The sequence below is a fragment of the Raphanus sativus genome, chromosome 4, assembly GCF_000801105.2.
Source record: "Raphanus sativus cultivar WK10039 chromosome 4, ASM80110v3, whole genome shotgun sequence".
Taxonomy (NCBI): domain Eukaryota; kingdom Viridiplantae; phylum Streptophyta; class Magnoliopsida; order Brassicales; family Brassicaceae; genus Raphanus; species Raphanus sativus.
In genome coordinates, this window is record NC_079514.1 from 47,445,578 (window position 1) to 47,516,416 (window position 70,839).

At 34.8% G+C, this 70,839-nt stretch overlaps 8 protein-coding genes and 1 non-coding gene across 14 annotated transcripts in view; 4 read left to right on the forward strand and 5 right to left on the reverse strand.

Annotated features, from left to right (window-relative positions):
• Nucleotides 1-13,199: 13,199 nt before the first annotated feature.
• On the forward strand, nt 13,200-16,475 carry LOC108849335 (ultraviolet-B receptor UVR8). Its single transcript, XM_057009752.1, is given in 11 exon segments — nt 13,200-13,562; nt 13,639-13,712; nt 13,819-13,903; nt 14,040-14,174; nt 14,177-14,416; nt 14,565-14,795; nt 14,927-14,970; nt 15,088-15,270; nt 15,368-15,458; nt 15,923-15,966; nt 16,058-16,475. Coding segments are annotated over 11 exon segments (1,455 nt in total). The 5' UTR covers nt 13,200-13,357; the 3' UTR covers nt 16,181-16,475.
• A 79-nt stretch (nt 16,476-16,554) lies between these two features.
• On the reverse strand, nt 16,555-17,483 carry LOC108836125 (CASP-like protein 5B2). Its single transcript, XM_018609325.2, has 3 exons — nt 17,127-17,483; nt 16,920-17,052; nt 16,555-16,836 (listed from the first exon to the last, which is right to left on the reverse strand). Exons 1-3 carry the CDS (start codon nt 17,255-17,257, stop codon nt 16,636-16,638), a joined length of 465 nt encoding a protein of 154 aa, XP_018464827.2. The 5' UTR covers nt 17,258-17,483; the 3' UTR covers nt 16,555-16,635.
• A 1,012-nt stretch (nt 17,484-18,495) lies between these two features.
• Nucleotides 18,496-19,421, reverse strand: LOC108852420 (40S ribosomal protein S21-2-like). The gene is made up of 4 exons (XM_018625923.2): nt 19,348-19,421; nt 19,035-19,107; nt 18,806-18,938; nt 18,496-18,690 (listed from the first exon to the last, which is right to left on the reverse strand). The coding sequence occupies exons 2-4, from the start codon at nt 19,082-19,084 to the stop codon at nt 18,625-18,627; spliced, it is 249 nt and encodes an 82-aa protein (XP_018481425.1). The 5' UTR covers nt 19,085-19,107; nt 19,348-19,421; the 3' UTR covers nt 18,496-18,624.
• A 390-nt stretch (nt 19,422-19,811) lies between these two features.
• Nucleotides 19,812-22,638, reverse strand: LOC108836123 (RNA polymerase sigma factor sigC). Its single transcript, XM_057010060.1, has 9 exons — nt 22,481-22,638; nt 22,286-22,387; nt 22,132-22,210; nt 21,755-21,894; nt 21,198-21,665; nt 20,879-21,109; nt 20,654-20,794; nt 20,338-20,541; nt 19,812-20,196 (listed from the first exon to the last, which is right to left on the reverse strand). Exons 1-9 carry the CDS (start codon nt 22,514-22,516, stop codon nt 19,915-19,917), a joined length of 1,683 nt encoding a protein of 560 aa, XP_056866040.1. The 5' UTR covers nt 22,517-22,638; the 3' UTR covers nt 19,812-19,914.
• Nucleotides 22,639-32,069: 9,431 nt separating this feature from the next.
• LOC108855335 (serine/threonine-protein kinase ATG1b) lies at nt 32,070-36,269 on the forward strand. 5 transcript variants are annotated; one of them, XM_018629131.2, is made up of 13 exons: nt 32,070-32,518; nt 32,811-32,928; nt 33,020-33,078; nt 33,334-33,398; nt 33,568-33,661; nt 33,745-33,825; nt 33,929-34,037; nt 34,204-34,276; nt 34,351-34,733; nt 34,807-35,168; nt 35,249-35,495; nt 35,589-35,659; nt 35,789-36,269. In XM_018629131.2, exons 1-13 carry the CDS (start codon nt 32,261-32,263, stop codon nt 36,014-36,016), a joined length of 2,148 nt encoding a protein of 715 aa, XP_018484633.2. In that variant the 5' UTR covers nt 32,070-32,260; the 3' UTR covers nt 36,017-36,269. The 5 variants fall into 5 exon arrangements, with proteins under 5 accessions (XP_018484633.2, XP_018484632.2, XP_056865238.1 ...); XM_018629130.2 differs by having other exon boundaries at nt 32,071-32,518; nt 34,804-35,168; XM_057009258.1 differs by lacking the exons at nt 32,070-32,518; nt 32,811-32,928 and having other exon boundaries at nt 33,578-33,661; nt 34,804-35,168.
• On the reverse strand, nt 36,245-38,809 carry LOC130511736 (uncharacterized). The gene is made up of 7 exons (XM_057009259.1): nt 38,339-38,809; nt 38,004-38,180; nt 37,774-37,923; nt 37,557-37,658; nt 37,006-37,076; nt 36,846-36,913; nt 36,245-36,749 (listed from the first exon to the last, which is right to left on the reverse strand). Exons 1-7 carry the CDS (start codon nt 38,603-38,605, stop codon nt 36,514-36,516), a joined length of 1,071 nt encoding a protein of 356 aa, XP_056865239.1. The 5' UTR covers nt 38,606-38,809; the 3' UTR covers nt 36,245-36,513.
• Nucleotides 38,810-42,607: 3,798 nt separating this feature from the next.
• On the reverse strand, nt 42,608-45,949 carry LOC108851187 (protein NRT1/ PTR FAMILY 5.7-like). Its single transcript, XM_057007545.1, has 4 exons — nt 45,645-45,949; nt 45,340-45,557; nt 44,392-44,936; nt 42,608-43,636 (listed from the first exon to the last, which is right to left on the reverse strand). Exons 1-4 carry the CDS (start codon nt 45,787-45,789, stop codon nt 42,757-42,759), a joined length of 1,788 nt encoding a protein of 595 aa, XP_056863525.1. The 5' UTR covers nt 45,790-45,949; the 3' UTR covers nt 42,608-42,756.
• A 24,484-nt stretch (nt 45,950-70,433) lies between these two features.
• Nucleotides 70,434-70,504, forward strand: TRNAG-GCC (transfer RNA glycine (anticodon GCC)). Its single transcript has one exon. It is a non-coding gene; the product is annotated as a tRNA-Gly (tRNA).
• A 176-nt stretch (nt 70,505-70,680) lies between these two features.
• Nucleotides 70,681-70,839, forward strand: part of LOC108851186 (probable proteasome inhibitor) — a 1,883-nt gene continuing 1,724 nt past the window's right edge. For both annotated transcript variants that reach the window (XM_057009778.1, XM_018624598.2), the window contains exon 1: nt 70,681-70,839. This exon is cut by the window's right edge and continues 70 nt beyond it. In XM_057009778.1, the coding sequence (XP_056865758.1) occupies nt 70,732-70,839 (108 nt within the window). In that variant the 5' untranslated portion in view covers nt 70,681-70,731.

Consider the following 70,839-nt stretch of genomic DNA (forward strand, 5'->3'; position numbering starts at 1 on the left):
CATCGACGGCGAACTACACCGTTGGAATGCCAACAAAGTCCTCCTGAAATGCATATCAGGCGATGAAACGCGACTGGTCATGGCCGAAAATCACGAAGGCGCGGCGGGTAATCATTCTGGAGGACGAGCTCTAGCCCTTAAAGTTCGAAGCCAAGGCTTCTACTGGCCCACACTAAACACAGACTGCGAATCCTACGCCAAACGCTGTGATAAATGCCAAAGACATGCGCCCACGATCCACTGCCCCACCGAGCAATTGCGCACTCTTACGGCACCATACCCGTTTATGCGTTGGGCAATGGACATCATCGGGCCCATGCCGAATTCGCGAGGAAAGCGTTTCGTCCTTGTCCTGACTGATTACTTCACCAAATGGATCGAAGCGGAAGCCTTCGCCAGCATCACTGACAAGGAAGTTCAGAAGTTCGTCTGGCGCAACATCATTTGTCGTCACGGTCTTCCTTACGAGATCGTGACAGACAACGGATCACAGTTCATCTCGCATCAGTTTCGCGATTTCTGCGACAAGTGGAGAATCCGTTTGAATACCGCAACGCCGCGATACCCGCAGAGTAACGGCCAGGCAGAATCGTCCAACCGCACGATCATCGACGGCTTAAAGAAACGACTAGACTTAAAAAAAGGCTGTTGGGCCGACGAGCTAGACGGTGTCCTTTGGTCTCACCGCACCACGCCTCGTTCCGCGACTAAGTGCACCCCATTCTCCATGGCCTATGGCGTTGAAGCGATGGCTCCCGCCAAAGTTAATGTAACCAGTCTCCAAAGATCACGAATGCCTCAGCACGTTGCGCTCAATCAGAGTATGCTCCTCGACGCACTTGACGCAATCGAAGAACATCGCGATCAAGCCCTGCTCCGAATCCAGAATTACCAACATCAAATCGAGAGCTACTATAACAAGAAGGTCAAGTCGCGCCCTCTAGAACAAGGTGATCTCGTCCTTCGAAAAGTCTTCGAGAACACTAAGGAGTGGAAGGCTGGCAAGCTTGGAACTAATTGGGAGGGGCCTTACAAAATCACACAAGTGGTCAAACCTGGAGTCTATCGCCTGGAAACGTCAACCGGTGAAGCAGTTCCGCGAGCCTGGAATTCCATGCATCTAAAGCGATACTCTCCATAATTTCGCACTTCACCGACCACATAGTTAAGTAAGTGCGCCTTCCGGGCCACTCTTACACGACTATGTAAAAAAAAAAAAAAAAAAAAAAAAAAAAAAAGAGAGAGTCGAGTAAGTGCACCCTCCGCGTCACTCTTACTCGACTCCTACGAACTACGAATGGCTTGATCCTCCTCGGAGGTACGTAGGCAACCTTTACCGGCGCAGCCATAACCCAAAAAAAAATATATATATATCGCCCTTAGCGAGCAGAATCACTCTTGTGGAAAGTCTCTGGCCCTTGGCGAGCAGAATGGCCTCCAGAGAAACTCTCTTCCTTCAGCGAACAGAATCGCCTCCAGAGAAGCTTCCTGCCTTTGGCGAGCAGATTAGCCCCAGGAGATGGTTAGCTTTGGCGAGCAGAAACGCTCCCAGAGAAGCTTCCTGTCCTTGGCGAGCAAAATCGCCCCTAGAAGCTCCCTTCCTTTAGCGAATAGAAACGATTCCAGAGAAGCTTTTTGCCTTCGGCGAGCAGAATCGCTTCCAGAGAAGTCTCCTGCCTTTGGCGAGCAGAATCACCTCTTTACTAAAGAAACAAGGACCGAAGTCGAACAGTCTCCAAGTTACCCTTACTCAAAGAGAATAAGTCTAAGTTTCAAACTGAGAAAACGAAAGCCAAAGCTCTGTGATTAGTTCCGAAGAAAAACAAGCAAACAACACCCGAGTCAATAAGGTTCGTGATACGTTACAACAACAAAGTCCCTAATGGGAAAAGTAAATAGAAATACAACACACAAGGGAAACTAAGGTTCGCGGTCCTCGGAACGTGCATCCACAGTCGTCGTATCCTTCGCCTTGGAAGATTCGGGACAAGTAACGACCTCACTCTCGACAGCAACCTCCGTAACCTCCGTCGTTTCTCCAAACTTCTCCCCTTGATTAACAAGGAGTGGAGAAGGTGAATCGCCTATCTCGCCTTCCTCCTCGCTTGACGACCCGTCAGAAATCTCGAGTGGAGGGTCATCCTCCAAAACAGCACCATCGGAGACCTTGGTCGACGGCTCAGTGATCGCCACTAGAAGAACGGCCTCATGGTCAGAGCGTTGGAGGCAAGCCGCAGTTTCCGCGTCAATCACGCTCATATTCGATCCAAACAAGTCCAGCGACGCTAGAGCACCTTCATCAACGTACTGAGACGGAAGGACCAAAGGAGAAAGCGAGAGATCCGTCTCCGGAATGGATCCCACTGCAAGTCGAGTAACTGCATCGGAATACAGCTTCTCCTGCTCGGCGAACATATCAACGTGCGCCTGCGTGAGTTGAGCGCCGCTGTTCAAAATCATCTCGATGCAGTTCTTTGTCCCCATCGCCTGCCCGTAGAGGTTCCGCACAGTATCGAACTCGACACGGCGGGATTCACGGTCTCGTATGTTATTGAAGCGAGTGTTGGCTTTGGCTATCATAGCGTTCAAGACCCTGATCCTCTCCTGAGTCACCTCATAAACTCTGGAATCTCGGAGCCTCTTGCCCTCCGCGGTGCTTTCCTCCTCCAGAAACGCTACTCTCACTTTCAAGGCCTTGTTCTCCTCTCTCAACTTCTTCCTCGCGGACTGAGAGGACTTCAGCATTTCCTCTAGCTTCTCGAATTGCTCGCGAAGGATTTCCTTCTCCTCAAGAGCTTTGTCTTTGGCCTCTTTGAGTTCCCCCCTCACGCGATCTATCGCAAGGTCGCGCATCCTGGCAAGCTTCTCGGCCGCAGCCAGTTGAACAACTGTGCGTCTCAGCTCGAACTCATACGCCCCAACAAGCATGTTCATGCTCGCCTCATTCTGCACCAACGAATGAATCCATACTTAAACAACCCGATAAAAGAAATCAAGGCGATGGCAAACTAACAAAATTGGAGGAAAAGCCTCATTACCCTCTTGGTAGCGCACGCAGCCTCAGCGTAAAGCTCCTTAAAGGCGAGCTCATCAACCGGCGGGAAACTGGATGGGGACCCCTTGATCTGACTCGTCAACTCAGCACACTTTGGAGGATTAAAGATGAGAGGAGTCTTCTCGTCATACGAAAAACTTACTCGATCACGGAAATCCGGCGTAACCCTCCTGAATGAAGGGTTCCTCCCCGAATCGCCTGCAGATGGGGCGCTCATCGAGACTCCAGGTTGTTTCTCAGCGGCTTTCTTCTTCTTTTTCTTCGAGGAAGTCTCTTTCGACGACTCCGGAACCTCGGCAACAGCATTGTCCCCTACAGACTTCTCCCCCGCCTCCTCCTGACGATCGAGTGGAGGAGACGCTGCGGTGTTAGTCAAGGTCGTATCAGTCTCTTCAATATCGCGAGGAGGACTTTCGACGTTAGGTCTCGCCTCCTTCTTCTTTTTTCTCAGAGATTCCTCATGGACCGTGCAGTCGGAAGGAGCATCGGAGGCTCCGTTCAAGGACTCGGCCGACTTGCCAGCCTCATTCCCAGAGACCTCGCTACGGGATCTTTTCTTCCCCGATTTCTTCCCTTTCTTCTTCTTCGAAGGCTCCGTCGCCACCACAGGATCGGAGGTCCCTTTGGAAGGATCAGTTGGCTGCGCATCCGAAGGGGGTTCCCCAGACGCGACGTTCCCTCTCGCCGCCAAGAGCTCCAGCTTACTTTTCAGGAGAGCGCTCAAATCCGCCACACCATTCATCTTCCTGGCTCTGTTGAGAAGTCCTTGTTGCTTCCTTGTGAATAACGAAAGACGTCTTCTCTTTGGAACGACGATCGGAACCTGGTCAGACAACCAACGAGCCTCTGCAGGAAAAGAAAAGAGCATTAGATTTGTACTTAGCTTAAGCAAGCTGTGAAAGGAGAAACTACCTCTTAACACTCGATCTTGGAAGCGGCGAACCCAATCACGACTAAGATCAGGCCAACGTCGGTGGCTCAGCGTTGCAAGAACCTGTGCGTCCTCGAAAAAGTTCTCAGGGTACGCGATCGTGTTGGGATGACTGACTGCAAAACAAAAAAAAACACAACATCAGAAAGGCGAGTAAGAATGAAGACCTCAGCGAGGCAGATTGCTATCTACCAAGTCTATAATTCCAGAGCACACGAAAATCCTCCTTCGGTGGCTCTGCAAAAGCGAATTCATCTGATTTAACATAAAAGTAAGAGCGTCGCCAACGTTTCGTCTTGTTTGGATGACCCGTCAGGATATTGTAGCTGGAACGCATCCTCAAAGAGAACAACCCAGGTCGCAGAACTCTCACTGTGGTCAACTCTTCAAATGCCCGCACGCTAAGCGAGAGATTAACCTCAGCAGCGATCACCAGCAGAGCAACGGCGATCCGGTATGATCCATTCACAAGTTGGCACATAGAAATGTCGCGACGAAACGCATAGGAAGTCACCAGCCGCGGGACCGGGAACCACAACTTCGTATCTTCTTGAAAGTACGATTCAAAGAGGCAGTGATAACCGACATGAGGAGACCATGGTATCTGCTGGCTCGAAGGGATAATGTAAGTCACTCCAACTCCCCCGCTTTCTTGCAGCACTTTCCTGACGCTGCTGTGAGTAGAGCACGTCCCGACTATCTTATCCCAGTCCTGCCCCTTGACATACGGATCGCGAAGAGCTTCAGGAGGAAGCGCAGGAAGCTCCTCAACCAATCCCCCATCGTGGTAACACCACGGCCTACAATCTTGCAACTCGGGACGCCAATTCCGAACGAGCCGCGACTGAACAAGCCTCTTCCTCTTCCGAGGGCGCGGTTCACTCGGCCCTTCATCGACGGGACCTTCCCGATCTACACTTGCTTCTTCTCGATCCGGGTTCGCTTTTTCCCGAATGACGACGGGATGGCTTCCCTCTTCGCGAAACAATCGATGCGCGTCGGCGACCAGGAGCCTTTGAGCTAAAGTCATGTTGTCGGTGTCCCTCATCGCGTCGCGATGAAGCAAGCTGAACTCGTCCAAAGGGCTACCGTTCGCCGTCACACCACCATCGGGACTGCCGCCAGACGCGACGGCTTTCCCTTTCTCCTCACGAGATAGTCGACCCTTGGGAGGCATGATTCTCGATGAAGAATCAATAGAGAAATACCCTACGGCGGACTTAGAGAGAGAAAGTAAATCTAGAGAGAAGGGAGAGAGAAGCTACCTTAGGAATGCAGAGAAGATGGAGGCCACAGCAGAAATATACCTATTTATAGCAAAAATAGGTCACGCTTCTCGAAGCGTAATAATTACGCCTAAAGAGGCCTAGAGACGCCTAGGTGGGCCTAGAAGCCCAGAGACGTCAGCCGCGCCTTTCCCACTTCTCGCCAAACCGAACGGAAACCGGACAAGTACAAAACCGGATCAATTAAACAAAACCGGATCAATCAAGCCAAACCGGAATCAGTCAATCAAACCGGACTTTTGGGGAAGCCAGACGACCAACGATCTGCTCTTATATCCTATTTTGGCGAACAACAACGACTCCTCAAGAGCCTTTCACTAGACCCAACGGATCTCATCGCCGCCACTGATCAAAGCCGCTTTGAGAAAAATCGCCTTCGAAGAACATCGAACGACGGTTCGCCTGTTTGGCGAGCTCTAACGCATCTTTCGAAGACCCCGTCGTTAAAGGTAAGCGCGCTTCGACCAGTCCTCCTTCAGCGAGTAAGCCCGCAAATTCTGAGAGAAAGTTCGCTTTGGCGACCAAAAACGCCTCCGATGAAAGTCCGCTTTGGCGAGCAGAAACGCTCCCGGAGAAGCTTCCTGTCTTTGGCGGGCAAAAACGCTTTCGGGAGACGCTTCCCGCCTTTGGCGAGCAGGATCGCTCTCCGAGAGCTCTCCTCAAAAAAATCGCGTAGGTCTCGCCACTCGACACAATGAATGAAGGCGCGAGATCAACAGCGTACTGCGAACCGAGCCTCGCCCAAACAAGCAGAGAGCTTCCACGATACGGATCCTCTATTTACCGAACCTGATATACTTGTAATCCATTGACAAAGAGACCCTGCTTGTCAATGGACCGGGGGGGGACTTACTGTAGGGGGACGGTTTGCACCTTCCTACAAGGCCCACCAAATAGCAGGATCCGGCCCATTACAACGTAAGGAGCTCAGCGAGTAAGTGAACACCAGTCCGTTAAGCGCTCGTGGTCGTCGCCTTGGACGAGTAGAGACGCTCGGACGACCTATTAGGCCCAACGACAAAGAGGCCCAGATGACTGACTAAAGCCCACGAACAACGCTCTGAGTAGGGCGAACTAGAGAGTCCTATAAAAGGGGAGAGGAGGAGGATGAGGAAAGGATCCTGACTTTGAGATACTCACTAAGCGGCTAGATCTAGGGTTTATACTACTCTCTATCCGCTATTTTGTACTGTTTCCCGGCTAGCTCTCCGAGCACCGGCTAGTTCTTCTCCTTACTCTCTCCCTGTAACTCGGTTCTGATACGTTCACTTGAAAACGTCTTTGTTAGACCCATTGACGAGTTCTTCGTCTCCTTTACTAGTTTTGACCGAACTCGGTTCTAACAACCAGGACACTCTCTTCTGCTTATAACTCGATCCCCAAAATAAGTCCTGTCCGGATCGATTAGCTCCAACACGAGTCGAGCGTAATCGCAACCGCAACCGCCCTTTGTGTAAACAGACATAGAGAACACCTCGCTGGCTTCTTTCAGAAACTGGTGAACGAAAGGTCTTAGTTTTATCAATATATCACTGGTGGACCCACGGTTAAATCTCCAAAGATCATTCCTTGAGTCAGCTTCTTCTGTTAGATAATTGTCGGGTTCGGAAAGCTGTTGAGTTTTAATGGTGTGGACAAGAGTGTGGTCCAAGTCAAGGACTAAGTTAAGCTTTCTGTCCTTGATCCACGAGGTTTGCGAGTTAACGCGTTTCGTAATAGCTAAAGCTTCGTGTTGCTGTATCGCTTTGTTGAGAAAATCGAACGATGGGCCTTGAGATTCCATCGTTCTCAAGGCCCATCGTTCTCAACGTATAATGGTCATTTTCCGACTAAAAAGGAAATTTTCCTTTTCGCTTTTCCAAAGAATGCGTTCTCTCAACGCATCAAGTTGGAAAATGACCATTATACCCTTCTTAAGTCGACAAACGATAACGTAACTTTTTACATATTGCATTTTAGTCTTTAATTTCCATAATAATTGATTATTAACACCAAACTTTAATAAATAATAAATAACAAATAAAAATGCAAAACATAATAATTATAATTCATATATAGATATTTTGGTTTCACAAATTTTTATTTATAATTTTTTAATTAAAATGGAAATTAGAGAAAAGAGTGACGAAATGGTTAACTAAATATCTCTATTTGAGATCATTTATTTGACTTTTAACATATTTATGTATTTTATGTATCAGTTATAACATATATCTAAAAATATATTCAAATATTTGGTTGAAATCAATACTATTAAAACAATAAATTTTTTTTATCTACTTGCATATAGTCTAGGTTGGACCATTATATCTATTTAATTTCCTATTATTTCTCTTACAACTAACTTAATTATTATTAAATATATAATATATCTAACAAATCATTTTAATATTTCAAAATAAGAATATCTAGATATTCTTCAGTATCTTTTCTAAGATTACATTTTAATAATATCTTTTATTTAAAATTAAAATTAAATTTATTTTTAATATTTACTTAAGCAATAAAAGTCATAATTAATATTAACTATAACTAAAAACTAATATTAATCATTTTTCATTGGTATAATAAGAAAAAAAATCTATAATATTATATATCCATAATTAAATGAATACACCAATTAATAAATATAAAGTAATTTAATCTGTTTATTTACTATTTTATAAATTATAAAATAATAAAATATGTAAATGAATTTTACAATATACTTTAACTTATTAAAAATATTAAAAAAATATTAAAGTAAGATTTATAAACTAATAAAAATGTTCACTATTGATATCCCCTAGTCTATATTTGAGAAGTGATTTGCCACATGTCTTCTCTACAATCGTTTTCACAAAAAAAATTGTGACATGGCTATTAAGATTGATGACATGTCATATGGTTAAATATGACATGGACAATTACATTAATGTTGATATATATTTTTGGAAATCTTTTTAGAATATAGCAATAACTCATATATTATATTTAATATTGATTTATATTTTTGGTAAACTTTGTAGAATATGGTAATAACTCATAAATCATCAATAAAATAAATATATTCAAATATGACATTTTGAATTTCGAAATATTATATAATTTTACTTTTATAATTATAAAATTTTTATTATCTAAACTTTTCTAAATTTTCTGAATTTAAAAAAAAGTAAATCGTAATATCATTAGTTTCTTTTAGATATCTACAAATTATATAAATATTATTTAGTTTTAATTTTTGATAACTATAAAATTTTATATGATAGTAGTTTTGTACAAGTTGATAGCAATAACTCATATATTACATTTAATATTGATTTATATTTTTGGTAAACTTTGTAGAATATAGTAATAACTCATAAATCATCAATAAAATAAATATATTCAAATATGACATTTTGAATTTCGAAATATTATATAATTTTACTTTTATAATTATAAATTTTTATTATCTAAACTTTTCTAAATTTTCTGAATTTTAAAAAAATTTAAATCGTAATATCATTAGTTTCTTTTAGATATCTACAAATTATATAAATATTATTTAGTCTTAATTTTTGATAACTATACAATTTTATATGATAGTAATTTTGTACAAGTTGATTTAATACATTTAATCAAATGAAATAAATAATTTTTTTTATCTAAGATTTTAACTTTATATATATTATACATATATATTTTTAAATATAATTTAAAATAAAAATATTTTGTCTCAATTTTATGCTTAATTAATGATATTTATATTAATTATTGGTCAAAATAATAAAATATATCATATTAATAAATTATATTTTAAAATATAAAATTTAACTTTTAAAAAATTCATCACTTTTTCTGATGAAATATTCAATTTATTGATCAACTCTGAAAGTTATATACAGTGGGTGTTCTTTTTATTCAACTAAGATATACAAAGAATGGCTATGCTAACAAATCATAGCTACACATGGTGCAGGAAAACACCTAGATTAATAATTGCGACATGACTACTAAAATTGATGACATGTCATATATATTAATATGACATGTAAAATTATATTTAATGTTAATTTATATTTTTGGTAAACTTTTTTAAATATGGTAATAACTCATATATTATATTTATTGTCGATTTATATTTTTGGATTTTTTAAAATATGGTAATAATTCATAAATCATCTTTAAAATAAATATATTCAATTATGGCATTTCAAATTTGGAAATATCATTTAAATTAAAAATATTTCAAAAATATATACATATTGTTAGAAATTATAAAAATTAAATAATAAAGTCAAATTAAATCATAAAATCATTAGTTTCTTATATATATATCTACAGATTTTATAAATATTGTTTAATTTTAATTTTTGACAATTATGCAATTTTACAAATTTATTTAATATATTTAGTTAAAATATATAGATAGAAAAATCTACCTAAGATTATAATTTTAAATATATACATGCATATTCTTAAATATAATTCAAAATAAACAAAAAAAATTTAATCTTAATTTTAATGTTCAGTTAAATCAAATTTATATTAAATATTGATAAGAAAAAAAAATTTATAATATTAATAAAAATTTAAATATAATTTATATTTATCTATTAAAAATATTTTAAAATTCTTTTACTGCACATGGTGCAGGAAAACACCTAGTATATATATATTTAAAATTGAATTTAAAAATAGTTTAATATATTTTTCAAGTATGGGACGGGTTGAATGACAATAGTTAATGTATATAATAATAATGAGAAAAATATAGAAATAAAATAATATTTTTACTAAATATAAAATAAAATATATATCTATACAATAATTTAAACTTATAAAATATAAATAAAAATTGAAACGAGACGGACTATATAAATGAATTATCTTATTTTCATAAAATTATATATATGTAAACTTTAATTTAATTATATAAAACTAATAATATCATGATAGTTCAAGAGATGTTACATGCTCTGAGAACAAAACCAGGTGGAAGAATTAAGAGAATGGCCATCAAGACGGATATGAGTAAAGCATACGACAAGATGGAATGGTCATTCATTGAAGTAGTCATGCTCAAGATGGGTTTTTCAGAGATATAATGAGATGCATAACCTTGGTTAAGTACAAAGTTCTCATGGATGGGGAAACATTGTCCCAGAAAGAGGTTTACGTCAAGGAAATCCTTTGTCTTCTTTCATTTTTATTCTATCCACGAAAGCGCTCATTAGCCTTTTTAATCGTGCAGAGAATCAAGGAAAGATAAGGGGAATGTGAGTCGCATGCACTTTCCCTTCGGTACCTCACCTTCTTTTTGCTGATGATAGCATTTTATTTTGTAAAACAGAGCCCCGTGAATGTGAAGAAGTTATAAAAGTAGTCAGGAAATATGGAAAAACATCAGGTCAATGTATCAATTTCGATAAATCCTCCTTACTCTTTGGCAGCAAATAAGTGTCAGCTGATTAAAGATACACTTGGTATCCAAAATGAAGGAGCAATGGGTTCCTACTTAGGAATCCCAGAAGATATTAGCGTGTCCAAGTGCAAGTTATTTTAATTAGAAGAAAAAACTACTACACAGAGTGAATGATTGGACTGGTAGATGGCTATTTAAAGGAGGGAAGGAAGTTCTAATTAAAACTATTTTGCTTGCTCTTCTGACATATGTCATGTTCAGTTTCTTTCTCCCTTTAAAGATATGTGAGAACCTTGTAAGTGCCATCACACAATTCTGGTGGAGCCTAAATCCACCAAAAAGAGGAATTCAATGGGCAAGATGGAAAAAGTGTGTGCATCTAGATAGGAAGGAGGAATTGGCTTCAACATAATTTATGAGTTTAACTTAGCGCTCTTAGAAAAACAGCTTTGACATCTTGTTTAATTTCCAGATTCATTAGTGGCGAGAGTGCCTGAGCTCGACTTTGCGAATAGGCTCAGTGGATAATCCATCTTATGTGTGTACGAGTATTATAGCGGCAAGGAAAATATTACTTCTGGGTATCAGAAACAAAGTGCACTCAGGATATAAAATTAATGTGTGGCAGGATTCATGGATTCCCTCAACGCCAACAAGACCAGCTCAGCCTAGGATCCAGTCGTACACCCAAAAATGACGGTCAATAGCCTTATTAACCTCGAATCAAAGGAGTGTGATGTTCGATTATTGGAACAGTATGTAGATCAGGAAGATATACCGTTGATTCAGAGTTTAACCATAAGCCCTACTCATCAACGTGATACTTTCTATTGGAGCTATACCAAAAATGGTCAATATACAGTCAAACCTAGATATTGGGTAGGTACAAATATACTGACATATAACGAGGAAAAATAAGTTATAAAGCCCAACATAACCAAACTTCAAGCTTTTCTTTGAAAGTGAATGCTCCACAGAAGATTCATCATCTTATATGGCAATTAATCACAGGACATGTAGTGGTCACAAGGAACCTGGTAAACCGAAATATGTGATGTGATAATTATTTTCCAAGATGTGAAAAACCAGAAGAAATGGCTACTCATGCTATCTTTGAATGCCCGCCGGCTTTACAAGCATGGACATTATCATCTACACCATCAAGCTCTCATACATTCCCTATATCGAGTACTTATGCCAATATGGAATATCTTTTCTGGAGGAAGAACAATATTTTGGAGCCAGAACATTATAGGGACTCTTATTCTTGGATAATCTAGTATATTTAGAAAGTGAGGTATGCAGAGAGTGAGTGTTAGGCTTGGTACAATGCAAAAGATACTACACCTGCTCCTCCACATATTCAAATTGTTGAAGAACCACAAGTCTTAAGCGTGGATGATATTTGTATGGTAGATTGTTCATGGACTTCTACAGATCAATTCAATGGCATTGGATGGATTCGGAAGGATAGCATGGAAAAATCCAACTTATGGGGACACAAAACTTGAGGAGGCGTGAGGCAGCATTACACTCGAAATTAAAAACATTAAAATAGACAATGAGAATATGCTGCAACATTCGACCTATCAGAGATTTGTACAGATTGCATTTGATTGAATAAGTTTTAAACTATATTTTTACAATTATTTTTTAGAAAAAGACAAATTTCTTAATCTTTGTGTAATGAGTCAAAATTTCATGTATTATGAAACAGACGAAATAGTATTGATAGAAATACCCAATGTGTCTTAACCCGTGTTTGATAACGCGGCTTAGGCGGCCAGATGATCGCCGGAAAAACACGTTGCGGCCTGGAACCGCCACCATTTGGTCTTGGGCGGTGAGTTACTCGGAGAAGTTGAAAAATCATTATTTTGTAGATCTGAAATCCAAAATTAAGTGTTCCATGATAGATTTGTTATATATTGTTTGAAACATATAAGATTAGCCAGAAAAAGCCATAGAAATCGCAGGAAAAAAAAATAGCGGTTGGAGTTGTCTCAGAAATTGAAAGTCTAAGGTAGAAGATAGTGTTATTTTCGTCATTTCTGTTTAATTTAACCTAAAACATTTATAAATAGGAAAATGAGCTCTCATGCTGTTGAACCCATGACCTGCAGGAAGTAATATTCACGGCTGACCACCGAACCATGTGAACTTCTTGATTTTTTCTACATATTTAATATATAAACCCTTCAAATGTATGTAAATATACTAAAACTTATCCCCAATTAATTTTCGCTAGGCCTGAACGCCGTCCGTTCTAACGTCTAGAGTAGTTTTGAACACATGTCTTAACCAATTAAAAAATAATTGAACGAAGAGAAAAAAAAGGAACAAGAATATTTAGGGGGTCATTTAGCCACCACGCGTCCATCAGAGAGTAAAGGAGCTCTTCTCTCGAACGAAAGTCTTTCCTTCCAGAAACTTCTCGACATAAAAAAAAAGAAATGCGGTCTAGATCGCTCCACGTGTTTTCAACATGATGTGGCAATCTGACGTGGCACTCCCTAAACACCCGGATTTGATTCTCCCACCATTCATTTCTTCTCTCTCTCACTGAGTCAACTCGTCTCTCTCTTTTCCGTTTCTTCTCTGTAAAAAAAAACGCCGATTCGTCGAGAAAGTTAACCTCAGATCGATCACTGAACCAGACTTCGATATCATTCAAATTGATTGAAAGAGTCTCTGCCATGAATGGGAACGACGGAGGATCAGTTCCGATCGAGGAATGTAACGCGAGCGTGGTTTACATGTCCGGCTACTTACCGGGAGCCTCGCCGGAAAAGTCTCCGATTCTCTCTCCTGTCCCCGTGCGGTTACCGGCGACTGTTCACGGCGGAGGTTCGTGGAAAGACGTGTGTGGCGGCGGTTGTGGGTTCGCTATGGCTATCTCAGGTTAGGGTTCTTACTAAAGTCGGAAGCTTTGTTTGTTTGTTTGTTTTGTTTATTCTAATGTTGATGAGTTTTTTAGAGAATGGGAAGCTTATAACTTGGGGGTCTTCTGATGATGAAGGACAGAGCTATGTGGCTTCTGGAAAGCATGGGGTAAAAAAGATGATCACTTTTCTTTTTTTTTTGTGTGTCTGCTTTTTAACTTCTTTGCTACGGATTTGACTCCATTGTTGTCTTCCTTTGATATGATTGTTTTAAGGAAACTCCAGAGCCGTTTCCACTTCCCACCGAGTCTCCAGTCTTACAGGCTTCTGCAGGATGGGCACATTGTGCCGTTGTAACAGGTAATTGGATACAATGTTATCACATTGTTATATGCTTAATGTGAAATATTTAGGATTGGTCAACTGAAACTTGAGAAAGGATTATTGTAACTTTTATGTTTTTTTTTTCTGAAGAGTTGTGTGTTGGTGTGTGTAGAGGCTGGTGAAGCGTTTACTTGGGGATGGAAAGAGTGCATTCCATCAAAGGATGCTGGTGGGAAGCAGCAAAGTGGTCTGAGTGAGCAAGGTGAGTTCCGTTGGGATTATTTAGTGCTTTGTTTATATCTCATTGAACTGTCATAGTGAGTCCAGTATTGTCACAAGGTACAACTGCATCCAGCGGTCAGAATGAGAATCGAAAGGTGGGAGAGGAACCAGTGAAGCGGAGACGGGTTTCAACCGCCAAAGAAGAAACGGAAGGCCTCACATCTGGAGAAGATTACTTTGCAACAACACCTTCGCTTGTGAGTGTTGGCCTTGGAGTGAGGATCACCAGTGTAGCTACTGGTGGTCGGCATACTCTGGCTTTGTCAGGTGAAGTTGAATAAACGGACTTCTTTACAAATCCAAGATGAAGCAGCAAGTAGTTCTTTTTTTTTTTAGCCTTAGGTTATGTGAAGCCTGAAAGATTGTTTTGAGGATGATTGCATCTTATGTGTCATGTTTCTGCGGAAGTTTACAGATATAGGACAGGTTTGGGGTTGGGGATATGGAGGCGAAGGGCAGTTAGGATTGGGTTCCAAGATTAAAATGGTTTCAGCTCCTCATCTGATACCTTTCCTTGAATCACCTGGCTCTGGAAAAGAAAGATCTTTTGTGTTGCATCATGGGACAGCAGCAACAACGTCAAGAGTTCCTGGTCAGTATATAAAGGCGATTTCGTGTGGAGGGCGTCACAGTGCAGTAATTACAGGTCTGTTGTGACTTCTGAGTTATTTGCTTGGCATGAAGTAAAAACTAGCTTGCAATATATGTTTTTCTCAAGAGTGATGTGGAAAATGTTGTGATGGTTTGATCTTGATTGCTCGTCCTTCCTAGTTGCAGATGCTGGAGGATTAATAACTTTTGGCTGGGGACTCTATGGACAGGTCAATGTCTCACTAATGTTTGCTTGGTTTACAAGTCGATGGAGTCTTGAATTCAAATGCTTCCTGTTTAGTTTCTTCATTTGCTCATGCTAACCGGACAATTTTCTTGGTGTTTAGTGTGGCCACGGAAACACAAATGATCAGCTAAGGCCCATGGCTGTGTCAGAAGTGCAGAACGTAAAGATAGAAAGCGTAGCAGCTGGATTGTGGCATACTATTTGCATCTCTTGTGATGGTAAAGTGTTCTCCTTTGGTGGAAACCAATTTGGACAACTGGGAACTGGCACTGATCATGCTGAGGTACATTTCCTGTAATACAAAATTACCTACTTCTGGTTGAAATAGTCTTGAAAATTTTGTGTATATTCAAGTATTTTATCATATTCTTCTGATATAGACCAAACCGAGGTTGCTGGATGGTCAGAACATGGAGAACAAACGTGCAATAGCAGTTAGCTGTGGAGCGCGACATAGTGCTGTTTTAGCAGGTATGTTTTTCAAATGTTTGTTGCAGAAAGGGATCTCTCCCAAACCGAACTGAGAACTAGCAACTTGGCATTTGTTTTCAGTCGTTTTAAAGAGACGAAACTAAAGAGCCCTAGCTTGTGAGATGCTGCACCTTGTCCTCAGGTCTCCTTTTGAATTGTTTCAGTTTTAATTCGTGGTCTCTCTTTCAAGGGAGAAGAAGCTTTATATCGTTCCTTTTAGAAACATGTAGCATGTTGGTGAAACACCTTACGTTCTACTTCTATCATATATGCCTGATGCTTCCTTTAAGTTTAGTTCACTGTAATATCAATGAAGGCTGTATTGAGTGTATTCTCTGTTTTGCTTATTCACACCGCACTTCATGTTTCTGTAGATGAAGTTTAGTTCACTGTAATATCTGTATAGATGGTATTGTGTGTAGTCTTGGTTCTGCTTATTCATACTGTACTTTATGTTTCTGTAGATGATGGTCAGTTGCTATGTTGGGGATGGAACAAATACGGGCAGGTATGATGTTGTTCTTGTTCTGTTTCGGTTTGCTTTGCTTAGTGGTTGTGTCTCATCTCATTTTTGCATCCCTCTTGTTACTAAACAACAGCTGGGTCTAGGGGACACGATTGACCGGAACATTCCTACACAAGTCCAGCTCGATGGGTGCAGACTGAGAAAAGTGGCCTGTGGATGGTGGCATACGTTACTACTAGCTGACTCGCCCACTTGAGTTTGCCAAAACCAATTACCATATCCTCAATAGACACATTTTCAGGGTTTCATTTCTTGGTGAAAGAGATGCTCGTAGGTGTCTGATAGAAGCTGTATATACAGAATATGTGCTGTATGTGTCTCTTCTTCAATCTTTCACTGTCTTTTTAAGTTTTTATTAAGGGACAGAGCTTTACTTTGACTTTGCATTGTATTATATGGTGAATTTGCGAAAGAGAGACAATAAAACAGCTTTGGTATGAAAGAATCTTAGGTTTTCTTTGGATTAATGTAAAACAGTTGGATAGTACCAAGCAAGGTAAACTGTGTTTCTTGTGCTCTATATACAAGAAGCAGATGGATGAGTAAGGTGTTGATGGTTAAAGTGATATATAAGCTTAAGAAACATTGATGAATTCGATTTGAAGCAAAATGTCATTGTGTTAACAAAGTCAATTGCAACATTTAAAGAAACTAAACCGAGGCTAAGATCCAAAACGTGACATGAGAAGAAAGGGCAATCTGAACCCAAGTGACGAAAGAAAGCGCCACGGCGACTTCATACCTAAGACATGAAAGCTGGGCGTGGATATCACAATACTTGAGATCTTTGGCGTATAAGACCACAACTCCAGCCGATGAACACGCAGCTGCAAGAGATAACATTGCAGTCACCTGCAATATAGACAGCGTTCAACAACCAAAAACAAGAAGCAAAAGCTCTATCTATCATTACAGAACAAGATTAGAAACATTACCCAATCACCAACGACGAATAAGCTAACCAAGATTGGGTTTTGGAGATCTTTCTTGGTCCTCAGAGCATAAACATCAAGACACGCGAGGGCAAAGCTCCACAGCAATTGAAGACCCATCGAAGCAATCAAGTAGCTGAAATCCAAAAAGAGGTTAAGACAGAACCAAATCAAATGACATAGAAGAAACGGACGAAGCATCATTCATACCAGAAAGCAGTGCGACCAGAGAAGTCGGTGGCAGAGACCATAAAGCCGATGGAAGCAGCAGAAGAAGCACATTGTCCGATTCTCAGTAACAGACCACACACAGTTCCTGGACCTCCGAAGATCTTCTTCATCTCCCCAGAAAAATTGAGATAAAATCAAGCGAGAAAAGAGGAACAAAAAAAACCCTAGTTTTCGCGAATTAAAAGATACATTTTGGCGGGGAAGAAGGGGAGATGCAGAGGAGCTTCATAGCTAAATAAGAACCCTAGAAGAAGAAGAAGATGATTGACACCACACCTACTACATAAAAGTTTCCTAAATTGCGAAAGAATCCTATTATAAAGGCTTCTTCGAGTGGACTCAGGGTTGGTGTCCGACGTGGCCGACAAATATATATATTTGATTATTTTCATAACTTTTTGGTAATTTAATCGAAGAAATAAATCGTAATCAAGAGGATAATATATTTTGTCTTTTGTATACTATAGATTTTGCATCGCAATAGTATGGTCACCATTCTTTTTCGGAATGACAATGACACATTTTCTTGTTAACTCTAAATTACTTCGACGTATAAAAAAAAACTTACTTGTAATAGAATGTTTTTTCAACTTAAGCTTATAATTGTGCATTTTTTTTTTGTTTTTTTCTCCTGGAGACAAATTGAAAACGTTTTTGCACTTGCAGATTGGGAAAGTTCTGACTGTTATTTGAAGTGAAGCGTGAGAAGCTGTTCATCACATAAAAAAGTTCTGGTCTTTTGTTCACAAAGTTCCTGTAATCTTCTATCATTGCATACAACATTTTCCAGTTTGCCTTTGCGTCTGCTTTGTTTCTAGTGTATTGTAACCTACAAACTGATGCCGTGACAGGTCGAGTCTTGACACACCTGACGTCCGTGAGGCATTGAGCAGAACTCTACAGGATTTGGAACTTGATTATGTCGATCTGAATCTTGTAAGCAAATGCTAAGTTTTATATCTGAACAGTTTTGAAAATGTCTTACAGTTACTTCAATAGCAAGCCTGATACATGCTAAGTATGCTTTGCTTATATTCTTCAATTGGCGCTATTTCTAAATGCACTGGCTTGTTCGGATGAAGAAAGGCATGGTCATTACTCATTAGTGTTCTTCTCAGAAGCACTAATGACGGATATAATAAAGAAGAACTTTGATTTATGCGATTTTGAATTCCTGAAGTGGAAGTTGTTGTATAACAACAACAGCATTGTGCATGTGGTGAATCTACTAAAACTCTAATATATCATTGTTTGGATTTTCACTGAACAAATGGAGAGGAGCTTTGGGATGGTCAAGACGTCAATGCTTAAAACTTAATGAACCGTAGAATCTGATTGCATTTGCCACTAAAACTTTTAAAATTATCTTTCATAAATTAGAACAGCAAAAACACAAGTTCGCATCTAGAGAAAATTCAATGAAACATCCCCAAAAATAACAAGAGGCAAGCAAGTAGCAGCTTATATTCTCTCATACTCACTGTTGTTTTGTTTCGACCTTCTTCTTCTGCCAGAGCCTGTCCACGCCACTGTCTGCGTCTCCCTGCAATTCATGTTCCATTCAATCAAAAAAGTCAATAACCAAACACAATCTGCTAATACAATTGTTCAAGATAACAAAGTAAATTGAAGTATATTAAAGGAAAGCCATGACAGACCTGAGCACGGACGAAACCGCAAAGAGCAAGCGTGGTGAACTGGCCAGTGTAGATACCATCGGCATCAAGGTGACCAATGTTAAGCTGAACAGATGCGTGATCCTTTGATGTGATCAACCTGTTTGTGGCCGAGCTGCAAAATTTACAACCAAAGAATCATTGCTTAGGACATTTAAGATTATTAATTAAGGTAATAAGCTTCCTAAGGATTAATCAAAGGTAAATGTACCATTTTCTCGGAATGTATAGTTCTGTGACGACTCCTTCCTCGTTCTGCATGATTATTGCTTGGAAAGTTCGATCTGGACACCAGTAAACAAAATGTAAATATGTCTGAAGAGAAATAGGGAGATTCGCCAGCAGAGAAACATATAGGCAACGAAGTGAAGAGCAATGATCTCCAATCATCAAGATCAAATGATAAGATTCACGAAAAAAATCAAGGGAGAATTCTACATGAAACTCATGCTTGTGACGTTTAACAGCAATACAGAGAATGATAAACAACATAATATGAAACCAATGGAAGAAGAATCTCTTACCTGAGAGGAGAGAGTTGTTCCGGCGGCGATGGAAAGAAAAAAAAGAGAGGTTAGAAAAGCAAATTATGTTATTTATAGTCCCGAGCGAGTTCTTAGGGTTTGCTTATTATATCGCAGTGGATGATAAAGACTAGTATACCCTTCGTATCTTGAACTGATGAAATGTTCTCAGAACCGATCGGGTATATAAAAATCAAACCGAACTACCAGAATCTAAACCGACAGGTATTTGTGTATGGGTTGTCACAGAACGATCAATTTTTTTTATTTTTTTATTATTACGATCAATATTTCACTAGTATTTTGATATATATCCACACATTTATAGACCATGTGGAGGTTATGAAGCTTATGCAAGTGCTCAGGCCTTCACATCAGATGTAACATTCAGTTTGAAATCAAGGTCTTTTACAAGATAAACCCAAGATTTTGTAATATCTGATATATTTTTACTTTGTGTAAAATCTCTACTTTCTTTATGATTATAAAATGTACATAACTTTACACACAATGAGACTCCAATCTTATTACAAATCACAAGCCACTGGTTCCAAAAATCTATCTTTTTCACTGGTTCAAATAATATCTGAGGCTGTCGGTTTTGGGTTGGTCTCTGAGTTTAGCCATTGCTCTCCGTTCGATCTTCCTAATCCCTTCTTTGCTAACCCTAAGAAGCTTCCCAATCTCTTCCAATGACTTGGGACTATAGTCTTGCAGACCATAACGTAGAACCATCACTTGCTTCTCTCTATCCTCTAGCCCTTGCAAAAGATCATGAACGTCTCTCCTTGCGCTCTGCCTCATCACAGCCTCCTCTGGACTCTCCATCGTCGTGTCTGGTGTAAACTCCTGCGTACACACGGCAAACAAACGTTAGACTCACAAAACCAATGCCAAGCCAAAAAAACAGCTTAAATCTACACAAAACCAAATATTTTATTTATTATATAACACAGTTTTATGAGGATGTTGGTTCAAAAGGACACATACCAAGAACTTTGTGGTAAAGCAATCCCCAACTTTCTTGTCGATTGAACCAACCACTTTTAGGCATTGGTTAGCTGCTCTAATCTTCTTTAACGAGTAGCCTGTAAGTTTCGAAATCTCCTCATCAGCTGGATACTTTATCCCCTGGCTCGTTTTCAAGGTCTTGCGAGCCTTCTGTATCTGACTCATTGTTCGGATTATTGACGCCTGCCAATATAAACAACAATGGTAAAAGAAAAAAAGCGAGTTTCTTTTGGCTTAGTTGGAAATGAAACAGAACTTAAAAAAAAATAAAAAAAATCAAGAAGAAAGCACAAACAGGAATATGGACGCCTCTTGCATGCCGTGACACCATCGTGGACATGGATTTTCTTATCCAATACTGCACATATGTCGAAAACTTGTAACCCCTCGTGTGATCAAACCTCTCTGCTCCTTGCAACACTCCCACATACCCTGCCTGAAAAATCCACAACCAAGACACCATTAGAAACAAAAAAAAGGAACTGCAATCACAATATTTTAAGGTTTAGCTGGCAGAAACCTGAATTAAATCTTCGTGGGCGATCCCGAGTCCACGATAGTTTCTTGCAAGGAAGAGAACCAAAGACCGGGTGCTTTTCACCAGTTCATCTCTACAGTACCAACCGAAATGAAGATTGCGGATGAGAAGTTTCTCGTTCATCCCTGCAGCTTCAGCCCAACAACTCATACTCGCTACCTTGCCACTCTCCTCTTCCAGTTTCGTTCTGATCCTCTCCATCTCCGCCACTATCTTCAAAAGCCACATGAGAGAGTGTCATAAGAATTTCTTGTTAACTAACTACAAAGGATTAAATATAGGAATAAAATTGACACTGAACCTTGACTCCTTGTGACATCTCAGCCTCGTTTCTAGATATCCTCTCTCTCTTCTTTCTATATTTTGATGCTCTTCTCACTCTAGGCCCTAGATCAATACCCTTATCACCATTTCCAGTCACCAAACTCGACTTTCTTGCTTTCTTCCTCAGTTTCCTTCTTGAATGCACAAAGGTTTGCTGTTCTTCTGTAGTATCCACCACCGACTCGGTTGCTGTGTCAGGTAAGCATGAAGTGGCTGAGGAACCACGGGACCTAGAAAGACAGGTGTTGAATAACTCAGCAGCACCCAACTTGCGCATCTGCGACATGATATCTCTTTCCATTCTTAACGACTCCAAGGCGACGAAAGTTTGCTCTAGCGCTAAAAGGTTCTTCCCTAGTAGATTGTATTGCAACATGGTACGAGATAAATGGGCTTTCTCTGGATAAGACATATGTTCTCCAACCAAACCCACGCCACTACTTTCCTGCAAAAAATGAATAGACTTCTGAGAATCACAAGAAAAGAAAGTGCAGTGAAAATAATGGTTCCATATGCAGGAACTTGTATACATGCCTTTGGATCTTTGAGCTCTACATAGACATTTTCAGCAGTTGCAGAAGCACAGCCACATGCTTTAGGAAGATGATCTCTCTGGTGAAATCTGGTTTCCTCTTTTACTGAGGATAGGAACGACCACCTCGATGCAATTCTAACTGAAGGATCAAGTAACCAATAGTAAGAAGATCATACTAGTGCGAAACAATTAGCTGAAAACAATAGTTCAATCATTTTGCTCAATTAGAGAATATAAAAAAAAAAATTAAACAAGGAGTAATAGCAATTTCATTTGCAGCAACACTTAGAGGCATCTGAGTTCATCTCAGAAAAGAACAAACATTATACACACAGAGAGATGCAAAATCTTGATCATAAATCTTAGTTGTACTAACCGAAAATGGGGAAAGGAGTCTGGTGACATGTGAAGAGAGAGAGCCAGTGTTTGATCAAAGGATGCGGAGGTACCAACACCTGATCATTCACACTCAGTTTCAAACTTTCAAATGAAAGAGAGAAGGAAAGAAGCAGAAGAGGGATTATAAATACCAGCATACTATTGGTTGAGGCCATGGACGACGAAGACATACTCGATCGCACCAAGATACGTGGCCGAGTACCAGACGAAGAAGAAGAAGAAGAACCAACAATCTATAATCCGAATTTCAAAGGAACAAAAAAAAATCAGCACGAGAGTGGATGCGAGTACATACAACACAAGAGCAAGAATATATAAACACAGACCTGTTTAGGAATTGGGAACGAATTGAAGGACGCCATTGACGCGAGAGGGAGGGAGGGAGAGAGAGAGAGGATGGAGATGATACAAGTAAGTGTTTGGGTGATTGTATGGTCTATAACGACTCCTCCCTTGTAAATTTTTGCCTAATTCCCTCCGTTCGTTGCCACTCTTTTTCTTTAAATTTTTTTTTTGTTCTATGTGAATTGTGCGATATTCACTTGTGTACATTGGACTCAACTAGATAATAAATACGTCGTCGTTTTCGTTCTACTCCATTTTTGGCAAATGTCTAAAATAGCATTTTTTTATTTTTATCCCAAAATAGCACTCAAAAAATAAAATGACCAAAATAGCACATTTTGTTTTGAAAATTTTAATTTTAATTTTTTATTTTTAGAAATTTGAACACATTCCTAAAACCCCATCCTTTAACTTTAAACCCTAAGTCTTAAATTAATTAACTCAAGGGTTATAAATGCATATCTACCCTTTAATAAAACTTATTCTGGTCATTTTCCTCCTTGTGATGCTATTTTGTGACAAAAACTTGGTTTAGTGCTATTTTGTCTTTTTCTCTTTATTTTTTTGGGAAAACAGTTATTTTTTAGAAAAAAAATGATAAGTATGTTTCATTATGCTAATTTCTATTTTGTATCATTTTTGTCTATAATATCCTTTAGTATTTTTGAAAATAAATCAAAAATAGTTTTAAAAACAAAAAAAAAAAAAAAAAAAAAAGAAAATTCACAAAATAATAACTACTAATGAAATACATATATCAACTTAGTGGTATTTTTGGGCAAATCTCCAAAATGGCACTTTTTAAGTTTTTATCACAAAAATAGCACTCGAAAAATAAAATGACCAAAATAGCACCTTTTTGTTTTGAAAATTTTAATTTTAATTTTTTATTTTTAAAGATTTGAATATATTTTTAAAATCCCACCCCTTAACTCTAAACCCTAAGTCTTAAATTAATTAACCCAAGAGTTATAAATGCATATTTACCCTTCAATAAAACTTCTTTTGATCATTTTCTTCCTTGTGATGCTATTTTTGTGACAAAAAATTGGTTTGATGCTATTTTGTCTTTTTCTCGGTATTTTTCCCATATCTAAAATTGTTTAAATCATAATTTCATATTTTCTTTTACAGAAAATAGAATTGACATTCGACACAGTAGAAAATGTAATTCACTTTTATCATTGAATCTGCCGTGTTTAGAATACAGTAATCTGCAAATATTTGAATACACATTCCACGTTTAACTTATCGTTCTATATCGGTAGAAATCGAAATCTATACTTTACTATAAATCTACAACCAATAAAAATTGATTTCAAACATATTTAATGTATTCTACATATAGTAGAATACATATTCTACGGACAAGGATAATCAGTTCCGAAAATATAAGAAGAAAGTATTTAGAAATATTCAATTTCCATATATTAAAAACTATCACTACAAGAAAACGCGTCTATAACAACGACTCGTTACGAGGATATTATTTCCTCGTAAATTTATATGGTATTTATGACGACATTACGAATAAATAAATATTCGTCGTAAATTCGTTGTAAAGTTACAACGAAATAAATTCGTCGTAAACCCAATGTAATTTTACAAGGCTTTTACGTGGAAAGCCCAATTCGTCGTAAACTCATTGTAAATATACAAGTCATTTACAACGAATCATGTAACCGTTACTTTTGGTGAAAATGTGCATATAGTGTGGTTTAAAGTAACTAACTTCGTTGTAAAATCATTGTAAATTTACGAGTGATTTACGTGGAAAGCCCAATTCGTCGTAAACTCATTGTAAATATACAAGTCATTTACGACGAATCATGTAACCGTTACTTTTGGTGAAAACGTGCATATAGTGGGGTTCAAAATAAACTAACTTCGTTGTAAATTCGTTGTAAATAAGATGTAAAAACGATGTAAAAGCATAGTAAAGCTTTTCGTTGTAAAATCCATGTTATACCTTCACCTACCACTTACGAAAATCGTCTATATATATGATCATTTCTCAATTCAAATAACACACAATAGAAATCAAAGAAAAAAAACCAGAAAAAAGAAAAACAAATGGTGATGGCTTCAATATTTACGAGTTACGAAGTTGGATGTATTCGCATAAAGATGATTCCGGTAGAGTGACGGATGCATTTCTAAGCGGGCTAGAGACATTCATGCACCAGGCGGGCTGTACACCGATCACGCAGGAAAGCGATAAGATGTTCTGCCCTTGTCGGAAATGCAAGAATTCAAAATTTGCTCGTAGTGAAACTGTATGGAAGCACTTACTAAACAGAGGATTTACACCACAATATTATATTTGGTATCAACATGGGGAGGGTTATGGTGGAAATGAAACTAGTAGTAGTAATAATTTTGAAGATGCTGGTAATAGTGAAGAACCGAATCATTTGCATAATGAATCTAGTTATCATCAGGAGGAGCAGATGGTAGATCATGATAGGGTTCAAGACATGATTACTGATGCATTTTTAGAAACAACTACAACAATAGCTCATGAAACTGGAAATGTAGAAGAACCTAATTTGGATGCAAAAAGGTTTTATGAAATGATAGAAGTTGCAAATCAACCAATCTACACTGGTTGTAGAGAAGGTCTCTCTAAATTGTCTCTAGCAGCTAGGATGATGAACATTAAAACGGATCATAATTTACCTGAGAATTGCATAGATGCTTGGGCGGAGTTGTTCAAAGAGTATTTGCCAGAAGACAACGTGTCAGCTGAATCTTATTATGAGATTCAGAAATTGGTTTATAGTCTTGGGTTGCCTTCGGAGATGATAGATGTTTGCATCGACAACTGCACGATCTACTGGAAGGATGATGAGAAGTTAGAAGAGTGTCGATTCTGCAAGAAACCACGATTCAAGCCGCAAGGACGTGGGAGGAATAGGGTACCGTACCAAAGGATGTGGTACCTACCCATTAAAGACAGGTTAAAAAGATTATACCAACAACTCTTTCTACCATTCTTCAGTTGAAAAGAGGTTGAATGTGTAAAATTTATGATAGTATAGATATGTAAGTTTGGGGTTTAGGGATTTTGATTTTCGGGGTTTCACATATTTCGTTGTAATTTCGTTATAAAAAAACGCGGGCCTGGTACTTTCCTCGTAAAGTTTAGGTTCGTCGTAATTTCGTTATAAACCATGAATCGGAGTTTAGGGATTTGATTTGTGGTTTCAAAGAGTCGTTGTAAACACGTCGTAAACAAAAAAGCGGGCCTGGTACATTCATCATAATTCCTGAAAGCACGTGTCCTCGTAAATTCGTCGTAAACTGAAACACGGGCCTGGTATATTCCTCGTAAACCCAAAAACGCAGGCCTGGTACTTTCGTCGTAAACCCAAAAACGCGGGTCTGGTATATTCCTCGTAAATTTACGACGAATTTACGAGGAACGTGTTTTCTTTATATATGCAACGCCTCTGAACGAGGCTTCCTCGTTCATTCCTCACAAATCTCTCTCTCTCTAAGGTAACTCCTCTCTCTCTCTCTCTAGTTAGTTTTTTTTTTATAATTAGTTTAGGTGGTTAGAATAGGGAATTAGTTTAGAGAATTAGTTTAGGGAATTAGTTTAGGTGGTTAGTATAGAGAATTTTTTTAAAAATAATTAATTAATACTGTTGTGATTTTTAATTATTTTTTTTAAAAATAATGTAGATCATGGCTCCTAGGAAAAAACCACCACCGACTTATGATGAGATGTTTGGCGACGGTGCCGGGACGTCTTCTTCTACCGGCGGCCGAGCATCTTCTGATGCCGTTCCGGACTCTCAGACATCTCAGAGAGTTTGGAGTCCTCCTCCCGCACCTCACATGGCTCCACCTCCGCCACCAGCATCTCAGATGGCTCCACCTCCTCCACCAGCAGCTCCGCAGGAGCCCATTCCAGGGGTAGATGTCCATCCAGACTTGCGGGTGCCTCCTCATGCACCATACGCAAGATATACAGTGGAGGATTTGCTTTCCGCGCCTGGACGGGAGGGTATGGACGTTTTGGACCCCGATAGACCGCCGGGTACTTATTGGTAAGTAAATTTATAATTTAAAAATTTCAAATCATTTTTATATATTTTATTAACAAGTTGGTTCAATTTGCAGGTTTGGGACCAACAACCGTGTTTCCCGGAGCGTTTCAAAGACGATGAAGGGATACCTAGACGGAGCTTATCCAAACTGGAGCTTGACTCCAGATCACGTCAAGACCACTTGATTTAAACAGTTTGCGGTAATTTTTCAATTTTCTTTTTTATATTTAATTTTATTATTTTTATTAATTATTAATTATTAATTATTAATGGTTTCATAATTTTGTTTGTTTCAGCAAAGGTGGAATTGGTCCTTAGGAATCACCGAAATGGTGAAGAAGGAATTCGAGGCAAAGGCGAAGACTCGCCTTACCAACACGGTCTCGGATTGGAAGGATAAGTGGGAGATCTACGGCTATGACGGGAAGCCCACTGGGGTCACCAAAGATGTATGGGATGGCCTCATCGCCTTTTGGAAGCTACCCAGCTCAATCCGGAAGGCCAACTCCTGCTCCGCTTCCCGTAGGACCAAGGATAAAGACGGGAATTTGCCTATGCTTCATACCACCGGGCAAAAACTTCATGCCGGGATCCGTCTCGACGCTGTAAGTTTTAGTTGTAATATTTATTTTATTAATAAATTTGAATTTCAATATTTAATATTTTATTATTGGTTTTTGTAGTTTGAGAAGACCGGAGTCATGCCATCTTTGTCCGACCTCTTCAAGATGACTCACGCCAAACCGGACGGGACTTTTGTTGATCCTGCATCCGAGAAGCTCTTCAACACTGTGGCTGCTCGGGTTGATGAGCGGGAGACGCAACTCACCCAGCAGTCTCCGGATGGATTACCCGTCAAATTGACGACGGAAGAGGTCAACAGGATCTTCGAGGAGGTAAAATTTAAAAGCTTTAGTTTAAATTAATTTTACTATTTCAACAATATTAACTATTTAATATTATTTTTTGTAGGTCGCTCCAAGAAAGAAGGACCGGACGGTGGGAATCGGTTCTGTCAACGAAGTCGCAAGGGCGACTTCGTCTTACTCTTCTAGACGGGCCCAAGAGACTTCTCAGATGCAGGCTCGATTAGATACCCAGTAGGAGCGTTTAGACTCTCTCGAGAACCTGTTGGATATTATGGCGATGGAGAACCCGACCATGCAGAGAGCGTTGGCGGCCAGACGAGAAGCTCTCGGGATGCAACAACGGGATCTCGAATCTACCGATCCAGTGGGAGCGGGAACGAGCGGAGAGGGACCGAGCGGGACCGGCTACTTTGATGATGTATCACTCCCGTAGATTTTTATTTTTATAATTTTGTTTTGTAAAATATTAAAACTTAAATTTTATTTATGGAATATTTATTTTCTAAACAATTGTTTTTTTATTATTTGAAATTTTAATTTTTATAGTTTCCAATTTTATTATAAATAAAAATAAAATAATAAATGAAATTAATATAATAAATAAAATAACGATGTAAATTCGTCGTAAAGTTTACAACGAATTTACATCGAAGTACTCGTAAATACGATGTAAACAATTACATCGAGTTTACAACGACAGAGATGTAAAGTCGTCGTAAATTTTACAACGAATTTACATCGAACATTTACGTGTATTTTACATCGAAATGTTTACAACTCCTTTACGACGAACCTTTACGAGTTAGTTACAACGAGAGTTTACGTGGACATTACGACGAATGCTTTCCTTCTCCTTTACGACGAATTCATTAACTCGTAACCGTTACGTGGCGTTTACGACGAATCTTTTTTTACGACGGACGATTAACAACGAATCGCGTTTCGAGGTAAATTCGTCGTAATCCCCCTTTTACAACGAATTTACAACGAATATCGCCCTGGTAAATAATATGTTTTCTTGTAATGTATTTTTCACAAAAAAATTACTTTAATTAGAAACTACCACATTTAGTTTTTTTGGATTTTTAATGTTTTTTATTTTCATTACTTTAATTAAAAATTATATTTTAATATTTAACAATTATTTTGTTAAGTGTAATTTCGAATTTATAATTAAAATTAAGGACAATATTATCATTTTGAAAGTAATTAATCTAATAGAACATAAAGTATCAATCTAATATGACATAATTATATTTTTTGGCTCAAAAAATTCCTTTTTTTGCCCAGCAGGAGTATTGAATACGAACAAATACAATTTTAAGTGTTTTAAAAATCGGGTATGAGCGAAACGATTTTTTAAAGCATTTTATTTAAATATCGGTCTAAGTGTCCGAAAAATCGGCTTAGACGCCCACATAAACAATAATCCTTTATAAAATGCCTAATCACCGCCTTGCGATTTTTAGAACATTGTCATGTCTATGTGAGTTAGGATTGCAAATTGCAATCACTAGTGATCGGAACTTGTGCTAAAAATGTATAAATGAAGAAGAATATGAACAAACGCAATATTTTTTTTTGAACAACACACAGTATTAAATTAGAATGCGTAAACAAACTTTACAAAATTACTTGAGCTCGACTCAAAAGTGAAAACCAAAGTTGATTTAAACCTAGACTAAAAGGCGGTATGTCCTCCGTCGCAGCCTGCACAGCTAGCATCGTCATCGTTGTCCCGATCAGGTTTGGTGTTGATGCAGCAACACACGAGAGCCACCAGCAAGATGAATCCCCAAACAAATGCAAATGATTTCGCCAACTTCAAGAATTTCTCCATTTTCTTTTGTGCTCATTCCTCTCCTTATCTTTATCACATCACTAAACCCAAAAGCCTTGGAAATTTCGTTTTAATTTCAAGAAATGGAACATCCGTATATGCGTACAGAGAGAAAGATGTGCAAGGGTTTATATAAAAGAGAGAAGATGGAATCAAAGAACCCAACATGATTGAGATTTGAGATTTGATTCTTTATATTTTTAAGCTCTGATGGGATGTGTTGTTCGAATGACCTGTGTGCGCATGTGGGACTTTTATGTGTTTTTGCCTTTCTGCCAGATCGAATAATTTTGTTGGTTGTGTTTATACTTTATCATTTTCCATATTACAATTTAAATGCATATCGAATCCTTTTTGTAGTTGGTTAAGTTTGAAAACATCATTTGATCACTCTGTTTGTAACTGATTTCACGTGGTGTCACAAGTGGACAAAGCTTATTTCTCTAACGTGTTTATTGTTATGATATCAGTGGACCTTCTGATTGGGCTAAGAATACGGGCATTTCGGGGTTATTTTGGATGTTTGATAGTTCAGAATCAGATAGGAGGTTTTAGGATCTATAATCTATTTAACTACCGTCATTTTTTCTGGTTCAGATCGATTTGAATAACTTCAGGTTCGGCAAGTTTGGATAGTAAAACAAAAAACTGGCTAACATCCGTAAGATTTGAATAACGTTTAGTTTTGATTTGATCGGTTAATTAAAAGTAATTCAGATAAAATATCATTCACCGTAATTCAGGTACTTTATATAATTTTGGATAATTTAGTTTCTTAAACACATTCATATATTTAAGTAGATTTTTAAATAAATACATATATATACATATGACTATTTAATACTATGTATATAATTTTTTAATATGTATATAATTTTTTTTTTGAAACACTGATCACATAATAGCTATTTATGGGTTTGATTAATAAAAAGTCGACCAAAGTATCAATTTATCAATCTCTGTTGGGCTGATGTTAAAATATCAATCAAACTCTGTTGGGCCCAAAAGAATTGAGAGTAGGGCCATGACTCATGAGGGAAAAATGCAGAGCACAATTTGCAAAGACAAGTTCATACATGGGTTAAATAACATAATTTATTAATAATTTGGAATCCAATTCAAAGATTCTGAATATTCTACTTTTCGAGGATGAAATAAGTATTTGGAATCCTCCCTGCGAAACATGTGTTGTAACTTTGATCATACATTCGTTATGTAACGTACCTAACATGTAACAGGTACAACAAATGACCAATCGAAAGAAGATCACATGCTAAGTTTACAAAATACCATGTTCCAGATTCGAACCCAAGACCTTTATACTATTGTTGAGTATTTTATTTACCAATTTGTAACAAAAACGCAAGAATATTAGAAAGAAATCATTGGTTGAAAATATTGCGGCCAGTCACAATCAAAAAGCTAGTGGTGGGCTTTTTACAACGGCACGCTATAATGGCTTAGACCCCTACACAAAATTCGTGGACACTGCTTACGCCATCTTTTTATGTATTTAATTAAACACGTAATCCCGTCTTCACACTTCATTTAAAACGTTTACACTTCACCTTTCTAACGACCATACAATTTTTTTACTGACAGTTTATATAACCGACACTTTAATCAAAAACGTAATATTCATATTGAAAAATAGCAGTATCAAATCTATACTATTAAAGCAGGATCCTATTTAAAAAATTTAGGATCATGCCCTTGCATTTTAATATATTTACAAATCTCTCTTATTGACATTTAATTTAAACTAAAAATAGAATATTCTCTGTAACTATGATAATTAATACTTTCCATATTTTGTGAATGATAATAATTTTAATTTTATTATGCAGATTATACTTTTAATTTAATTTGAATATCATTTTTCCATTTATAATATTATATAAAGATCGGATATGAATATATACATGCATATAAAAAAATATTACTATGAAATTTTTTACATAATAATGATATACCAATTTTGAGTGTTCATTTTTTTTTAATCTTATATTAAAATTAAGTTTTAGCTCTAAATATAAATAAAAATACAAACTTATCATAGCTTATTAGTAACCAAAAAAAGGAAAAAAAATGATATCAATAATAAAGTTTCCTATTACAATTGTTTCATTTTCTTCGAATGACATAATACAAATCTCATTAAAGTCTAAATAATTTTTTCCAATTTTATATAATATTAAGAAGTATGAATTATTTAATAAACATTTCAAAATTTTTTTTTTCAGCGGATCATCTCATATCGGATCTTAGGTTAATAGCGGGTTATTAGATTTTTACCAAGTTTTCTAAGATTATAGTTACAATTCTTTTTAATAAATTGAATTGAAATATAGACATATCAGTGGATTTATCGGTTCAAACATACGTCTGAGTTGAATATGAAAACATTGCTTGAAAGTCAAGTATTATAATAGAACAATTTTTTGAATCACAAATAGAAAACTTTAAAATTATTTATTTTCTAATCAAAATTATAATTTCAATTAAATTAAATTTTATTAAAATAAAAATATACCCGCGCTTTTAAAGCGCGGGTCAAAATCTAGTTAGATTTATAACGGAGTATCAATCATCAAGAAACAACAATCTTGTAGGCGATTCAATAAAAGATACCACGGCGTGAATAATGTCAACAATCGTAATCTCTCACACACCACTAATACGTAATTAAAGAAAATAATGATATAATTAGTAGGAGATAATGCCTGGGTATCTATATCGTATATAATTAATCAGAAGCGTCTTCATTTCATTACAAGTTGATTGATGATTCTCTTGTCATTGTTACATAGTAATAATAAATTAAAAAACTTTAAATCAATTCAAACTAAAACATCTCTCTCTCTCTCTCTTTATCTCATCATCATTTTTATCTGATGAATACGCCCAATTGAATCCGTTCCTTTCCTTATCAACTCAAATTGAGTTTTCAAAATTATTCAATTTCGGATCATTATAGATATTCTCGGAGGAGGAAGAATGGCACAGTTGGCGGCGGAGGCGGAGGGGAGGAGTGGGCGGGTAATCGGAGAATACGCGGTGGGAAGACAAATCGGGTCGGGTTCGTTCTCGGTGGTGTGGGAAGGGAGGCATCTAGTGGATGAAAGCGTGGTTGCAATCAAGGAGATCGCGATGTCTAGGCTTAGTAAGAAGTTGCAAGATAGTCTCATGTCGGAGATTTTCATCTTGAGGAAGATCAATCACCCCAACATCATCCGCTTCATCGACATGATCGAGGTGCGGTGTTTTTTTTTTCCGTTTTGTCTTAACGACATGATTCAGGTTGTTGTTGTCAGCTCGTAATAAAGCTCCCATCTTTGAGCTTTGTTTTGTTTCTTTCAAGTCTAAAAGGTCTTTTTAGTCTTTAGCTTTGTGAAAGTTAGGACTTTTGAACATGTTACATAGTCTGATAATAGTTTGTGTAGGAAATGCGAATGACCGTTTCAGCGTGTTGTATATACTCTTGAGTGGGAATGGGTTTTGATTGCTAGAGGATATGGTTTTCTGTTTTGTGAAATTTTGATTTTAGGCTCCAGGGAAAATAAATGTGGTGTTGGAGTACTGCAAAGGGGGTGATCTGTCTATGTTTATTCAGCGTCATGGAAAGATCCCTGATGCTACTGCTAAGCATTTCATGCAGCAGTTAGGTAACATTCTACAAAAAGACTGTTTGGTTTCGACACTACTACAATTGCATTCTCACTCTTAAATGATTCTTTTTTTTTGCATGTTATATAGCTGCTGGTTTGCAAGTTCTTCGTGACAATAATATCATTCACCGTGATTTAAAGCCTCAGGTATGTATGTCTGATTCTCATCTCATTCCCAGGAATGATCGTATATTTGTCTGTTAGATCATGACATAACGTGAGAGCTCCCTGTTAGAAGGTTGAATTGTACTCACTTGAAGGGTGTTCTGTTAGATTCCACTAAAACATGTTTTATTCGTTCTCATAGTATATGCTTTCCCAGAGATTTTATTGCGCTAACAGAGATAGAGATTTTGTGTAAACTGAAACTCAATTGCTAAGGTTCTTTCGTTCTTGAAACAGAATCTTCTTCTATCCACAGATGATAATGATGCAGCTCTCAAGATTGCTGATTTTGGATTTGCAAGGTATTTCTCATCAGCTCCTTTGTTTACACAAATAAACTAAGTTTAATGTGATGATTAGTGTATATAGACTAGCTAGACTTAGGTAACTGCTTTTTTTTTGTGGGAGTATGTTTATTAGACACTTTGAGTTTGTAGTTTGCACTTAAACCATCACACTTTCTTAGCTCAGATCGTTGCAGCCTAGGGGTTTGGCAGAAACTTTATGTGGTTCCCCATTATATATGGCCCCAGAGATTATGCAGCTTCAGAAGTATGATGCAAAGGTGCAACTTTTTTTTACTCTAGAATACACCTAGACATGTCTTATACTATATTCCTGCTGCTTAAAATCTCCCTTGCTACACAGGCAGATCTCTGGAGTGTTGGTGCTATCTTATTTCAACTTGTGACAGGCAGAACCCCTTTTACAGGAAACAGCCAAGTTCAGGTTTTGTATACTAACAAGTGTCATGCATTTCTATATTATTTAAATATTCTGGTTCCGGTGAATGGCATCATTGGCTAACATGTTATCCATCTGATTTCCACAGTTGTTCCAGAACATTATGAGATCAACTGAATTACATTTTCCAGTAGACTGTAGAGATTTGTCTAGTGACTGTAAAGATTTATGTCAGAAATTGCTGCGCCGTAATCCAGGTAAACATTTGTGTGAACAAAACTCTGAAGATATAGCAAATATATATACACTTTTTTGTAACACAGATATAGCAAATATATAGAATTGGCAATTCAGGCTATTTGAATTAGTTACACTTAAAGAGTTTTGATGGTCTGTGACTCTGTGTCTGTTTGTGTTTCACAGTGGAACGTTTGACGTTTGAAGAGTTCTTTCACCACCCTTTTCTCTCAGATAGACAACCATATGATGTGCCAAGGTGATGCTGGGATGAACTATTCTGTTTCGATCATTCATGGTTACTGTTGTACTGATAATGATTTTATGTTGCAGGAGTAGATCAGGTTCAAGAACGATGGATGATTTTCATTCATCAGGAAGCAGTCCCTCAGGAAAAATGGAAGAAGTTTCTCATGATGACTCTTTGCCCTTCTTTTTAGATGATGACTCTAGTGAACCTGAGGGAAGCCCTTCATATACTAAACATACTTCTCCGATGAAGTCATCTTATGGATTTAGTGTTGAGACTAGACGTGAGAGAAAGGAGGCACCTTCTAGTCCTTTGAAAAACATGGAACTTAATTCCAGATATAGTAGAGTTAGTCATAGAGCAGATACCAATAACTTCAAGTTCGACAGCCATAGATTAATAGATAGAAACCAATTCAAACCCTCAAGCTTGCCTGATTCCAGATCACTTAGTACTCAAGGAAGAGGTAACTTCATTTCTATCATTTTCTTACCACTAGAAAAATTGTTTCTATTAAAGTTGTGTTGCTTTTACAGCAGGGGATACTCCAGACTCAATAGATCAAGATTATGTTCTGATATCTGGACCATCAGTGGATATACCATCATCTTCATCTGGTTCTCCTAAGCTTTTCAATTACCCATTCAAATCACATTCTCCTCCTGTGGAGTTCATTAAAAGAAACGTAACGAGTCCAACGGCTCCTATGCCAATAGCTGGTGCCACTGGCAGGAACATTGGTCGGTTTGCAAGCTTGGAGAGTCCAAACTCTCTCCCGGGTACTTCCCATGGGTCTCTGAACCTTGTGGATGCTTTTGAACAGCCATCAACTAACAGCTTGACAAGAATCCGGTCTTTGCAGAAATGTGCAGTGACGATTGCAGAGTTGGTTCGGGAAAGGGTAAGCCAACTCTCGATAGTTACACAAAACTTTGCCAACGTGAGTTTCTGAGCCTTTGTTTTCCATGCTTCTCTTCATAGATTGAATCAGGTAAACAGTTAGAAGCTTTCTCTATCCAGCTGGTGATTATTGCAATTTGGAACCAAGCACTGCACATCTGTCATACTCAGGCAGCTTCTGGTGTTGAAGGAAGCCTGCGCCAAGACAATAACAGGGTAAGAAGAAATATTAGCCAAGAAGGATCAGAGAAAATATTGTCTCAGATTCAGAGAGAGTTTGTCCAGGAGGTTGAGCGTGCTGAAGAACTTGCCAAGTTTGTTGAATCTGGTATGCATTTTCTTCAAGAACAAAGCTACTGAGACAAATCTGTTTATTTTTCGGTTAATCAGAATCACTAAACTACAGAGAACATGATTGTAGGCAACACAAAGATGCCTGATGCAATGGAGATAATATTCCAAGCAGCTCTTACTCTTGGCATACGTGGAGGAGTAAGTTTCTTTTGCTTCTTATGATCAAATCCCAAACTGTAAACCAATCTGGCTACTATTGTTTGTAAATATCATAATTACACTCACGATTCAGAATGTATTGAGACCTGAGAATTCACATTTCTGTAGGTAGATGAGGTGGTGATGGGAGAGGCAGAGAACGCAGTAAACCTCTACGCAAAAGCGGTGCGCTTGCTTGTCTTCCTTGTAGTGGAGGCGCAAACGCTGATTCTAAATCCACCTTTAACACTCACAAACTCAGTAAGGTATCGAATCAGAACATATATAGATAACCTCATAAGCAGATTAAAACACCTACAATCACATAAAAGAAGTTCAGGTCCTCAGAAACCATGAGAAGGGAGGAACAAACAAAAACCATCCCACATGTTTCTCTTGTTTGTGTTTGTTCAGTGTCTGTAAAAGTAACCATTTGTTTGTACAGCCACAGAAAGAAAAAAAGACCTGATTCTTGATTCTTTTGGATGTTAGTCAATATCCAGAGGGATTTGTAACATTCTCTTTGTTGTCACGCTGATCAATTGTTTCTATTGTATGTTGAGATATTGGTTCTACATTAAAAAATCTTATAATATGAGTGTTTTGCCCAGTTTTTCTTCAAATGAAAACATATATTAAGGATTCATAAACGAGCATAGAGCTTGGATTAATGTTAGAGCCCCTAGAACAAGGCAAAATTGCTATCTCGAGGGATGCTAATGGAGGAAGAAACTGTAACCTAACACCTTAAATTGCATTTACTATACACTGGAAAGTAAAAAAAACTACCACCACAGACTATCTGTTTCATCTTCTTCTCCAAAACTCTATAAAGCAGCTTGCATATGAGAGTATTAATTGGGAACAGACGATAAGAGTTTCTTCAGTTTCTCATATGCCATGAAGGCAATGCCAACACCAGGAGCCACTTTGTAGTATTCTGGTAAGATTCCTCTGTATAGCCCTCTCATGCCTTCTGCCTTAAATATATGTTTGAATGTTCCAAGGAGTCCAGTTTTATAAACTCGCGCTCGCCCACCAGCTCCTTCTAACTGCATTCTTCTTCTCACCAGGTCCACCGGGAACGTCGCTACAAAAGTTAGATTGGGTATAGTCTAACAATTTTCATGTAATGTATACGCCAAAAAGAAAGCCAAGCCTCATCTTTTTTTTATTCATAACAAACCTGTGGAAGAAGCAATTCCAGAGAGACTGCCACAGCTAAGACTAACCATAACTTCTGAATCATTAGGCCTGAAAAGGGATTTGAAGAAGACAATATTAAAATAGGATAAGTTAATAATGGACTAAACAAACTAACATCCCAAATCAAAGAGGGCTTTTACCTACGAGATAGCCATGATGTTTTCAGAGAGTTATATGCTGAGAAGCTAATGGCAAGGCTTGGACCAACACCCTGCGACAAACCACGTATAAAAATATAGCTACATCAAATAAGAACCTCAATTTCTATTATTATCCAACTTAAAAGTTAGATTCATTAAATTTTTTAGCCTCAGATACATCATATCTTTCTTGATTGTTTTTTTCCGTATGTAACAATTTTACACCCACTTCAACATCTTCCGGTATATGACCATGAACATGAACTGCTGGAAATGAATCATCTCTATATTCTTAACTGAACAGCTTACATACAACAAGAATGCCTAGTACATGTACGTCCATTAACTAGGTGCCTAATACTACAAGATGAGCTGCTTATACCATTAACTAGACACTTAGATCATCTAATAGACTCGCATCTACCCTAGCCTATGAAAAATCATAGTGGGAGGTATTAGCTAAAATGACTACCAATACCACTGCCAAGAAAAAGTTAACAATCAACCACAGATCGTTAACAAAGAGGAAGCAAAAAAAAGAAGAAGCGTACCAACAAAGTAGCACCAAGTCCTTTATATAGACCCCAAAATCCCTCTTCTCTGCAAATGGTACGGAAAGCATGCCCAACACCCTGATAATACATTGAGCTTCTCTGCAAAAGATCAAATATAATGTACTCAGGTCAAAGGAGACAACACAAAACTGCTTAGGTCAAGAATAACGACATCACCTCTCATCTTAGAAAGAGTTATAAATAAAACAATTACCTGAGCAGAAAGCCGTGTCCTAACAAGATCAAGAGGGTAAGTAGCTGAAGCAGCTGTCATCCCAGCTAAGCCACCACTTACAAAATGCACTAAAACATCCAAACTTGCATTTCCTTTATACCTCTTCAAGACTGGATTCGAGTAAAAAAGCTGCAAATAATGACAGATCAGCATGAGCTAGTTATTATTACAGACCACACTCACAAAAAAGAGAATAGAACACAACTCACAGTATTGTACTCCTCATAAGCGTAGAAGTTCACAGCAGAATAAGGAAGCCTGTGAGCGACAGTAACCAAGTTCCCTTTCCAGAAAGCCCTAAAACCTTCCTCGTTAACAATACGTGAAGCTTCACGCCAAATACTCGGACTGCTCAAAATCGCAGTCTCCGATTGCATCCCTTGTATCTATACCCACAACAAACACACAACTTATCATACTATTCCTCACACCTCACACATCATTCATGGTAATGGGTATAAATAAAGTCTCCAACTTTAAACTCATAACTCCATAAAGTCCCCAACTTTAAACTCATAACTCCATAAAGTTAGCACCTTTATACCTGGAACAAGATGGTGAGACGAGCGAGGGGAGCGGTGCAAGTCTTAGCGAAGGCGCCGGAGATTCCGCCGGCGATGAGATGGGAGATGGATCCGCCTTGCTTCTGATTCAGTTTATTGCTTTGTTGTTGTTGGCAGGTTTGAGGTTGCTGTTGCTGTAAGAGTTTCCTGTTTCCGGCGTCTACGACGGTGTTATTCACGGCGGTGGCTGTGTGGAGAGCCCTCTGACCTCCTTCCACTACTACACCGACTCGAGCTTCCATGGTCATTTCTGAGATTGGTCTGAGGAATTAGAAGAAGACGAAGACGAAGTCGCATCAATTAAAAGAGATTGAGATTTTTTGGAGAAATCGATGGGGGGAAGGGAACCCTAAGAGAAAAACCCTTAAACCTCTGTTTGTTTGAGAAGGGAGGAGAAAAGGGTTTATTGGTAATAAAGAAGGTGACGCAGACGCACTCACAGTTGACATATAACTCGAAAACGTCGCCGTATCCTTAAAATTCGAATTTAAAATTCGTGCTTCGTGTAATTCTTTTTTTCTCTTTTCGAGTTGCTTTTACTTGCACAATCTCCTATGGGTCCGGTAGAGCCAATTTCTCTAAAGCCAATCTACTTTGTACTTTCACCTTTAAATATTATTTTCCAAAAGTATCTCTATACTTTTTCTATCAAAATAAAATTCTTTAGACATTCATTCAAGTAAAACTCATTTATGTAATAAAATTATTTTATTCTTGAAGAAAAAGGTACATATGGATTGCAGTGGTCAAAGTAAATTACAAGTAAATTATTCTTATTCTGATCATTGAAACGTGAAAATTATTGAACCAGACTTTTTGAAGAATGAGTTGGTTTATCAATCTCTTATGTATTATTTGATAGACATTACAACATTTGAGTCAATCATCACAAAAATATTTTTTATAATCTTTTGAAAAATAAATTGGTTCATCTAAGCATATAGCATATTTTCATTAAACTAATCACATAATAAATTACTAATATATAAAATATTTTTTCTTCTTCACTTAAATAAAAGATACAAAATTCCCTAATTTGATAAAAATATATATGAAAAATAACAATTTTAAATAATAAAGATTTATTAATAATTTGTCGATCTTCTATCATTTTTTTATAATTTTATATTATTGAAATATATTAAATAATCACATTTAAATATATAATAAAAATTTAGATCTTTCTGTATATGTTATATTTTTAACTTCTTAAATGACTATAAATTAATAAAACTAATAAAATCTCACTTCAAAAATTTGTGATCACTGGTTTATTTTTTATAACAAAATACAAATATTCATAAACAATATGAGTAGAAAATGTTATTTAATAGATATTTAGACTATATATATATATTTAATATCGTTTAAATTAAACTATATATCATCTAAATGCATAAAAGTATTTAAATTTCAAATTTTCATTGAACAAGTACTAAAATTTTAATATTTTAGTTTCAAAATTTTCATTGAGTTTTTGAAAAATTAAAAAAACATTATAAACTACTAAAAATATTAAAAGTTCCATACTGAAAATTTCTTTATATAAATAACATGAAACTCATAATTTAAATAGTGTAATAAAAACTCAAAATGTTTCTTAAAGTGAAAATATCTCTTTTTGTAACACAGAGTGAAAATACCTCTTATAATTGTTTATAATATGTCTTTTATCATCATAACTGGATTATTTATTGTTATAGGTCAAAAATGGGCTAAACAAACCCGTAACCAAAGTTAAGAATACCAGACTGTACATCCATAATGAGTTTGGATGGATTCAGTGGCAAAAATTAGCCATGTACATACAGTTCTTGGTTTTGTTCTGGTTCGTGTCTTTTGGTTCTTCATTTCTAGAGAATTTAGATCCTTCCGAGTATTTAGAAAGTTTGGTTTGGTTTTGGTTCAGTAATTTTAGTTTTCGGTTTAGATAACAAAGTTGAAAACCGGCTTATATCCGAAGTAACCTGGTTTGGTTGCGGTTTTTCAGTTAATTTGGGTTAAAAATCAAAAATTGGATTATTTGATTAATAGAAACATGAAACACGACATTGGATAAAATAATTTAAATGGACAGTTAGAAACATGAAATATTTTATTGAACTGCGCCATGTGGGTCATGTACGGTGCACCGGCTGTTCATCTTTGGAACATCATGGTGATGCCGAGAATTTTTTTCAGAATTACTATGATGACGTTTTGTCAAATGTTTCATTTTTATGAAGATAAAAAAAAAAGAATCAAAGAGCATCAATAAAACATTGTTTAATAAACATAGTAGATCAATCAAAAGACTTGGCTATATGGTTTTGTGATAATATTCTATCACTTGTATGCTATTTGACTGAATTTTCATGTTTATTTCTTCATAATGTCATTCTATATAATAAATATTTTAATATATTATGTAATTGGAATAACTTATAAATACTATTCATTATTTTGTTGCAAAATTTTACGAAAAATATAAAATAAATTAAGCAAAATATAATAAAAATAAGTAATATCTAAGTAAAATACAAGCAAAATATTTTTACCACAATTAGTGCAATGTTTTTCTATGTATATTGACTCTAACAATTCTATGAAAATTGGATTGGCAATTTTTTAAGAATTGGATAGACAACTTTTCTCTGAAAATGGCTCTGCGATATTTTCCAAATAAAACTCAACAAATTTTCTCTACTGGCTCAAAAAGTTTCTCCATAAATGATTAGACAATATGACAACACAATGTGATAAAAGATTTAAGGTGTGATCTCACAAGGGTGTCAGCTGGGATTAAAACTGAGTGTCTTAAATTTATAAATGGATGCATGTTTCAGTTAGGATTTTGTTGGGTGAGATTGTATATGTGGTAGTATTAGCAATATGTACACTGCTTTTACTAGACACCAGCGATCCTATATTAACATCATGGTAAATATTTTGTTTATTTTTTTTACTAATATTTCTTGATTTTGTATCTTTATTTATATTTTTAATATTTCGACGTACTTTGATTTTGTTGTAATAAAAAAAATTCAGGTTATAGCAAGACCAAAAGCGTGAAAACGTGCCGCTATCGACAGATTTGGTTCACATATGCCTTTTGAAGACTAGACATATTTTTGTATGGTATATCATTTGTTTTGTACTATTTACATATTATTTTGGTAAAAAATAAATACATATATACATATACATCTATATATATATATATATATTAAAGTGAATTGATTATTTAACCATGTATGTAACATATTGCAAACGGATTTGAGCATTTTTGGGAGCAACATAATTAATCGTGCTTGTTTGCTACTACAAGAACACACTGGAGAAAAATGAGATGGGGGTGGTAGAGGAAATAGTAATTGTGTGACTGAAGATGAAGATATGAAGATTATTTATTAAAATAAACCAGCGATAGTTTTGTTGTTTGTCCTTAGTTACGTAGTAACTCGTCATCTTGTTACAGTTTTAATTTCTAAAAAAAAACTAAAAGAATTTTAAAAGAGCATTACTATAGTCTTGTTTAAAAATAGAATGCATCCAACCAAAGATTTGGCTATATAATTTATGTGATAACACATTATTACTTGTATCTTAAGTGACTAAATCCTTCGTATTTTTGTTTCATAAATAGAGCCGACTTTATCAATTTGGCTCTGAGCATAGTGAATGTATGTCAACAAATAGTTGGTGGCAGATGTGGAACTAGCAGCTGACAAAAAGTTATAAAAAGATAAATTCATCATGAAAACCATATGAATAAGAAATTTTATTTCGTAAATAGTCATATTAATAATATACTATACATCTATGTTAGTATTATTTAAATTTAATTATATATATATAATAGATAAAATACTTATTTGGATTTACTTGCAATAAAAACGATTGTAATAAATAAAAATAATTATTTTAATTTATATGTTTGCACCAATTTAATTATATATTAACCTTTCAGCTATTTATATATTTATTTTATTTTTATTTTTATAATATATAAAAGAAAGAAAAAAGAAATACAACATTCTTCCCCTCGTAAATTGCAGTCTTAAGCTAGTAGGCTTAACAAAATCAGAGAGGTTAAAAATATGTAATTGACAATTAACTTGTATAGCATAGCATATAGATATATCACTAATTTTTAAAATATATGCATAAATTTATGTGTGGTTGGTTTAGATCTAAACCAATTTATAGTTTTTGAGTTTGGTTTTTATGTCCACATTTCGATGTCAATATTAGTTTATTACATATCTATCTAATTAAAGCTACACTAAATAGATAAGAGTGCGAAAACACTTAGCAAGTACAAAAAAAGGCAAAAGCACATGAAAATGGTGATAACATAACCAAATCTATTGTTACAAAAAAAAAAGAAAAGCATAACCAAATCTATAGTGATGCATGTTTAAGTATACTTTGACGTATTTTGCACCGAGGCTGCCTTGACGTCATCGCCACCGTCAGCAATAGCCAGACTTGATTGCACACTCTTATAAGTATACCTTTTGGCTACAATCACAAAGAAGCATATACTTGCAGCGGTCAAAACGGCTAGCGTCCAGTAAAAACGGTCCAAGCGACTGCTATTAAGATCTTTCCCAAACAAGTTCTTTCCAGAGATTTCCTCACTTAAATGATCAGTAACCATTATCAAGAAATTGTTGACAAAACTAGCTGCTCCAATCACACTAAGGTAAAAGGCTATGCCTAGACTTCTCATTGAATCAGGGACTTGGTCGTAGAAATACTCTTGAAGACCCACAAGGGTCAAAGCATCAGCTATGCCTATAACTATGAACTGAGGAGCTAACCATATAACACTCATGGCCATGCGATGTTGCTTAGTATAATCCAATCTTTTTCTCTCAACTAGAGCAGCAATGGCCATGGTGATCAAGGAGAAAACCATACCGGTTCCGATTCTTTGCAGAATGCTAATACCTCTTTCATTTCCCGTGACGCATCTCAAAAGAGGCACAAGGAGTTTCTCATAGACTGTTAAGAAGATGATCATGGAGAGAGCTACGAGAGCAAACATGGAAGATGGAGGAACTACGAAGTTGTGACCGATATGTCGGTCCATGATAATGGCTTGTTTGATGAAGAGTGTTGTGCCTTGAGTTGCGCATATGCCGAAAGCTAATGTAAAGAACCAGATCGGAATCATGTTGATGAGTAGTTTCAGTTCTTCTACTTTTGTTACCGTTGAGAGTTTCCATGGACTCTCCTTCTCAGCCATATTCCCGCTCCCTCGAGTTTCGACAATCGCTGCTTTGTCTAGAAATCTGCAAATCGTATAGAAGTTAGTTCCATGCATGGGGTGCAAAAGAAACCTGAAATATGGTTTATATATAGTTGGAAATATAAGTGTTCAATCGAGCAAAAAACTAACAATAATAAATCAAGTCCAGAATGCATAAAAGTTAAAACCAAAACTAAATCTAAATACTACAAGTAAACAGCTGGTTCCTAACGAATTTGTGACGAAAATGTATCGTCCGGTTTAATTCTTCAATTTTGTGTTTTGGAATTCGTCGAGAATCTTCGTAAGACGTCCCCACGAAATTTTGATAATAGGAGTCGTCGAAATATAATTGTCTATCAGAAATTCATCGAAAATCTTTCTGAAAATATGTTCCGTCGAGAATTCATTATGCTCGATAAAATTTTCCTAACGAATTTGTTTGTCGGGAATTTTCAAAAATTAACAAAAATTATTTAAAATATTAAAAGAATTTACTACATTTTTAATTTATAGGAGTATAAAATAAAACTAGGTTGTGCAATTGAAAAAATCGAATTCAGATAGAACATATAACAAATCCTATGTGTATATATGCATATGGATTTGTCAATCTAATCAGAGCTAAGTTAAAGGGAAACGGTTTAAATACCCAAGTAATACAGAACCCCGTATATTATTTTAGTATTAGAATTTACTTTGTTTGCTATTATTAATTTATTATTTGTCACCAAACCAAACCTTAACCAACCGGAATTGAACATGTATATATCTAGTTTTAACTTGCAATGCACTTACTTAAGATTGTCTGTGCTGGAAAGAAACCGTCCTTTAGTATACTCTTCTCTAGACAACTCATGAAGAAGAGAAGAATCGTTAGGACAAGAAAGATGTCTTTTGGAAATGGCAGCAATGAAGACTTGCAACATCGGGGTCAACGGGCTACCAGAAGGTGTTCTATAACGATAGAACGGTCTACCCATAAGGAAGATCAAAAGCGATGTAGCCATTACTAAAGTGAGTATGATACCAGCCACGCCCCAACCAATACGATCTTCTATATAGACGATCACAGTCACTGCGGTTAAAACACCAGCGCAAAGTCCGGTGCTCCACCAGTTAAAGTAAGACATCTTCATCTTTCGTTCTTCAGGATTGTCATCTCCGAATTGGTCGGCTCCAAAGCTCTCAAGGGACGGCTTATGACCTCCAGTGCCTATGGAGATCAAGTAGATTGCAATGAAGAAAGCTATTTCGTGGGCTTTCCTTGGCTCAGCACATACTTCTTGATTACAAGCTTTCAATCCCGGTATAAACCAAGACAATGTTAACAGAATCAAACCCTGAAGATTGAAATTTTAAAAAAAAATCAACGAAGATAGGACAACAAGAGAAACAAACCATCAAGTTTTGACTTAGGGCTGGGCATAAATTCCAGAACCCAAATTCTGAACCGAACCGAAAAACCTGAACCGTTATCCGATCCGAAATGTAAATACCCGAACTGATTTTGTAGGGTGATATTTTGAAACGCATGTGTTCTAAATATATATCTTATTTACATAAAATAAGGATTCCAAGAAAAATTAAATCGGAAGTTTGTTTGAAGGCATGAGTGTTATTGAAAGGTTTTGAGTGTATATATGCAAAGATGTGCTACTACAAAAGACCCACAACAAAATATCTTAAGAAAATGTATATAAAATACTTTTTAACAAAAATAAATGAATAAGTAGAAGTTATTACCATAAGGTAGATGATGGTGGCAAGTAGGACAGTGGCATAACGGCCGAGATAAGCATCTGCGACAAAGCCTCCGAGAAGAGGCATCAAAGTAGTGACACCAGTCCAGTAGTTTGCATTTCTTACAGCCATCTTAAGATCTTGGTGAAGGATCGTTGTTAAATAGACAACTAAGCTCGTAACGATCCCAAAATAACTTAGTCTCTCACTGAACTCAATTGCTGCATGTACATATATATCAAACCATAAGATTATTATATTGTAAAGATTTAATACCAAGAGTCCCTATACAATGATTATATACATACCAATGACGAAGAGTGCAGCTCTCCAAGCTCCGGTTCTAGCCCGAACCGGAATCTCTCCTCTACTATCGAGAGATGAGTCAAGAACCCATTTTTGTTGATCATCGCAAGATTCTTGAAGCTTTGTATCAACCTTGTTGTGCTCCATAATTTTTTGTGTTAATGATTGAGAGTGAGAGAGAGGGAAATGATTTTTGATAAGTGGTGTGTTTGTGGAGAAGCAAGCTTGGTTCTCTTTATAATAGATGCCATTCGCTATGTTGACTCTTCTTGTGAAGAGCTTCAAGATTCTTTCAATGGAATGCACCACAAAAAGACACGGTAAGTTGACAAAGTGTAACGTAAGAAATTAGAGCATCTGCGACAATTGTCCTTAGAGCATATTCATTGCAAGTTGCTAAGGGAAAGGTTGCTTAAAAATTAATTAAATAATTGGTGGGTCCCATAATTGGGTCCACAAAATTGAGACAACCGTTGCTTTGTTGCTTGGTTAGGCAACGTTGTTTGCTTTGTTTTGGTGGGATGTCACATTTTTATTGGTGGGCTTTTAATTTTTTTTTTTCTTTTATTCACAGGAAAAATGAAAATAAAAAATAAAAAAAAATCAGATAAACAACTCCTTCTAACAACCTGCAATAAAGATGCTCTGCACAAATTCTTAAAAAAATTATTATAAAATTATGTGGATTTCATTTCATCTATGTTTTTGTACCAACAAAAGTTCATAAACTCCTTAACTAAGAATTCGATTCAGTGGAATCTGTTAACTATTTGCGGACCCCACTAATACGTGGTGACCCGCATTGGGTTAGATTTTTTTTTCTTTTTAATCTAAAAAAAATAATTAAAAAATAAAAAAACATTTTTTAAAGGATTTTAATGGGGGTACACGGTTGTGGATTCTCTTAGCTACTATTCCCGCTCGTTAATAAATATATAAATAGCTAACGTTTATTTGACCCAAAAAAAAAAATAGCTAACGTTTATTTTCACCGGGACTTTCAGTTTTATGACTATAGATTAAGATTTTAGTGTAACGTCTATACAAAATACAAGGAAGTTAAGGATAGTGAAGTTTTGGTTACGCTCAGATAAGTACAAATCTTGGTGTGATATGGTAGTCATCTTTTTAAAATGGTCACTTTCAGATTGTAACTTGTGTGGCTTTGTGGACCTAAGGTGTCATATAATTGAAGTTGAGATTTCCATTAGCTACAAAGTTCAAAAGAACTAGAATTAGATTTGCCAAATGAAATGGACCAAAAAAGGAAACAAGGTTAGATTTACCAAATGAAAGAGAGATGGAGACATAAGAAATTTCAAATTTGATCTAAGTTTTATTAAAAACTACAAGTTTTATTAAAAACTACAGAGATTATTAAAAGAGAAAGATCTGATGGCACTCCAGCCGAAAGTGAAATCAAAGTAACAGTTCAGTTTTTTTTCTTAAACTTAGCATGCATTTGTAGTAGTGCAAATATTTACAAGAATCTTATAGATCCTGTTTGATGCCTATAGTGTAACGATTCTCTCGTTGTGTCTATTTAGACTTAGTACTATTCAGAGACAGCTGCCTCTTGGCTACCACCAAGAAAGACCAAATGCTTTATCACCAACACATTATTAATGCCTTACACAAAACTTCTCACTCAAATGATTCCAACGTACCAAAAATTTTGGTCCAGAAGATTCTGATAAAGCCTCTTGCAGGCTTGTAGTCCTCTAGGATCTGATCCCTAATATCTAGGAACTTCTCAAATTAATTGCAATTCAATAAAACAATTAGTTTTATTTGATTGACTGAAGAGTTCTAAATAAATGTTCTTCATTTACTGATTTTGTATATTTTGATTTTTTCAAAATCCATCTCAACTCCTTGTTTGAGAAGTAAAAAGAAAAATACTTAATTAGGTTAACATTGTCCAAAAAGGTAAAGATTACTGATTGATGTATCATCTCTTCTGAGTCCCCTTACGTATCTTCTTAAAGATCATACCTAAATTCAGCAATGACAGACATTTCTGCCCCACATTTGAAAATGATTTCTTGATCTCATCTACTAGTAACATGAAAGTGAATGCTACTATGTATAAGAATTACTCTCTTATTGCTTTAGGTTAAACTCACTCAAACCTCTCAATCTTAGTTACATCCCAATCATCTCTCGATGGGTTTATATCAAGCTAAACAAAGAATCTAATCTTAACAATAAAAATACTGCAAGTATATTAGATAACTCCTAAAACAACTCCCATATCTTTATCTTCAAATCTCGGATAGACTAGAATCTTCTTTAACTTGAATGTCACACCTTCATTCTCACTCTGTCATCTTCAAGCTTAGTTCAACATTCTCCCCTGTAAGCTTGATCTTGTCTTGAGCCAAATCAACAACTCCAATGAACTTCCTCATCTCTGTGAACTTGACTTTGCCGAGAGCCTTTGTGAGGATGTCTGCCTTCTGTCTACTTCCAGCTACGTGTTCAACATCAACTAGTCCTTTCTCAACACACTCACGGATGAAATGATATCTCCTGTGAATGTGTTTGCTTCGCCCATGAAAGACAGGGTTCTTAGTGAGTGATATTGCTGACTTGTTATCCACTCGAATGATCACTTTCTCCCCTGTTTTTCCTGTGATCTCACTAAGCAAATCTCCAAGCCAGATCGCCTGTTTAGCTGTCTCTGTAGCAGCCATGAACTCAGCTTCACACGAAGATAAAGCAACGGTCTCCTGCTTCTGTGAGCACCAGGTGATGGGACTATCTCCAAAGTAGAAGATGTGACCTGTCACACTCCTTCCATCGTCAACATCTATGTTCAGAGAGCTATCACTATATCCCACAACTGCAGGTATCTTGCTGGTGCGTCTGTAGGTAAGTCCATAGGTGGAGGTGCCTCTCAAATATCTCAAGACATGCGTTAGAGCTGCATCATGTGACTCTTTAGGTTCAAGCATGTACCTGCTTAGCACTCCTATGCTGTAAGAAAGACCAGGCCGAGTATGAATGAGATAGCGTAAGCACCCAATAGTTCTTCTATACCTCTTCTCATCGATAGACTTTTCTTTAGGTGCTTTAGACAACTTCAGATTCATCTCCATAGGTACACAACAGGAATTGCAGTCACTCATCCCGGTTTCAGACAAAATCTTGTTTGCATACCTCTCTTGTCTCAGTGTGATTCCACCATCATGTTGTACTACCTCAATACCCAAATAGTAAGTCAACTTACCCAAATCACTCATCTCAAACTTGGTCTCCATTTCTCTCTTGAACTCCAGGATCATATCCAAGTCTGAACCAGTAACGAGCAAGTCGTCCACGTAGACAGCTACAATAAGAAGCTGACTGTTTCTTACTCGTTGATACAATGAAGCCTCTTTTGAACACCGTGTGAACTGCAGGTCCTTAAGTATCCCATTCAGCTTCTCGTTCCAAGCTCTAGGTGCTTGCTTTAGCCCATACAGAGCCTTGGAGAGCTTATACACCTTGTGTTCACTGCCCTTTACCAGAAACCCTTCTGGCTGTTGAATGTACACCTCCTCTTTCAGATCTTCGTGAAGAAATGCAGTTTTCACGTCAAGATGGTGAACCTCCCACCTGTGTGATGCTGCCAAAGCAATGATGAGTCTCACGGTCTCTATCCTGGCGACAGGAGCAAACACTTCATCGTAATCAACCCCGTGCCTCTGTACGTACCCTTTGGCAACCAATCTCGCCTTGTACTTGTTCACACTTCCGTCAGGGTTACGCTTGAGCTTAAAAACCCATTTGAGTCCGATTGCCTTTGCTCCTACAGGTAGGTCAACTAAGACCCAAGTCTGATTCTTCTCAATAGAAGATATCTCATCTCCACACGCGTCTAGCCAGACCTCCATGTCTTTTGCTTCATTGAAATCCCATGGTTCTTCATTGATGCTCATTAGAAGCCACTCATACTCTGTTTCAGACAGTAAAATGTAGTCTGATAAGTACTCTGGTGTCGTCTTGATTCTCGTAGATCGTCTCAGTTGAGGTTGATCTTCTTCCTCATCTGATACCTCAACAACTTCTTTTACAGAGCTCGTATCTTCTTCTTCACGTAACTGCTCTGTTTTCACAGCATCATCATCTCGTTTCTCGTCTGAAACAGTCTCAAGCTCTCTTAAACCTCTGTTACCGTACTCACCAAGGTTGATACTAAACGGTTTAGCCTCAGTCTCCTTTGACTTCTCGTTCCATTTCCACCCTTCTTCCTCAAAGAATACCACATCTCTACTCACTGTAATCTTCTTACTTGCTGGATCGAGCAGTCGGTAAGCTTTGCTTCCAGGTTCAGTGCCAAGATGCACCAAAGGTCGAGATCTATCGTCAAGTTTCTTTCTGTGTGGAGCTTCGACTCTAGCATAACCAACACATCCAAACACACGCAAGTGTGATATGTTTGGTTTGCTCCCTTTGTATGCTTCATATGGTGTCTTGATGGGTAAGGTTCGTGTGGCGCTCCGATTGATAAGATAGGTTGCGTGTCTGACAGCTTCTCCCCACAAGTAACTCGGAACTTTCATATGCTTCAAGATGCTTCTCGTCATCTCTAGGATTGTCCTATTACGTCTCTCTACCACCCCATTTTGCTGGGGAGAGTAAGGTGCAGTGAGATACCTCTGTATCCCATTCTCTTCGCAGTAAGCATTGAACTCCCGAGACGTGAACTCTCCACCCCTGTCAGTTCGAAAACCTTTAATCGAGACACCCGTTTCTTGTTCTACTGACGCTCTGAGTTTCTTAAACTTTCCAAACACTTCGCTCTTCTCCTTAAGTAGTAGTGTCCACATATAACGTGTGTGATCATCAATGACAACAAAAACATATATGTTTCCTCCATGCGTTGCAGGTGTGATTGGGCCGCAGAGATCTCCATGTAAAAGTTCGAGTCTTTGTGAAGCTCGAAACTTTGTTGCCTGAGGAAACGGCCTTCTTGATTGCTTTCCAAGCAAACATGACACACAAGTTTTCTTTGCGACTCCAAATTTTGGCACTCCAGAGACGAGATCCTTGTCAATCATTAGCTTGATGTTATCAAAGTTGATGTGTCCAAGTCTAGCATGCCATGTGTTGGACACATTAGTCGTTGCGACCTGAAGACATTGAACACTCTCCACTTCAAGCTCAACTTTGTACAGTCTGTTTCTTCCTCTACTCGTTCTTACCAACAATCTTCCCTCTCTATCAAGCACATCCAAGATATTATTCTTCATCTTTATCTCACATCCTGCTTCAGTTGTCTGCCCCAAGCTTATGATATTGCTTCTGAGAGCTGGAATGTAGTACACGTTTGACATCTTCTTTCTCACACCACCCTTGAAGAGAAAGTTGATAGACCCCTTGCCTTTTATGTCAATACGAGAGTCATCTCCGAACTTGACCTTTCCCGTAACTGTTTCATCTAGAGTAGTGAAATAAGATTTGTCTCCGGTCATGTGGTTACTGGCTCCATTGTCCAGGTACCACACGTTGCTCTTGTCCAGACTCGCCTCGAGAGCATCAAGCTTGACCTTTTCTTCGTTAAGAAACACGATTTCGTTCATCATCAACTCCTCAGCATCATGTGTATCCTCATCTTTCGTCTCCTGCGCATCTTGGATCAACTTTAGCAATCTATCAGGGCAATCACTTGCATAATGTCCTAGCTTATCGCATCGATAGCAAGTGATTCCTGAAGCATCTCTTGCAGTACCAGATCGTCCACGGCCTCTTCCTCTGTTTCCAAACCTTCCACCACGACCACGACCTCTACTGCTCCCATTTCTTACGTGTTGTTGATCATCATTAGCATACATAAGTTTGCTCTGTTCTTCCCCTGGTTCCTCTTCTTCACTCACACGTTCTTCATACGCCTTTAGACGACCAACAATATCCTCAAAACTAGTCTTCTTTAGATCTAGTACTTGTTCCAACGCAGCTACAATATGTATGTATTTCTTGTGAGGCAAACTCTTCAAGAACTTCTTAACGAGTTTGGACTCCTCGATCTCTTCTCCTAGTGATGCAGATTTTGAAGATATCTCAGAGATCCTTCCCGAAAAATCATCAATAGTCTCATTGTCTCTCATCTTCAGTCGATCAAAGTCCGCCATAAGTGTCTGTAGGCGAGCTTCTTTGACCCTTTCTGCACCCATGTGTCTCGTCTTGATGGCTTCCCAGACCTTTTTCGCTGTATCTAGCTCCCCTACTTGCAGAACAAGCGATTCAGGTATGGACTGAAACAACAACGCTATAGCCATGTTGTTTTTCTCATCTTCTTCTTCCTCTTCCTCAATAATACTCCACGCCTTGTGTATCTTCAACAGAATCTTCATTTTTATTGCCCATACGGTGTAGTTTGTGGAACTCAGTATTGGACATTTTATTGAAGATGATCCCGTCTCCTTAGGTTTCGTAGTAGCAATCGTCAGATCCCCCATCGTGTTCTCAGTCCTATGCTCTGATACCAAGTGTCGAGAACATGAAAGTGAATGCTACTATGTATAAGAATTACTCTCTTATTGCTTTAGGTTAAACTCACTCAAACCTCTCAATCTTAGTTACATCCCAATCATCTCTCGATGGGTTTATATCAAGCTAAACAAAGAATCTAATCTTAACAATAAAGATACTGCAAGTATATTAGATAACTCCTAAAACAACTCCCATATCTTTATCTTCAAATCTCGGATAGACTAGAATCTTCTTTAACTTGAATGTCACGCCTTCACTCTCACTCTGTCATCTTCAAGCTTAGTTCAACAGTTAACCACTACCACCATATGTCACACGATCAATATTGTACTCCATTACGACTATATGTCTATATCACCAACGAGAAAGAAAAAATAAGAAGGAAGAGACACACTTATACGCATAATCATATAGCTCCAACTATCTATAGCAGTAATAATCACATGTAATTAATGAGGGCGTCAATTTTGCTTAATACTGTAACCACTACCCAAATTAATGACATATTATACGATCATTATCATTTACTTCTAGAGGGATCCATATAGCCTCTTTTCTAGAATAATAAAGGAATTTCTCATAGATAGGTGGTTACGGAGTGATAAGACCAACTCAAGTTTTAATTAATGAGTTTTGAGTGGCTGTGGCTAACTTATTGGTGATCATTGTCCAGAGAAAAGTTGTGAATCTTTAGTGGATGTGCTACCAGAACCAAATACACCATTCACATATCTTGCATATTCAATTAAGAATTCCAATAGTAATTAAAAAACAATTAATGTTTGGATTAAGAGTCAACTCTTATCATGTATGATGAACAAATGGAAATCTGAGGCTATGCTTGAGGAAAGTGGATTACCTTTTCCCAAAGTGCTGCGACCACCACTGACTGATTATCATTATCTAGCTATGACAAAGCAATAAAAAAACAAATTAGAAAATAAAACTAAATGGAGACAGCAAGGTTTTTAAAATTGAACCTGAATCGGAATGTTTTGATCTTACGTTGGACGTGTAAGATCGTGGATTATAATATTGATATCTTTTATTAAATTTAAGCTAAATTTGAAAATATATTATTTGCAACTTTTTATTTTTTATTTTGACACATTTAAATTTGTATATAAATTATATATGTTTCACTTTCAATAAAATCGAAATAAAATATAAACGCTGAACAAATAAATCTTTTTATCTGAATACTTCTTCGCAACAAACTATATGTTTTTTTTCCTTTTCTAATATATGTTCATATATAGACTATAGTGTCTACAAAATATGATGGAACGGAACAAGTGAATCAATCACTCAATGCTTCACTTGGGTGAGTCTCACTCGTAACCAAATGATCGCATTTCTTATATATTTTTCTAGTTCATTACAGTTTATAATAAAGCATCTATTATATTAAAAATAGAAGTCATAATTTCTTTTCATGTGTGATTTTTTTTAAAAAATGAACTACTCTTAGCAAATTGTGTTTCATTTATTCCTTGATAACATTTTATGATCATATTCCATATATTAATTCGTTACGTTTTAACTATCTACGCCTAAAAAAACGGTTCTATTTGCATTATTAATGAATCACATACGGTAATTTTGGTTATACCTATGTTCAAAAATATGCCTATACATCATTTAACCGGTTTATACAATTCATATGCAACACACAATGATTAGATTAAATACTCAACATGTCCCATTTATATATTTATTAAAGAAAATCATACATCCACATTAGATCGATACTGATCATTATATCTAATACATATGTAGTTTTATTATTTCTATTACATTAATAAATATTATACATATACTTTATAATTGCTACTTATATATAAATTAGAAAACCAAATACATATTCTACATATACCAAAAGATACTCAATGAAATGGTCGAACACCAAGTACTTGTACGAATTTGTTAATGAAGATGAATGTTTATCTCTAAAACACTTAACAAACTCGCTCAAAACCAGAATTCGGTTTCAACATACGAATATTCCAAACAATATTATCTATATTCCATAAAATTCACACAATTTATCTATTAACTTCCATAAAATGCTCTTGATCTTAACAAATGAATACAATATCTAATTTAAAATTCCCAAAATCTTATCTATTGCTGAAAGTAAAATTCACAAAAAATTATTATACTTTTTGTAGAAAATTCACAAAACCTTTAATATTGGGTATTTACATGTAGATATTTTATCTAAATAATATAAGAGTTAAAATACAAAATAATTTAAATATTTACTGAAATATATCTATTTTAATTCATCTAATAATCAAATGCAAATAAAAAATAAATATATAATAACAATCTACAAATACAATTGATGGCATGATATAGGTTTTAGCATGATAAACATGTAAAATATAAAATCCTTAAAATGAAAAAAGCATACACACTTCTTTTTATCATCGAACGGCTGTAAGGCATATACACATTTGAAAATAATGTTAATGTTTATAAAATATACCATTAATTATGCAAAACCGAAATTTTGTACATATATAAGTTAAAAAACATCCGCGCAAGCTCCATAATCTTATCTATTTCCAAAAGAAAATTCACAAAACATTTTAAATTTGGTAATTACATGTAAATATTTTATCTAGATAATAAAGGAGCTAAAATACAAAATACTTTACATATTTGTTGAAATAAATTTATTTTGATTCATCTAATATTCAAACAGGACCAAACTGAAACCGAACCAAAAAAACCGAGACCAAAACCGGACCGAAAATTAAAAAAAACCGAACGGTTCCTATATTTCTAAATCCGAAAAACTGAAATCAAACCGGGACCGAACCGAAAACCAAACGGGTACCCGAGTATTTTTAATATATTAAAAATATTAATTATATTTAATTTTAATATATATAAATATAATTTGTATATAAAAATTTTCCAAAAATCCGAACTACCCAATTACCTGAATATTTTTTGGCTTTTTGGGTTTAACTCAGGTTTAGCAAATTGTGTTTCATTTATTCCTTGATAACATTTTATGATCATATTCCATATATTAACTCGTTACGTTTTAACTATCTACGCCTAAAAAACCGGTTCTATGTGCATCATTAATGAATCACATACGGTAACTTTGGTTATACCTATGTTCAAAAATATGCCTATACATCATTTAACCTGTTTATACAATTCATATGCAACACACAATGATTAGATTAAATACTCAACATGTCCCGTTTATATCCCCTATATATTATTTTAGGAGCACTAAAAGAAAACAACCTTAACTTGATGTGTTATTTACACAATGTCATTTCCTAGGTGGCATCCTCACATTCATTCTCACCCCTATCTTGATAAAACCCTTTCATTACTAGAATAATTACATTATTTTGCCATTGTTAAATCAATCCAAATTCTGATATAACACATGAATCATTGTTACCATCATTAAAGATAACTAGATTTTGACCCGCGCTTTTGAAGCGCGGAATATTTTACGATGGAAAATTTCACTAATAATTTAACAAATATTTTGGTAAATTTTAAAGAGTGTGTATTTAAAATATTTTTGCATTTAAACCAGTATTTTTAAATTCAACCCGATTGTGATTATACCGGTTAATCCGGAGATCTGACAATTCAATTTATGTTTTTAAAATATTTATATTAAAAAATCACTAAAATCCGAGACTAACCGATTGAACTGATGGATGACCGATATGTAATCTAATTGGATTTAAATTGTAATAGCTTCATAATTTGTAATCTTATAATCGAAATTTTAAAGTTCACTATTTTGCAATTTATGATAGTGAACTTTAAAATTATGACGTTTCTACAAAATTTTAAAGAGAAAATGATAGATATAAAATAACTAAGATTAATTATTGTATTATTTGGAAACATTGATGGTAGTATAAAAATATATTGTTTGAAAACATTGATAGTAGTATATAGAAATAAGTATATTGTTTGGAAACACTGATAGTAGTATAAAGAAATAAGTATATTGTTTGGAAACATGGATAGTAGTATAAAGAAATGAACATTAATGATTAAATGTATGTTTAACTATAAAGTATAAAAGTGTATTTAATTTAAAAACTTACAAAAAAAATGTTAGGTCCAACAGAATGTTTCTGTTTTAATAAGATAGATAAAAAATGATTAATTTTTCAATCAATCATTTATGTTTGATTTTGTTTTTTCATATATAACAAAGTCACGTAGTTTCCATATTAAACCATTTCGTAGAATGTTGTGAGAATTCGGGTTGACCAATTTTTTCATATATAATTGCGCTTTTCATTTCTTATTCAAAATAAACAAACTTATTAGTAGGTTTGTTTTATAGTAACTGCGCTTTTCATTTCTAAAGTGCAATTATATAAGAAAATTTACTGATACTATATGTATATAAGAAAATTTACTGATACTGTATGTATATAAAGTTCGGATACTCAACATTCCGTACCCCATTATCAAATACTGAAACAATGAATAATGCTCATAAATCATATATATTTTTAAACAATGTATAAAAAACTAATATGGACTAAATAATAAAGTTCCTGTGATTTCAAATCAGCGTTATTAAAGCTGGAGTACGCTTGCATAATGTTAAACGTATGCATTTCGTAATAACCTGTCAAAACGTAGAACTACAGCCTTATTAAAGACTGTTTGAAAACTGTTCTTGATTCAAGCTTCAGAACGATTCCTTTACTTATATGAACCTTTAATATTTTTTTTTCCACTTAAGTTTGGGCATCTTTTTATAAATATAATAAAGGCTGAAGCTGATAGAAACAAAATGATCTTTCGATGAATACAGAATATTCCAGCTAATTGAAATTGAACTCTATCATATTCCCGCTAAATGTGTAAGTATCCTCTTATTATTAATCATCGTCGACCATGGCTTCATGTGCAATGCAAAAGATGAATTTAATACTCCATATTGATTCCTTTTTTCAAAACATATCATGCATTTATTCATATATTAGATAGAGAGTTACCATTTTTGATAGGTATCATGCAATTATTCTTAAATATATATATATATATATATGTTAAATCCTTACATCTCCTTTACAAACGATGAGCAGTTCAGTTACCTCATTTTAGTACAATCATAAATAAAAATATATATTTCTCTAAATCCTTATACAACAAAGAAAGATAAATATGGTAATTTGATATGAAACAATATAAGATAAATTAAGATTGTCTAAATATTTTATGAAGAGTTCCATTCGAAGTAGATTTTTTTTTTGGTGCAAATTTTAAAAATTCGATGTAGACTTTGACATATAATTGTTTATATTAGGGATACTTGGTATATGATTTAAAAATTAGAAAAGAGATACTTGGTTAATATATGGCTACATATCGTATATTTTCGTCACTACTATAAAGACAAACGTCGGATTGATATATAAAAACTAATCCACCGAAAAATATTTCAAGTATTATTCATGAGATATAACTTCACATATTATCTACCAAGGTTATGTCTTGAAAAAAAGTTAACTCTGTCGTATCAACGCATTTTATTCAATCGTAAATATAAAATAAATTTAAATAGAAGTTATATTAATGAAAAATCTCTATATTTATGATTACAATCGAAAAAAGAAAAAAAACTAAATATACCAATTATAAATGCTTAGAGCAAAAATCGTGGAGTATAAGTGTATAAAATTAATGATTTAATTCAAGTCTGCCAATTCTGCTTGGATATTCACAGGTTGTATATCAATTCATAATGATGGTTTTTTATATAGAGAATGTTAGATTATGGTTATTATTTTATTAAACAAAATTTGGAAAGATTTTGATGCCGAGGTAACATAACCAAATCAAATGGATATAAATACAATGTTTTTAATAGAAATTGAATTGATTACAGTTATCTTTATATATGAAATGATTTACCTAATTAGAGATTCTTTGTGAACTTATAACATGTGTCATGGCAAGTTTTAAATTATCTTCAACCGCAAACGGCGTGATTGTAGTCAGGATTTAGCCATTATTAGGGAGATTTTAATTTTTCTCTGATTGACATAATCAGCCAAATACGTATATATACCCCCTTCCATGAAGGCATGAACACACACCGATTCACCATTGGCAAGCAGATAATTTATTTTATTTTTTAATTAAAAATATGTTATAGCTGATTTAATATGTACATTTTGTTAAAAAAAAATTCATAATAAGGTCGATTGAAGAATACTACTAACATTGATGGTTTTTCGAAAATTGTCTTTGAGTCCAATGATGTTTCAGAAATAGACGATTTCAGACTGAGGTACTACATTTTGTTAACAGATTTTGTTAAATGATGTTTTAAATTTTCGATAAAATGATTTTTGGATTCCTCATAATAGGATTGCAAATGAAGGGTTCTAATGGCACTATTCACAGCAGTTTTTAGCAATTTTAATCATTTTATGTTTTGTTATATTTTGTTTCAGCATGGTTTTATTATTTCTTATGTTTCGTTTTATCTTTTATTTATGATTTTTTAATGATAACAATTTATATTCTATATCTATGTTTTATGTATCTTTAAATGATAATTTTTTTATTAGTATCCGCTTACTCTTATTGATTCACTTTCACGATATATGTTACAAGTAAAATTATAAAACTAATACACAAGTTTAAAAATAAAATCGAAGATCAGTTTAATTTTTTTTAGTGAATTTTATATTTATAATTTATATTAATTAAATTTGACCATCCCTAAAAATCTACTCACTCCACGCAGGGTGCGGGTTATCACCTAGTATTTATTAAAGACAATCATACATACGCATCAGATCGATACTGATCATTATATCTAATACATATGTACTTTTATTATTTCTATTACATTAATACATATTATACATATACTTTATAATTGCTACTTATATATAAATTAGAAAACCAAATACATATTCTACATATACCAAAAGATAATCAATGAAATGGTCGAACACCAAGTACTTGTATGAATTTTTTTAATGAAGATGAATGTTTATCTCTAAAACACTTAACAAACTCGCTCAAAACCAGAATTCGGTTTCAACATACGAATATTCCAAACAATATTATCTATATTCCATAAAATTCACACAATTTATCTATTAACTTCCATAAAATGCTCTTGATCTTAACAAATGAATACAATATCTAATTTAAAATTCCCAAAATGTTATCTATTGCTGAAAGTAAAATTCACAAAAGATTTATTATACTTTTTGTAAAAAATTCACAAAACCTTTAATATTGGGTATTTACATGTAGATATTTTATCTAAATAATATAAGAGTTAAAATACAAAATAATTTACATATTTATTGAAATATATCTATTTTAATTCATCTAATAATCAAACGCAAATAAAATAAATATATAATAATAAAAATCTACAAATACAATTGATGGCATGATATACAGTGAAACCTCTATAAATTAATAATGTTGGGACTACACCACAACTATAATTTTTTATTAATTTGTAGAGATTATTAATTTATCGAGATACTAACTGAACCAAAAATTCAATTTGGGACTATGAAATTATATTAATTAAAATAGATATTAATCTATCGGTTATTAATTTAAAGAGGTTATACTGTAGCTTTTAGCATGATAAACATGTAAAATATAAAATTCTTAAAATGAAAAAGGCATACACAATTCTTTTTATCATCGAACGGCTGTAAGGCATATACACATTTGAAAATAATGTTAATATTTATAAAATATACCATTAATTATGCAAAACCAAAATTTTGTACATATATAAGTTAAAAAACATCCGCGCAAGCTCCATAATCTTATCTATTGCCAAAAAAAATTCACAAAACATTTAAAATTTGGTATTAACATGTAAATATTTTATCTAGATAATAAAGGAGTTAGAATACAAAATACTTTACATATTTGTTGAAATAAATTTATTTTGATTCATCTAATATTCAAATAGGACAAAACTGAAACCGAACCAAAAAAAACGAGACTAAAACCGGATCGAAAATTAAAAAACCCGAACGGTTCCTATATTTCTAAATCCTAAAAGCTGAAATCAAACCGGGACCGAACTGAAAACCAAACGGGTACCCGAGTATTTTGAATATATTAAAAATATTAATTATATTTAATTTATATATATATATATATATATATATAATTTGTATATAAAAATTTTCCAAAAATCCGAACTACCCAATTACCTGAACATTTTTTTCGGCTTTTTGGGTTTAACTCAGGTTTACGAGATTTTTCCGGTCTTTTGGCTTTAAACCCGAACAAATCCAAATTATTTATAATTCGGTTCCACTTCGGGTTTTATAAAAAAATAGAAACTTGACCCAAATTCAACATTATCCTAACCGATTCAAAAAATATCTGGTTCTTAAACGGTTTCTAAACATCCCAACCCGAATAACCCAAAAACCGAATAAACTGAACCGACTGTACTGAAAACCCGAATACTGAACACTAATAAGAAACTACAAATACAAAACTACAAATACAATTGCCGGTGTGTATCAATGTAAATTGTAAAATTATTAAAATGAAAAAAGCAAATATACATAAAAAAATATTGTTTGTGTTTATAAAATATACCATTAATTTTGTAAACAAAATTTTGACATATATATAAGTCAAAATAAACATATGCGCGGTTGCGCGGATCAAAGTCTAGTTTAAGCTAAATTCGAAGAAACATGAGTGGTCCGCAAGAATTAAATTGGGCATTACCAATTAATTTGTGGGTTGTTGAAAAATCAAATCATCTGAATTTCATGTCTTCTTTTATCACCACCACATACAACAAACGTGATTATGCTCTATCGATAGGCCCATTAATACGACTACCAAGCGAAGAGAAACTCAAAATACGTATGGTATGCATGCTTAAACAAGAAGCCTTGTTTAGGTCTCTATCAAGAATTCTATTTTGTCCAGACGAAGAATAAATAGCACATGTTGTTTGTGCTTGATATCTTTTTCTTTTTGGAATTTATAGTTTCTGTTGATTGTTTTCTCAGTGACATGCCATTTTCCTACCCATTTGTGATCAAATACTCTTAGAACTCTTCACTTTTATTCTTGTTTGAAAGTTGGTTTTGTGACAAGATTAGATTTCATATGATATTTGACTGAAAAAACTTCTAAACTTCTTCCACTGAGATGTTTAGGTGGGGGTCATTGGCTAGGTTTTATCACTTTTTTTAGTCAGCATACTTTATCCCTTTGCTTTTAACTTTATTTATTTCTAAATCTCTAAATTTTACCAATCATGAAGCAGTTTTATTTTAAAAAATTAAAATCTACATCAAGTTTCTTTTATTTTTTTATGAATCATGTTTTAGTTTTATTTTTAAAGTTAAAACAAAAAAAACTAAAGCAAAATTTTTAATGTATTTTAGGTAAAAAAACTATATTTTTCTCTTATAAGCTGTAGAATTTGTAAAATAAAAAAGAAACTATCTGTTGACAAAAAAAAAAAGAAACTATCTATAATATTAAATAATTTACATATCATAATCAAAATATATATAAATATTTTAATTTAATTTTGGATGATTTTTAAATTATTGAAATGTTTTGTACAATATAAATATTATTTACATATCACATTTTCAATAACATTAAATTTTGATAATTTATAAAGAACATTAAAATAATTTATTTAAATGATAAAAACAATTATTTTATATATACATCACATATTTTATTTTAAAATATATACAACATATAGTTTACAACCACAGCAAATTTAACTATAGCGAAAATTTATGCAAAATAAGTCTGTGGTAACAATTTTACAGCTACAACTAATATATTTACAGCTGAAATTTTACAGTCACAATCAAACTAATCATCACCGATTTTTTGTGTTAGAGCATTTTCATTCATATATTTTAAATAATATAATTAAAAAATAAGAGAGACCAAATTAATTCTCGAAAATATTAAAACACATGAAAATCCTAAATAACCATTTTCTTTCTTTTAGTTTTATTTAAAATTAAATTTTGTTATAAGACAATTATTTTAAAATAATAACTTTGGAAATAATTTTAAAGGTTTTTAATTAATGAATGTGCACTTATGCATTGAAGAAGAAATAGAAATCAAATGGGTCATAGAAACACATGTTATATAAACAAAATGAAAGGTATTTGGTTGGAGTAACGAATACTATATATATCGTCATCACCTTATAAACTCTATATTATCAAACGGAGCAAGTCGAACACTCGACCTACTTTGTAATCCTTTTTTTATTATTTGAGGAGTAATAATATAAACTAATCTTGTTTTCATGTGTTATTAATCAAATTGCCATTTCCAACGTGGCAATACTACAATCATCCTCACACCCTATAATTATCATCCTCACAACCTATAATTAATAGTTTTCTTCTTACTAAACTAATTACATATACTGTTATTGGTTATTAAATTGTACCTTCACATAACATACATTATGCTTCATAATTATTAGATAACATAGCTGGTATCATTATTGTAGATCAGACATAAATTTCCTTATTGTTTATTGTTTTGTGGAGTCAAACTTTTTTAAATATATTTTTCGTTATTGTAATAAAATGGCATACATGTCTTCTACATATTATGATAAAACGTATAAAATATTTACATGATTTCTATTGACATGGTTTTCTGAAAAAAAGACGTAAAGAAGCATCTGATTCGTTTTTTTTTGGGTTTTACTACACATTTTTGAATAAATTTAGATAAATTCGACAAAAATATGATTTATAATCCACGAAGAATCACATTCTTCACATTCTACTTCCAGTCTTAGTCATAATACAATGGGATAAATGTCAATGTTTTATGCTATAGAAACTTACACTATTAGTCAATGGCGCCAATACTTTATTCAGTTTTTAAATGTATATGTTGTATGTTCAAAAAAACATGTATATGTTGTTTCCGGTTTTAAAAAATATTTATACGTCTATATCTATAGTAGGCCTGGACATTCGGGTCGTCGGGTCGGATTCGGGTCGGGTCGGGTCGGGTTCGGGTCAGGTCCTTTTGGGTTCGAGTCTTTCGGGTCTAGGAGTTTAGGATCCGATAAGGTAATTTCAAATTTTCGATTCCGGGTCGGTTCGGGTCGTACCGGGTACGGGTCGGGTCGGGTCTTAGATAGTTGGAACCATTGGGGTATCTAGAATTTATCGTTTCGATTCTGGATCGGGTTCGGGTCGAGTTCGGTTCGGGTTCGATCTAAAAAATACCTAAAAATACAAAAAAACATATGAAAATATTAATATATCTGAAAATATTTGAAATTTTATTTAAAATTTGATTTTTAATTATATTAAAATGTGTATATATACTAAACTATGCGAGGTAAAACAATTATTGGTTGTTTCCTAGTGGTTGACCATCTTGCTCTGTAGACAAATAGCTCGTCTTTGATTCCCCCTCGGTTCATTTTATTTAATTTACATTATTAATTCGGGTACCCGCTGGGTTTCGGGTTCGGGTCGGGTCGGATCCAAGACCCGCGTGTCCTCTACAACAAGACCCGATAGTGTAATTTGATTGGGTCGGTTCCTATCCAGACCGGATTTTTTCGGGTCGGTTTCGGATCGGGTTCGGGTAAAATGCCCATGCCTAATCAATAGACCCTATATTACATATGAAAATTTATCATATATTTGGTTTGTGGACTTATAATTGTGCCACATATTTAAGGAAACCTAATATATGTATACTGTTTTTAATCCGTAAACTTTTTGATTGTTTTCTGGAGTCATAATTTTTTATTGATTGATTTTGGTAACCAATTTACAGTATTGGTTTCCTTATATTTCCAAACGTGAATAGAACGTTTAAATCAATTCGCAGTTTTGGTATCAATTTCTGAATCAATTAATAATTTTCATTTATTTAGGAATTTAAATGTATCAAGTTAATTCCGTCAATTACGGGCATACAAAAATAAAGATTATATATCCAAATTTTAGTGCGTTGATTTATTAGCAATAATTGTTAAGATAATTTTTAGTTATGAAGACACTTTACATATCAGTTGTGGTTTTCAGTGTTTTATATTTTTTTTAGTTTCCTTATTATAAGTTCTATCAAATTTTATTATTGTATTGCATATCTTTCGTTTTATCTTATATTCATAATTTATACTATAAAAACAATAATTTTATTTTCTATATTTCGTTTTGTCTTAAATTAATAACTAATCTATATATATAAAGTCCAAATATCTGTCCAGTTAAGCTATCAGCGTGTCCTTTTAGAGTGGGAGAAAAAAAGACACCTGTCCATTTTTCATAAGATCAGTTGATCGCACGCGATTTAAAAACGCGCGTAGCTCAACGTGTTTTGGGTGTATCTCTAAAAAAACCTGTTTCATCTTTTATATTTTGGGCTTCTCAATGTTTTGTAAAATATTAAGCCCAAAATAGAGTAATGTTTTATTGTTTTAGGTGTTGTGTGTACCTGTTCAAAAGCAAACTAACAACATCTTTTTTTTGTATCATTATCAAATATGAAGATAAATATTTGATCAACTACATCACGTTTTGAGATAATTGTAAAAAAAAGTAAAAATGAAGTAAATACATGTGAATTTATCAACCACTTACAGAAGAATATGTTATTATTAATATATGTTACTTTAAAAGACATTATAATAGTGGGAAAGCTAAGTAAATATTATTAAACAGAACATAATGAGATACATAAATGAGATAATACTTCAATATCAGCAAGAGAAAATACAGTAATAATCGATAAACAATATAAGCCTATTTTGATTTGGTAATACTTTTCTTTCTGAAACTATAAGATGGACTTTAGCGTACAACAAAGTCCATCTTCTAAGGCAACAGTTGCAGCCAATATTAAGCCGCCAACAACTCAATAAACTCGACATATGTGTAAGCCAGTTTTGGTCACACCATACCATAATTTTTCTTAAAAGAATCAGCTACGTAACATGCACCAAAAATTTCTCATTCCATAAAGATATTACACATTATGCACAAAATGATTAAAATGCCATGGTAGAATACTTATATAGAAAAAGATTGCATGTCTGAACAGTTACAATTAAAATGATATAAATGTGAAATATATGCTAGGAACCATTGGAAGCATTTGGACCACATAATATTTTGAGTTGTTGCGATCACTGCAATCCAAATTGTTGATGAACCCTGACTATTAACCTGCATACGTAAACATTTTTTGGACTGAATACTTCTATCAAAGCTCCAGTTATTGCCACTTCTTCAGTTCATGAAACTCAGAACTAATATACGATGAAAAACTTGAATTACAAATTCAGTAATAGAACAGAAAGTCCAAACCCGGCGCGTACAAACCCTAGTTTTATATAAATCTTTGCTTATGTCTTTGCTTATGCTTGTAGATAAAATTAATAACTAATTTAATATAAGTCTTTGCTTATGTTTGTAGATTCACTTCAACAAACTATACTTCAAATACACTGACAAATCTAGTTTGGGATCAAAAGTAAGATGTGTTTTATTGATGAAAGAGTTTGGTTTATATAACCAGCTAAATAAATCTACAATAGGAAATTAATAAAGCCAAACTAGAATAGGAAAATATATGAAAACCTTATCTAAATATAATCTTGTATAATTCCTAAGTTATCTAGGAATCATACTCCAATACCCTCCCTCAATCTAATACGTGGTAACACGTATGAGATTGGACAATCTTCAAAATATAGTAGTAGAAATAATTCAAAGGCTTGTAAAACAACAATGGTTGTTGATGTTGTGGAAGCTTGAGTGATGAATGTCTCGTAACTCTTTCGAGTTGAGATAAATGATCAGATTTTTGATTTGATTGTTTGTTTTATCCATCCTATAATGAGATGATTGTTTGCTGTCCAATCTTCATGATAGAGTGAATCGGCTGCCGGTAGACTGCCGTCAAGAAATATGAACTTCCGTGAGCTGCTTGTCATATGGAAGTTGATGATGAGAGGATGATTGATGTTTTGAATGGATGGTCTGTATTTCAAAAGATCACAAAACACAGATGATGAAGAAGGATGTGTTGTACTACGATTTTGCAGGAACAACGAGATGTTTGAATGGATGTGTTGTTCTTCGTTTTGTAAGAACAACAAGATGTTTTGAAGATCGAGAAATCGTTTTTGAAGTTTTCTTTTTTTTTCTTTTTTTTTTCTTTTGTTCTCGCTCTGATACCATGACAAATCTAGTTTGGGATCAAAAGTAAGATGTGTTTTATTGATGAAAGAGTTTGGTTTATATAACCAGCTAAATAAATCTACAATAGGAAATTAATAAAGCCAAACTAGAATAGGAAAATATATGAAAACCTTATCTAAATATAATCTTGTATAATTCCTAAGTTATCTAGGAATCATACTCCAATATACACAAAACCATTAACACAAGTTTAAATAAAAACGAAGCTTTCCTTCTGTAAACGTGCATAATTTCGTCCAATCTTTCATTATTAAAATGCAATATTTTGTGATTATGACTTTTACCTTGATGATACTTATAGATTAGAAGTTATTATCTATTTAAGTCCATTCACCTTGCGCCTGGCGCATGTTATTACCTAGTGTGTTACTAAACTAAAACCTTTATGCACTTTTCCGGACGAAAAAATGCCATGGTATTAACAATGTAAACATACCCATGTATAAGTACTCGTTTTCATAAACATATATTTAATCCCAATATAATTTTGAAAGTATATCTATTAAAATAATAGAATTGCAAATAGACTTTCATCTAGAAACATATAACAACATATTTCCACACCATATTAATAGTATACACTATTATTCATCCTCATCCTAATTACACACAAAATAATTATCTAAACTTATTATCGCGTGAAACCCAAATCCACCTAAAATTTAAAGTTCGAACTAAAACCGACTCATAGAAATTTAAAGTTGGTTTACTATTCTTTGTTTGAAACTTAACCAGTGAGTAACCTAATTAAACCTAAACGTCGATTAGAAAATATAAATCGAGTTTGGATTTTTTAAAGCGATATGGTAATGTTTCTTAACTTGTTCTAATGTTTTTGTTTAATACCATTAACACATTTTTTCTCTATTAATCCTCTTTTATCTCTTCTTCTACATAATGCATAATTCTCGAATGATTTCTCTTCGTTTTGATCCATGTCGTTAGTGTTACACTCGCTATTAGCTTTTTGCTTTAATCTTTGTTTCTCTCTTTCTTTTCTATACTTAATTTCTCTCCTATATTTTTTTCCTTGGGTTAATCATGTGATATGCATGATGGTGTTTGTGAAATATATGTGAATGGTCAGGTTCTTTAATTTTTGGATTTTTGTGTAAAACTTATTTTATGATTGAGGTGTGCACGGTGGAGAGTGTATAGGCAGAAATCAACAGTAGATTTGTGGACTGATATCCTGTTTGGATTTTTGGGAAAGGGAATTTTTGTATTTATTGAGTTTTAGGATCTTAAGAGATGAAATTGATTTGGGGATGTTTAATCGGGGTTGGATCGGGATAGTTAGTTGGATCTTCGTTTGTTCTGAAACCAACCGAGACTATTTGGTTTAATATCTGTCTATGTTCTACACCATTAAAACCAACCCAAATTTTTGGTTGTGTGGATTCTGATTCTAGAATAATAAATTTAGATATTTATAATGTGTGCAACTAGGAAGAGTATGAAGGATTGTGTAAATTTGTTATTATATGATATTTATAGCGTGTTAAAATAGATCATTAACCCGAAAAAAGAAAGAAGAAAGGAACATACAAGTTACTTTCCTTTTTTTATTTAGATATACTGCTATTAGTTAAATTATCAATTAGCACTAGTGGTCTAGTGGAAGAATAGTACCCTGCCACGGTACAGACCCGGGTACAATTCCTGGCTGGTGCAATTATTTTTATCAATACTATTAAAGTTGAAGTATTGTACAGATGAATAAACCAAATATAACTGTAAGTTGTAACCACCACTTTATGTCCATGATGCTCGGACTCCAAGACAAAAACCAATTAACGGTTTGATGGATATTTGTGATCACACATCAGCATTAGATATAAATGTTAAAAACCAAATCTAGGTTTTCTTTTAACAATCGACAATGAGTCATGATTTTAAAATGAATAGAACTGTTTTTAACAACTACAATAGGTCTTTTCATTTACATTGGGTAGAAACTTACAAACTCATTTTAACTGCATGAAAAGTTATTATCTTTAATAAATCACTATTAAATTTTGATCCGTCCTTCAAAGGGTGGATATAAATTTTCCTTACAGTTTTCAGAAAATTATTTTTCGTATTTATGTTTTTAATCATATTTTTGGTTTCTTTATAATCATATTTGTGTAGAATAATTATTCAAATGATTAATAAAATATTTTAATAATTATATTAAAATAATTGATTGATCAAACATATATCAATAGGTCATGCTGCTTTAATACAATAGATATATTATTATTTTTATTATTTGATTACTAAAAAAAATTGTAAGAATACTTTCTTATTTTTTTAAGAAAATTAATAAATGTTTAAGAATAAAATTCAAAATTAATGTATAAAATGACTATCGCAAAATTCAATAAAATTATAAAAACCTCTTACTAATAATTTTAAAAATATTATACACAAATATAATTATAAAAAAATAAATATTATTAAAATATAAAAAAAAAGAAAAATAGATTTCTAAAAAAGACATTTTTAAACAAAAATATACCCGCCCTTTCAAAGGGTAGTTAAAATCTAGTTTTCCCTTAAACCTTTTGGAGCTAGTTAATATTTGAGGTTTTTAGGCCTTTTCTTCTCAATTAGAGAAGCCCCAAACTTGTTTCGATATAGGGTCCAATATCTCGTGATGTTAAGCCCCGTATATATAGACGGTTGGTTCCTTTTTGATTCTCTCACGTACCAATAATCTCGAGAATTTAGTTTCACGGCACTCGTAACTTCTTCTCTAGGTCTTCCATGGCGAATCCACAGATCGTAATGCTTGTGATCAAATCATCTCGTCCACGTTTTCGCAACGACAGCGACAAAGTCGCCTTCGTAGTCCACGCTACTTTATGCACTTTTGCGGACGAAAAAATGCCATGGTATTAACAATGTAAACATACGCATGTATAAGTACTCGTTTTCATAAACATATATTTAATCCCAATATAATCTTTTAAGTATATCTATTAAAATGATAGAATTGCAAATAGACTTTCATCTAGAAACATATAACGACATATTTCCACACCATATTAATAGTATACACTATTATTCATCCTCATCCTAATTACACACAAAATAATTATCTAAACTTATTATCGCGCGAAACCCAAATCCACCTAAAATTTAAAGTTCGAACTAAAACCGACTCACAGAAATTTAAAGTTGGTTTTCTATTCTTTGTTTGAAACTTAACCAGTGAGTAACCTAATTAAACCTAAACGTCGATTAGAAAATATAAATCGAGTTTGGATTTTTGTAAAGCGATATGGTAATGTTTCTTTACTTGTTCTAATGTTTTTGTTATACCATTAACACAATTTTTCTCTATTAATCCTCTTTTTATCTCTTCTTCTACTACAAAATGCATAATTCTCGAATGATTTCTCTTCGTTTTGATCCATGTCAGTGTTACACTCTCTATTAGCTTTTTGATTCAATCTTTGTTTCTCTCTTTCTTTTCTATACTTAATTTCTCTCCTATGTTTTTTTCCTTGGGTTAATCATGTGATAGGCATGATGGTGTTTGTGAAATATATGTGAATGGTCAGGTTCTTTAATTTTTGGATTTTTGTGTAAAATTTATTTTATGATTGAAGTGTGCACGGTGGAGAGTGTATAGGCAGAAATCAATAGTAGATTTGTAGACTGATATCCCTTGGATTTTGGGGAAAGAAAATTTGTGTATTTATTGAGTTTTAGAGTCTTAAGAGATGAAATTGATTTGGGGATGTTTAATCGGGGTTGGATCGGGATAGTTAGTTGGATCTTCGTTTGTTCTGAAACCAACCGAGACTATTTGGTTTAATATCTGTCTATGTTCTACACCATTAAAACCAACCCAAATTTTTGGTTGTGTGGATTCTGATTCTAGAATAATAAATTTAGATATTTATAATGTGTGCAACTAGGAAGAGTATGAAGGATTGTGTAAATTTGTTATTATATGATATTTATAGCGTGTTAAAATAGATCATTAACCCGAAAAAAGGAACAAAGTTACTTTCCTTTTTCGTAATTTAGGTCTACTATTTGTCTAAAAAACAATAAGCACCAGTGGTCTAGTGGTAGAATAGTACCCTGCCACGGTACAGACCCGGGTTCGATTTCCGGCTGGTGCAATCATATTTATTTTTCTTTAAGCTTTTTGGAGTTGGTTAATATTTGAGGTTTAAGGCCTTTTCTTCTCAATTAGAGAAGCCCAAACCTGTTTCGATATAGGCCCAATATCCTGTAATCTTTAAACCCGTATATATATAGACGGTTGGTTCCTTTTTGATTCTCTCCCGTCCCGATAATCTCGAGAATTTAGTTTCACAGCACTCGCAACTTCTTCTCTAGGTCTTCCATGGCGAATCCACAGATCGTAATGCTTGTGATCAAATCTTCTCGTCCACGTTTTCGCAACGACTGCGACAAAGTAGCCTTCGTAGTCCACGCTACTTTCGTCGCCTCC

Bases quoted from the DNA above. Each gene is read 5' to 3' on its own strand.
- LOC108836125 (XM_018609325.2), bottom strand. From the start codon at position 17,257: ATGAAGAAGATCTTCGGAGGTCCAGGAACTGTGTGTGGTCTGTTACTG. The intron at 17,053-17,126 runs GTATGAATGATG...TTTGGATTTCAG, and splicing joins TCTGGTCGCACTGCTTTCTG to CTACTTGATTGCTTCGATGG. The intron at 16,837-16,919 runs GTAATGTTTCTA...TCTATATTGCAG, and splicing joins TATTCGTCGTTGGTGATTGG to GTGACTGCAATGTTATCTCT.
- LOC108852420 (XM_018625923.2), bottom strand. From the start codon at position 19,084: ATGCAGAACGAGGAAGGAGTCGTCACAGAACTATACATTCCGAGAAAA. The intron at 18,939-19,034 runs GTACATTTACCT...TAAATTTTGCAG, and splicing joins CTATACATTCCGAGAAAATG to CTCGGCCACAAACAGGTTGA. The intron at 18,691-18,805 runs GTCTGTCATGGC...CATGAATTGCAG, and splicing joins GCGGTTTCGTCCGTGCTCAG to GGAGACGCAGACAGTGGCGT.
- LOC108836123 (XM_057010060.1), bottom strand. From the start codon at position 22,516: ATGGCGTCCTTCAATTCGTTCCCAATTCCTAAACAG. The intron at 21,666-21,754 runs GCATGTATACAA...CATTTTTTGCAG, and splicing joins TAGAGCTCAAAGATCCAAAG to GAAAGTAGTGGCGTGGGTTT. The intron at 20,795-20,878 runs GTTTCTGCCAGC...TGGATTTTTCAG, and splicing joins CCCACGAAGATTTAATTCAG to GCAGGGTATGTGGGAGTGTT.
- LOC108855335 (XM_018629130.2), top strand. From the start codon at position 32,261: ATGGCACAGTTGGCGGCGGAGGCGGAGGGGAGGAGTGGGCGGGTAATC. The intron at 32,929-33,019 runs GTAACATTCTAC...CATGTTATATAG, and splicing joins GCATTTCATGCAGCAGTTAG to CTGCTGGTTTGCAAGTTCTT. The intron at 33,399-33,567 runs GTATTTCTCATC...TTCTTAGCTCAG, and splicing joins GCTGATTTTGGATTTGCAAG to ATCGTTGCAGCCTAGGGGTT.
- LOC130511736 (XM_057009259.1), bottom strand. From the start codon at position 38,605: ATGACCATGGAAGCTCGAGTCGGTGTAGTAGTGGAAGGAGGTCAGAGG. The intron at 37,659-37,773 runs GTAATTGTTTTA...GATCTTTTGCAG, and splicing joins GGACACGGCTTTCTGCTCAG to AGAAGCTCAATGTATTATCA. The intron at 36,750-36,845 runs GTTTGTTATGAA...TAACTTTTGTAG, and splicing joins TGGAATTGCTTCTTCCACAG to CGACGTTCCCGGTGGACCTG.
- LOC108851187 (XM_057007545.1), bottom strand. From the start codon at position 45,789: ATGGAGCACAACAAGGTTGATACAAAGCTTCAAGAATCTTGCGATGAT. The intron at 44,937-45,339 runs GTAATAACTTCT...TTCAATCTTCAG, and splicing joins CCACCATCATCTACCTTATG to GGTTTGATTCTGTTAACATT. The intron at 43,637-44,391 runs GTAAGTGCATTG...TACGATTTGCAG, and splicing joins TCCAGCACAGACAATCTTAA to ATTTCTAGACAAAGCAGCGA.